Source organism: Protopterus annectens, chromosome 3.part0 (assembly GCF_019279795.1).
Source record: "Protopterus annectens isolate FY-2018-M chromosome 3.part0, PAN1.0, whole genome shotgun sequence".
Lineage (NCBI taxonomy): Eukaryota > Metazoa > Chordata > Ceratodontiformes > Protopteridae > Protopterus > Protopterus annectens.
Window position 1 is genome coordinate 176,570,280 of NC_056731.1, and position 72,089 is coordinate 176,642,368.

Below are 72,089 nucleotides of genomic sequence, written 5' to 3' on the forward strand. Positions count from 1 at the left end.
AGTCCTGGGTCCTCTCCTGTTTGGTATCTACTTCTCTGAAGTACAGGCTAACACAGAAGGTCTTTGGCTAATGAAGTTCGCAGATGACTGCAAACTAGGAGCCATAATCGAAACTCCTAATGATGTGGACATCCTACAAAAGGGCTTCATTGAGACAGATGCCTGGTGTCAAAGCCATGGCCTCAAGCTCAATGCCAAAAATTGCATTGTCATCCCCTTTGGAAAAACCTCTGTACCCATGAACTACAACATAGGTGGTAGTATACTTAACACCAAAAGTGTGATAAGAGACCTTGGGACACAGGTGGACAGTAGTCTCTCCTTTGGTAATCACATCACCACAGTAGTCAGGAAATCCTTCTATGTGGCACACCTCATCACAAAAGATTTCTCATCCAGAAAAAAAGAGGTCATTGTTCCCCTCTACTCATCACTCATTAGACTCATTATAGAGTACAACACCCCTTTTGGTATGTACCTCACAAGACATCTACAACAACTGGAAAGGCCGCAGAAATACCTCACAAAGAGGATTACCGGCCTCAAACAGATGCCCTAAGCAGACCGTCTCAAAAAACTCCAGCTTTACTCCATCGCATATCGCCTACTTAAAGGTGATCTCTGCCTAACATACAAAGCTATGTCAAACCCAGAGCTGTTGGACATGCTCCACTTAAAGAAATCCCAATCCCTCCGAGCTACACACTCTAGGGACCTAAACTTTGTCACCACAATAAACAGAACATGCCGGAGGGATAGATTCCTGTCCCAGAGACTTCCCATACTCTGGAAAAAACTACCTATATATATATATATATATATATATATACATACATATATATATATATATATAGATATATATATATATATACACACACATATATATATATATATATATATATATATATATATATATATATATATATATATGTATATATATATATACATATATATATATATATATATATATATCAAACAAAGCTCCTCATTAGCACTCTTCAAGAAAAATCTTGATGATTGGATGGGAAATAGGAAATTCACCCCGGGGATCACCTCTGTGACTCTGCTCAACAGTGACACATGAAAATAATTTTCTTGGGTGGCAAAAGCCAGGATACCTTTTTGGCTGGACTTGTATAGGCCCCAGGGCCAATAACTTAGTACCTACCTATGTGGAAGTTTAGATGTGTTAGCTGAGTTGTGCACTGCTGGAAATTAGGCTTTTTTTTACGTGCATTCTTAGGAAACAGTCTAAGATACTATGGTGCCAGCACAACAATTTAACCTGTATGGGTATGGCTGTATGCCTCAGACTTTCTTCTATTCACCTAAGTCAACACTGGGTTGTCACTGTGTTGTATCATGGCTACATCTTAGTATATGTGTAGATAGTTCGTGCTTCTGTGAATCCCATACAACAGAAATTTCTGCTGTGATCATTCACTGGCAAATGTAATCCTTTCTTTGGCACTGTAAGATGCACTTAAACATGTCCAGGCTTGGCTTGCATTGCATATAGTTTTGTGAACTGTGTAGGGTTCTGTTTTTTTTTTTTTTTTCAGAGCAAAACCCATGTTATGCAAACCATGTTAATAAACAGTGACCTATGCCTCAAGCAACCTGCTCAACATACAGTCATATATATGGTATCATTTGTTGGGTCGAGATGCAGACGGTCACATCCCTGTTTGTCTGCATTACAATGAAATGTATTACATCAATGATTACAGACTAAGTGACCATCAGTATCCCATTTAATTTTATCAGTGTAAGGGAATCTGTCTGATCCACTTACACTGCTTGCAGTCTGTGGCTTTGTGTGGGTGCTGTGTGAGCTTACCAATAGTAGGGTAAGGATGCTTGCCTTATTCTCCACTGTTGTGTGATCTCATTTTTAGTATATTTTAAATAGTGGGGATTGTGGGAGTACAGCCCCACGTGGGGGATGCTGGAGGTGGCTCCCCCTACAAAAACACATTTCCTTTTTTTCCTGGTTTTGATGTGGTTTCAAGTGTTATTTTCTATTTTTTTTTGTGTTTGCTATATTTAATAGTCCATGGAATGATTCAGTGTAGGCCCTACTTCGTTTGATCGATGTTTCAGATCATCAAACATCATATGATCAAGACAATATGATCGATAGTCTGAAATGAACATGGGCAGTGCAGAAATACTGTTTGTAAGGAGATTGTGGTACAGTGGGGACAGAAGAATGTGTTGTTTTCCTCACTGTAGTCTCAGAATTGCTATATATAATTAGTAGGTGGTATGGAGGTTACGGGGGGGGGGGGGCTTACTCATTGCAAAAAACACAGTGTTTATTGTTTCTTTGTGTTTTCGATGTTTTAGAATGCTGATCATATGGTCTTGATCATATGATGTTCAATGTCCTGAAAAGTCAGTCCTATGAACTACATCTATGTATCTATATCAATGGTGCACAACTTTTTGTGGGGGGGGGCCACTACATGAATTTTTAATGCATCTGCGGGCCACCTCAAAACATAGTAAGTCGTTACGAGTTAACAATAGCTACAGGTGACTGGCATTTTTACTTAAGACAGCATTCATGAAATTGCCTGTTTTCTGCATCAACTTTGCATTTAACTTTATTCTGGCTTGCAGCCATGACTTATTACAAACTCTTGCAGAAAGTTAATACTATTTACAGGCTACAAGTTATAAGCAACAAAGAATAGTTACTTCCTGCAGCTAAAATTAGAGGTGTGTGCAACTGCAGTCAATTAGGTAAGTAAGCACATGCTGGAAAGTTTGCGTGACTGGAGTAAGGCATAGCATTTTTTCACTTTTTAAAAAAAATTTTGGTTACTCTCTGGGGCCAGATGGTATTGTGTCAAGGGCCGGACGTTGTGCACTACTGATCTATATAGATATATATATATATATATATATATATATATATATACATATACACACACACACACACACACACACACACGCACACACATTCTTATGTGTGTTAGTGTAGGCACGTATGTTATATAACTACCTATATAGAACTTGTAATTCTATATAGGTATTTATATATTACTCTGACAGAGCTACCTGTACTCAATGAATGCAGCAACTATCACTTGAATATTTTCTTAATTAATTGATCTATATTTAATTTTTAGGAAGTGTTTTTTTCTGAACTTGCTGAGTTTGTTAACTATCATGCTATTATGTCTTGCATACTGTTTTGTTTTCAGGGCTTCACAAAGCTATGTTATGCAATTATCTTTTTAGTTAAAATATTGATTAAATCTGTAAGTTTTGCATCAGTATCAACTACAACCCCTACATGCAAGTAACAGTATTTCATGCTAACAAAATGACACTGCAGAGATTATCAGCCCAGTTTATGACGTTCCTCAGCCCATTAGTGTGATTAATGAGTTTGTTCAAAGCTGAGCCGATGAAAACTTTGCTTATGTACATTACAAGCTTCCAAATGCCACTTCCATGTAATGCCATTCAGTAAACAGAGCAGAACAAATAGATCAGACAAAGGTTGAGCTAAAGTTATACACACCAATAAAAATCCACAAAGAAATGGTGAAGCAACCAAGGCACAGAATGTCCTAGTTTAAACACAGTCCAAGGATAAATAAAAGGTAGGTAAAATCCAAGCTAAATTTATTCACTCAGGTAAGCGCTTTCATGATACATATATCACTTCTTCAGACCTTCAAACAAACACTTCCTACTCAACTATATTTAAACAGTATTCAAACCAATCAAATCAAACCAATTAATGCTTGAAGTAATTAGCACTTAAAGTAAAACCAGTCATTCTACAATATGTACAAAGTCATACTGGAAAACATTTCAAGTATAGATACGTAATAAATGTTGTAACATAAAATGCATTAGTTAAAAATGAATTAGTTAAAAATGATTAAAATATATATTTAATATGTTTGTCTTTCATTAAAATAATTTAATTTCATTTGAACAACCTCCTATTCTTCAAAACTGGTTTCAAGGGTATTCTATCATTAAGGCCCTTTCCTTTATTAGCTCTTAATCTGATAATCCACCTAGTTTCAGAGGTCTCTGTATGATTCCTTATATCACCACCTCTCTCATTAGGAATAATTCTCTCAATAACTGAGAACATATATGATTTTAGTGTAGCAGCCAACTGTAACACAAACCATGTGGTCTACTTGGCTGTCAGAAATGTTCTGCATTTTATGTGGGAAGACTGACAGACAGCTAAGATTTAGAATCCGGGAACACATTAAATATTAGGAATGGTGTTGCCACTAATGCGTTAGCCAAACATGTGTCCTCTGAAGGCAATGACCATAATTTTATGTTCTCAGTTATTGAGAGAATTATTCCTAATGAGAGAGGTGGTGATATAAGGAACCATACAGAGACCTCTGAAACTAGGTGGATTATCAGATTAAAAGCTAATAAAGGAAACAGCCTTAATGATAGAATACCCTTGAAACCAGTTTTGAAGAATAGGAGGTTGTTCAAATGAAATTAAATTATTTTAATGAAAGACAGATAAACATATTAACTATATATTTTAATCATTTTTAACTAATTCATTTTTAACTAATGCATTTTATGTTACAATATTTATTACGTATCTATACTTGAAATGTTTTCCAATATGACTTTGTACATATTGTACAATGACTGGTTTTATTTTAAGTGCTAATTACTTCAAGCATTAATTGGTTTGATTTGATTGGTTTGAATACTGTTTAAATATAGTTGAGTAGGAAGTGTTTGTTTGAAGGTCTGAAGAAGTGATATATGTATCATGAAAGCGCTTACCTGAGTGAATAAATTTACCTTGGATTTTACCTACCTTTTATTTATCCTTGGACTGTGTTTAAACTAGGACATTCTGTGCCTTGGTTGCTTCACCATTTCTTTGTGGATTTTTATGACTTTATTGTACCTTGGTGGAGTACTTATCCTAGCTGTTTCCTGTCTAGCATTTTCTTGGATTTATACACATCAATGTTTATGCTGAGGCCAAAGCCCTTCACTCCAATTGTGCTGCAACACCACAGTCCCACTAATTAATGTAAGGAGTTCCAAAATACCCACTACTCAGTGAAAAATAAAGCTGTGAGTCACATTTTTTAAATAAAACATCTACTGGCCCAGACATTGACCCAGAGTTCACTAACACGTTTGCTGAAATCATCTTCATACTGAAGGCTTTGGCAGACTATATTCCCTGCCTTTCTATTACTTTTTTTTTGAAAATGATGTATAGAGGTTTACTGCATAGTTCTACAAAATACAGTCTTCAAACTTCAGGAAACCATGTCAAAATTCCAGTACTACAGTAGCGTTGTTCAGGTGCCTAGTCCATCGTCTGCTGTATTAATTGCACAGTTCTTACGGAGAAAGAAAGTGGTCATTCATTTACAGTATTTTTCATTTTCATAATTGATGATGAAGTTGAGGCTGTGGAGCACAGGGGAGTATTGTATTTTGATGACTGTAAAAAATCTTTCTGGAAGTCGTGTGTGTTTTATTATTTGTTAATTTACTATGTGACATAATATTGGCTTTGAGATGATGGTGAAGGAATCGGTTAATAATCAGACCTCTCAACTAATCAGGGACAAATTTCAACAGAATCAGGGACAAGTCAAGAAAAAAATCAGGGACAATCAGGGACACTTTTAAAATATTAGTGTTATTAACTTGAACCATTGACAGAATCAGAGCATATGAATTAATACACATTTTCTGAAGTAAAAGAAGTCTATAACACTTAATTATTGTCATTATTCATTAAGTGTAATTCACCACTTTTCCTCCAAAAGTCACTAATTTTAGGAGGGATTAAGAGGGACAGAGCTAAAATTTGAGTCAAAAATCAGGGACGGCCCTGAAAATCAGGGACAGTTGAGAGGTAGAGTCAGGCTGTTACCTAACTGAAAATAATCCAAGACTTTTAGGTAGATATACATTGAGGGGTGTCTCTGAAGGAAAAAGTAGCAGTGAACCAGAACTGTGTAAGTACTGTTAAGACACAGAAATCAAATTTGTGTAATTTATATCTGTGAGAGCCAGAAGTGTAACATCAATATACGTAAATGTGGCTCCACTTAAATTCAGCAAAGATTAAGCTTTGTTAGGGATTATTTTTAAGAGATACAAGTTAGAAAAGGTTAACATTTTTTTCGGGTATATGGAAGGGAAACTGGCTAGGTTTAAAATGGCTCACAAGGACAGTTAGCCTAGTACTTACCTAGGAAACTATATATGGAGACCATAATGTTTTGATAGATTCATACCCCAATATATCCTCACGTCTGTAACATACTTCCACTACTATCAGGCACAGTAGCATTCTTGCCACCTTCAAGGTAAAAATAGCAAAGCTGGATGGGCAATCCCAAACTCTGTCCAGGTCTGTCTTGTTTTGCCCGACTTCAAGCTAGATGGAAATTTTGAATAGGATTTTTTGGCTAGGCTTGAAATGGCCTGCAGACTGATTGACTAGTACTTACCTATGAAGCTATGAACGCTATGTGGGCACCTACTTGAACGAGTTTTGAGGTACTAGTTGACTTCTGCCCTGTCTGTCTGCTTTTCATATTGGGAGAAAGATTACTACTATTTCCCAAGATGAATTTAGAGACCTTGAATTGACATTCTTTTGCTAACACATGCTAATCCTATAAAATTCCCTTCCCAGAGTTCAACCTGTTATTCTAAGGCTTTCTTTACAAGATTATTGAAGAAAGATCTCTGTTTCATAGCACTTATGATAGTGTTCAGTCCTGGATTTTTTATTTCATCTGTCCCTGAGCTATGTGCTATTGATGTTTCGTATTTGTACAGTGTTTGGAAATTCAAACATTCAATAAAGATAAATAATAGAATAAAATGGTCTATGGAGGGACTAGGAAAGAATATTCTTATATGGGGAGATTGCTTCCATGGGACTAAAGTGGAATAAGCAATAAACAGTATAAGCACATCAACAGCTGTATCTGCTTATGTGTAAAGTCCTTATTATATAAAATATCAGAATATCCCTTTGATGTACCAGGATGAAGTACCATTATATCTCATCAACATGAGATGCAGTTTTATTATCATTATTATGTTTAGTATATTGTAGCACTATAAAATAATAAAGTGCATTAAATGTAAAAATAGAGAAAATATAATTTGGTGCTAAAATCAATGCATTTGTAACTCTGTATACAGTTCCTAATTTCATTAATGCTCTTAGTTGGCACATGCAAGAAATGAATATTATAGTTTGTATTAAACTTGAGGATAATTAATCAGACAAAAACTGAGAAGAACTTGGGAAAAGTGTTAATGATGTTGAAGAACGTATTTGTCAAAAGGTCTTGCAAGCCATAACTTTGTCAGGCATATAGAAAGTCACTTGCCAGAAATATGTAAAGCATATGATCAATATAAAAGCAAAAAACACATACAAACAAAATGCTTGCAAAGAAAGGGTTACATCTAGTGGCCTTGAGCAATCATAAACTCTGCAAATGAAAAACCCATTCCTCAGAAGTATGAGTAAGTTCCCAGCAGGGATAAGTCGTGTGTGGTACAAAAGTGGCAGGCAGTACAAGGTTCAGCTGCACAGACAACCTGAGTTTAAAATTAATCTATCAGTTGTCCAGAGACAGTCTTGCTGGGCAACACCCATTTAAAGGGGAGCTCCAGGAAAAAAAACTCCAGCATACAGAATAAACATGCCTGTAAAGTAGCATGCTTCGCTAAAAACAGTCTGTGTGTTATAATACTGTGTATACCAGATGAAAAAGTGTAATATTCATAATAAAATAGTATACTTGCTAAAATATACAGTACAGAAGATGTAAAACCTAACATGCATGCATGCTAAGATACAAATATAGACTATGTAAAGAGTGAGAATGCATTAGACTACGACATGCATATAATAATATTCAGAAGAGAGCCTGGTATTCACAACATTCATTTGTGCTCTGAGGCCCACTCCTATAAGCCACTATTTTTTCTTCAGCTTTAAGCATCACCAGTCCCTAGTGGGTCATGATCTGTATAACACTTGTCAACAACTTGATCTTTTACCAGGTGAGATGCTTTACCCAGTCAAGTATTAGTAGCAAACAAAAAGAAAGCCACAGCTGTGTACTCAGGTGGGCACTGATTACTTTAAACAACTGTTTACTGCTAGGTCTGTAATTAGTAGCATGTTTGTCTTTCCAGGTGCTTTGTACAGTTTTCTGCAAGCTCTGCTTGTCCTAATTTGAGTGACTGAAACATTGCATGTGAAATTAGCAAGATGTACACATTACAGAATTCTGCACACTGACAATTATTAGGAATATGCAGCTATACTCCTCAGTCCGTTCATGATTAAGGATGTTAAAGACACAGACTTTATTAATCACTGTTATGGACTTACTAAAGTATATTACGTTCTTGGTAACCATTTGCGATTCCTCATTTTCTTGCCATTTTGTGTTTATCGTGTAGCGCTATAAACTCTGAACCTAAAGATGCTAAGGGTCTGTATAGTTCAACCAAGTGATTACAATTATGATAATTAGCAGTGTCAGTGCCACAACAGGTAACACGCTTGGCTTTGGTGCAGAGAGCTGTAGGTTCTTTTCCCATGCAAGGTAGATGGATTATTGATACTGCAATGCAGCATAAGGGGGGAGGGGGGGCTACACTCCTGAGTGTGCTGACCTTCTGATGAGATATTAAACTGAGGCCCCATCTGCCTGAGCTAGTGGTACTGCAAGGGAATGTAAAAGATCCCATGTCAGATATTTAAAAGGAGTAGGGGGAAGTTCCCTGATGCCCTGGCCAAATTTCTCCTAGTAGTATAAATACCACTTTGGGTATCCCCTGAAAAGAGGCGATGAGCCTAATGGGGCTAACTCAGTCAACAAAGGATACATTAAATAAAAAAATGAATGCTTTTAATTTGTCCTTATGACCATTCACTGTACTCTTACAGTTAATCCCTTGCCTCTTTCGCATTTCATGTGCTGTAATACAGAAGTGTGGTATTGCAGTTTGTTAGCTTGGTGTCTAAATCCAAATGATCAGTTTGCATTGGTTCCCATATAGACTGCTATTTTCACTCACCATGCTCCTGAGTATGGGAAGACGGACACTGTTTACTTGTCATGAACCTCTGTCTTTATCGTTTGAGCCCTCTTCAGTAGCTGTCAACACAGTACTGAGAATGTGTTATTCTGAAAAGCTTTCATTATTCCTGCACTGTAGAATATCCATAAAGTTCTTCTCTCAGTGCATTAGTTTATATCTACTAAAAGGGAAACACACAGTGAAAGTTATGCTTCTCTGGTTATGCCGCAAATCCATTCTGGGGCTTCTTAATGAGGTCCTTTCTATCACATTAACTAATTAAATCATTGTGTTTTTAAGCCTATACAGTTGCAGAGACATGTGACTGTAGCATTACTTTATAAAAATGTCTATATAAAATTACGTAGGATTACAGTAAGAGAGTGAAAAAGTGCACTTTCATCAGATTCTTGGATTTTGTCAACATGAACACTCTGTATTAGCTAGTCCAAACACCCACTAGGGGTGCAAACATCCCTGATATTGTCCTCAACAATACGAGCGGATCTTGCACCCCATGTGTAATGTCATCACTGGTCAGTTCAGTCTATAAAACTGTCTCCTTTGAAATAAAAATAAAGCCTGTAACACCAGCTAAACCTGGTACTTTTATAAGTTATTCCAAGACAAACATTGTACTTTTAACTGACACCTTGGCAAAATGTAAAGCCCCCTCCAAATCCAGGAAACTGGAAACAGCACTACTAATGCAGAGTCATTTGCAAAAACTCATTACAATCATGTATACAGCTGCATAGAGACAGTGGTGCCTACCTGAAGTAAGGACAGGACAAGCTCAAAAAAAAAAAAAAAAACAAGCCACTCTGGTGGAATCCCAACCTTATTAGTGCAAGATCCCCTCGTATTGTTGAGGACAATGTCAAGGATGTATACTAATTTTTGTGAATTCATCTTTAACTGTTTATGGACTTGACTGTCTTAATTTTTATATAGACTGCTTTTTTATATTTTTTACTATGTATTACACCTGGAGCTTTTCTCCCCGGGCCTCTACTGAAAATGGACATATATCCAGTTAGACTAGCCCGGTCAATAAATGTAAAATAAAATAAATAAATTATTAGGTTGTACAATGACTGCGTAAAAAATGCAAACAATGTAATGCAACCAAGTGACTGAGTAATAACATATAAATGAAGAGAATTTAAAAAAAATACAGAGATTGGATGGCTTCAGTGCAGCAACATGCTCACTTTGTGATACTTTTCACTGAGAAAAACAGGGACAGCATATGGAAAATGACAGTGCTGAATGCTATAGCCATGAACAGCATTACAACAGTTTGTGCTCAGCAGTGTCTTATTGCCTCAGATGTCACCAATGCTGATTGTACTGCATGTCCTCACAGACTACAGGCGCAGAGGCATTACAGACTATATAGCTGATCATTACAAAGTGGAGCCTGACATCATTAGGGCAGTTGTTGAATTACTTTGCCAACGTGCAGAATCTATGCGAATGCATGGCTTTCCCATCCTCCCAGAAACCAAAGTATACATAGTTAATACTATCCTAGCTACAGGAACCATTCACAACCCAATGAAGACTACTGGGTATTTTGTAGGTATCTGCCTCACGGATATTCAGTAACTTTCTCAACATCATGCTGCTGCATGTAGAATAGCATGTATGGTTCCCCAGGACTGCAGAGGAAAGAGCCAGCACTAAGAATGGCTTCTGTGACATTGCATGCCTTCTTGAGGTACTGGGTGCCATAGACGTCATGGCTGCAGCCATACAGATATGTGAATAAGAAAGTTTATCCCTCCCTAAAACACCAGGTAATCTGCAATACACAAGGAATATTTTTAATGTCTGTATGTGTGTGGAGGGGGCACCCAGTTAGCTCACATGAACTGTGGCATGTCTGACCTATATGTTTGTTTTCAGTGTGTGACTTTTCACAGAGCCATCTATTTGCATAAAGCATGAATGCCCAATCCTCCCCCAAAAATGGTTGTGATTGTTTTTCAGGTGATGTTGGCTACCCCTTGAACTCTGGCTCATGATTCCCATGTGCAGTCCTGAAACCATGGCAGAAATTCAATGCAAGTCTAGCTATGCGCAGGCACATAACATTGAATGTGTCATTGGACTGCTGAAGGCATGATTTAAGTGCCTTGACTGATGCAATGGGTCTCTGCAATATTCCTAGCAATAGCCAGTAGGACACCTGCATTAAGTGCCGTCCTGCATAATATAACTGTAGGAAGGAAAATCATCATTCCGTCTATGTAGCTGCAGTACAGTGGTGACAGATCTCACAGTAACAGCCACAGGAAATTATGATAACAGTTATCAGGAGCCAGTAGATGTACCCACCAGTGAGAACCTCTTCAAGGCAACATTGGGCAAAATGCATGGCCCCTCTGGCAAGGGGACAATGTCTGGTCAGCAACTTTAGGACATGGCATTCATAAGCTGATAATGATATTTATTTCTTTGGTCCTTTGTTTATTTATTTATTTGCTTTTGTTTAGTGGGAAAGTCTGACTGGGCCATGCGAGACCCATTTTCAATAGAGGCCCAGGGAGAAAAACTCCATAATTAAAAGAAATGGGATACAAAACAAACTAAGCATGGTGCAACTGGAATGTGCACAACTTAATGAATATGGACAAGTATGGTAGCAAATAATTTAGGCTATAATTACTAAAAAAGGTTATAGAAAACTAAATTACTTTAATAGCTAAGACATTGTAAAAAATGATAGTGACTAAAAAATAGTGAAAGTAAGGAAAAGCAGGCAGATTCAGGACAGCACTAAGGAAATGGTTAGAAATGATGGGCAAAAGACAAAGACTTGAAGTAAAAGTCGCAAAGATAATCCAACAGAAACAGAGTATGAGCAACTCTATTGGTAAGTTGAAAGATTAGTGATTAGATAGACTCAAAGTAAAAGAGAGATTTTAGTGGCTAGAAAAATAGATATAAAACAGTTTGAAAAGATTGTTCAACGTGGTGGTAACTGAGGGAGTGCACACTCACAAAGACCTCACCAGACTTGTCATTTTGTGATTTCTGCCTTCCATGTCTAAACATTGCTCACAAAGGTACTAGACAGCATCTTTGTGAATGCCACATAACCTACTTGCCAGCTCTATTGTGGATTATAAGGCAGCAACACTCCTAAACATCTGATGATTTATTTCGAATGCTGCACATGTCTGAGCAGTAGTGAGGTGTGATGGCATCAGGTTCAATACATCAAATACAGCTGGTTTAGACTTTCATTTCCATTTTCTAGTAATTACTGTTTTGGCAGCCACCAGAATTAAACTTAGCAAGACATTACTATGTCTAGGCAATTCAGATATTGCATCCCAGCTAAAACAATCATATCCTTAGTTATATCCATTTGCTCACCCAGTATTTTGGACAGAGTACTCTGCAGGGAAATGTTGAAGTCGGCCAACTCATTACACTCCCAAAACATACGTTCCTGTAATCCGCGGTGGTGCAGCGGTAGCGTTGTTGCCTCACAGCAAGAGGTTCTCCCATTCGATTCTCAGCTAGTGTGCAGGGAGTGCCTTCTGTGTGGAGTCTGCATGTCCTCCCCATGGGTCGAGTGGCATTCCGAAAGACATGCATGAATGGGCGTGCCTTCGTTGAAGGTTGGGCGTCGAGCTTGGCAACTCGGCACCGTGAAAATATACTGCCAATCATTAGTGGACCAGAGTTCCGCTGTGGCGACCCCTAACCGGGAAAATCTGAAAGACAACAGCAACAACCCATTACACCTCCAACATTTGCCATCTACCAGAGGAAAAAATTATTTGGAGTGTGCTTGAGGTATAAAAATAACCACGCAAAAACTGTCAAGCAAAAATCCTAAATCTTCTAGACTTTGTTGCATACTTAGGAGCCATGCATATCTCCTCCCATTGCTCCCTTGTAAATTGCTTATCCAATCTTTTCTAACCAACTCTGATTCCTATACCTATGGAATATTTTATATGCCTCATTAATTACCCTTAACAGTAGCTTCTCTTCAAGATTCAAAAAAATATTCTACCAGATTAGGTTTTTCACCTACAATTCCCCTATATATTTCTCTTCACCTTTACTCTGATATCAATCCCTGATAGGAAAGGCAGTCTCTAACCTGCGGTCCAAATGTCTTCTTGGCCTCTTCCCATTTTATTACTTTCCCTCCTAGTTATTTGTTCCCAGTACCGTGGTTCTTTTGCCTCTTTTCTCCAATAAATTCCATTCCTCTCTTGTCCATTATCCGTACCTTTAATTGCAGTCATCCCTATGGGCACCTTTCTTCATTATCATGATTGCTTAGTTGTTAGAATACTTTCTGCTACTTTATGAATATAATATTCTGTATGGCTATTGTAATTCTCCTTAAGGATCTGCATACAAAATCCCACTCACTCCTTATTTCTTGAATTCCCCTGTTTCATCATCGTCCCTTTTGACTTTGAAATATAGCTTTCTGCTTGTGTTTTATATATATATATATATATATATATATATATATATATATATGAGCTTTAACTATGTAGCTGTGAAATGCCCCTTCAAATCAAGTAATACTAAACCACCTTCTTCTGTTGGAAGAATCAACTTCTCCCACTTGCCCCTTGCCTTCTTCCCCTCCCAGATAAATCCCTTCAGTTCTTTATTAATTACTGTCCACAGATTTTCCTCTTGATGATAAAAATATGCCTGACCTATATATACAACTAAAGAGACTAAAAACATTTTCATTGCTTGTATCTTGCTGTCCATATCCATAAGCAAGAACTTCAAGTTTCTCAATTTTTGTATTATTTTTTGTTCATTTTCTTCCCACATATCCTTAGCTCCATAACAAAATCCTTTTTAATCCATACTCTTAATTAAATGCTTCATTTTATCAAGTCTAAATATGGGTATTGCTGGACCAGTTCATATGTAAGTACACAGTTTACAGCTAAAGCCTTTCTTTTATCTTCATTAATTTTACATCCCCAAAAGACCTGAAACTATCTCAAGATATTTCACAACACTGAGATGTCCTTTTTTCATTTTCTCAGGTACAGAATAATATAATCTGCAGATAAAACCATCTTTTCTTGATTGTTATACCCATTATATCCTTGAATTTCTGTGTCCCTTATTTTCTTTGACAGTGGCTCTAAATATAAAGCAAATAACAAAGGATAAAGAGAACACCCTGCCTGGTTCTTCTGCTCAGCACAACTTGTCAGAGTAGAACCTTCCCACTTTAATTTTTGTATCTGATCCCTTGCTTCCTTCTAGCTCATCATTGTTCTATTAAAGTTGTCAAATCTTTGCCTCTCCTCCACAACACCACAGTGATCCTTATCTATTAATTTTGGCAACACCTTTGCCATTCTTTTAGCTATTATAGACATAAACACTTTATAATCATAGTTTAAAATTGAAATGGGCCTATATAAAGCTGGGTCTGATGGCTCTTTGCCGTCTTTAGGTATTACAGCAACCACAGCTTTCTTCTAGGATGTTGGTGCTTCTTGGCCTTAAACAAAATGTTTCAAATCTTTAGCACCTTCTTCCCTCCTAGCCTCCAAACTTCCACCAGAATACCATCTATTCCTGGAGACTTTCCTGCAGATCAGTCATATATCACTGTTTTTATCTCATTTCCTGCTGTCTTAACTGTTAATTGTTGAGCCTCATCTGATTCTAACCTTGGCATACTTAAGCCTTCAATAAGTATTTCCATTTGTGTTCTTTCTTGATTTCCACATTTTACTGCTTTCTACAAATTTTCATAACATTTCTGAAATATCTCCAATACCTGTATAGAATATCTGATTATTTTTCTTGTTTTAGGCTCCCTACGTTTGGCAACAACCCTTTCTATGTTCTGTTGCCTACATTGTTGTACCAAAAGCTTTTGTGCTCTGGAGTTATCAAAACAAAGTTGCTTAACCACAATCTTTCTGAGCGCGTGCATATTATTGAGGTAGTCCCTTATTTTCTCTTTAGTACTCTGCAATTACACCTCTTCCTTTTCTGTGATATTCCCCTTATCAGCCCCTCTAAATAATTCCTGGTACTTCTTAACCGTATCTCTTTTTCTTTCATTTCTACCTTCTTTTTAAGCTCTGCTTTCAATTTATTCCACTCACTAACTATAACGTCTGAAGAAATTTACATCTTCCCTAATAACTCTGCAATAATTTCCCCTACCCATTCCTTAAATGTGTCTATTTTTAACAGGCAAGTGGGGAAGCATTAGTGTCTCTTTTTTACTTCATTACCTTACATTTTATCTTAGTTGTTATGGGTGCATGATCTGAAATAGCTATTGGATGTGTGTCAAAGCTTTCAGTTAAATACCCATGTTCCTATTAAATAATTTCTGTCTAGTCTAGCTCAGTTATTTTATCTTGGGGAATAATATGTACATTCTCTCTAAGTTCCTACTGTGGAATTCACGTGCTCCATACCAAATATTTTCATAAAATTCATAAATATTAACAATATGCAGGCTCAGTAAGGTGTGCTGCAGTACAAATACATCCTGACAAAGGTTAGCCTATAAAATGGTCTGCTGAAATGGCATGGTAAGGCCCCCACCCCAAAGCATATTAAGTGTAGACATAGTCAGTAAAATAACCACGGCAAACACAAGAAAGCATTTTATTAGCAGATATAAATATACCTAAGAAACATACCTACATTTCTACCATGACCCTGATGTCTGAAGCCCGTTGTCAGAATATAAAATATACATCCTACCAATGAAGTCCATATATTTACTGCTAGAAAATGTGTAGTCAAAAATTGCTACATCTTGTGAGCTGAATTGATATAAAATGGTGAAAGCACTTCAAACACTGCAATTTTTATACCATTTCACAGACTATGAAGACACATAATCGGTTGTATCATAAATGCCTCTGAATTACCTAAATATATTTCTGCACATGTGTAGTTGAATGCAGTCTAGGACTCTGAAATGCATGGGAAACCCCATCCTATGCCCCCCCCCCCAAAAAAAGGCTTCTGTACTGTACTCTTAGCAGATTTTTAGTATTTCTTTATGCATAACATTTAATTTTGTATATAACAAAGCCAAGGAAGAGTTTCCACGGGATTATGTTCTTCTGACTCATTCTTTTTACACAGTTGCACTTTTAGCTAGTTGTTTTGAAGAGGCAAAACTGCTGCCAAGTTGCCACATTTCCAGATGCCCAGCATAAGACATTTCCTAATGACATTGTATACTAGCATCCAGTTCAAAAGGCTTCCTTTTATTTATTACCAAAAGTACCCACTGGTGTTTAGCAGCTTAGTTTGGTCTGCTTTTCATATCATTTTAAGGTGTTTTACTTAGTGTCAGTGTTTTCTGCTATATCAAGAGTAGAATTATTGCAACATATGCCATTTATTATGTTTTACTGCAAGATACAGCTGCGCTTATCACCCCTATCCTGTGGAAAAAGGGACAGGTAGTAATGCTGTTTATGTCAAGTACAGGTCTTGGAAAACAAACCTGAAATGTGTTTTGGATGCTGAAAATGTTTTAAAACAAATTATGTGCACATTCTCCTGTTTTTGGCAGTGACAGCAGGTGTTTGTCTTGAATTCTTGGCTCCAATATGTTCACAGGTTTGTAGAAGTGTCTTACCTAAGATAAAGGTTTTGGTTGCCTTGCAAATTATAGATTTCTTTACGTTTCCTACAGAACTAAACCAGCAGACTTTATGGAACCAGTGAATACTGAAATTAAACCCATCAAATGGGTAGCATCATTGCAGCAGTAGCATTGTTGACTCACAGCAAAAGGTTCTCCCATTCGATTCTCCGCTGGAGCGCCTTCTGTGTGGAGTCTGTATGTCCTCCCTGCGGTCAAGTGGCGTTCAGAAAACATGCGTGAATGGGTGTGCTTTCGTTGAAGGTTGGGCGTCGGGCTGGCACCTCGGCACTGTAAAAATCTACTGCCAATCATTAGCGGACTGGAGTTCCATTGTGGCGACCCCTTACTGGGAAAAGAAGAACAACACTAGATCTTTAATAAGTAACTTGTTCTTGAGAACTGTGCTTTGTCAGGTATTGTCAAGGCTAGTGAAACATATAAAGCTGGATGTTGTGCAATAGAGTAGTTAACGAATGTGTGTAAAGGACAGACAAAGCCGTCATTGTTGCTTTTACACACACACACACACACACACACACACACACACACACACACACACACTGTATCCAGCCAACATATTATAGGGTGGGAGTTACAATTAGTTCCACAAGGCTGAAGCAGTATTTTTATACTTTAAGCAGCCATGACTGAGATGGAAGCTGTTTAAGTGATTAGAAACACTACTTACAGGGACTGATGGGCACCTGTTGAACAGTGTCAGTTGTGCCCCCTAACATCATGCCCTTGGGGCAGCTGTCCCTTTTGTCACACCCTAGCTATGGCTTTGTCTCCTCCATGGAGCATGAAACAGAAGATTTTTTTGTCTCCTTAAAAGGGACTTGAGAGAGCATCTCCTGGGTCATCATGAAAGACTGTTCAAAAAGGTGGATATCTGGTATAACTGGAGCCTCATGCTGTCTAGAGCCACAGGCATTATATGGCCTGCAGAACAATACAGACATAAGTGTGATGCAGGAATGGGAAGTAGAGGTCTAAATGCATACCAGCCAATCAGCTAGTTTTAATATGCACAGTTTTATCTTTCAGCCAGTGAAGAGATACAGTTCAACCAGGTGGACTTCTCACAGGAGCCTGGAAGGCTAACAACAAGGCAGGAAGCTATCTGATTTACAACTAACATTTATTTATTTATTTATTTATTTTACATTTGTTGACCGGGCTAGTCTAGCTGGATATATGTCCATTTTCAGTAGAGGAAACATGAATATTGAGACAGTTAACAATACATAAAACCATTACGAATAAATACAGAGGTAGCAATGGTCTAGTGAACAGTTATAATAATACATTTGTGTACTAAACAGTATTAGTGGAAATTAAATAAACAATTCTATAAAAAACTAAACTAAAAACAATTCTACAAATCACACTAGATGGTATGAGCAAGTCATAGTTATAGGAAAGAGAATCTATATGTCATTGTGTAATTAAAGAGGAAGAGTAGTAAGGGATAGGGTTAAGAATAGAAGGGAAGTCAGTCTGGGTTAGTACATGGACAAAGCCAATGAGCTTTCAGATGTTCTTTAAGATGTTTTTAAGTAGAAGCAAGGGTAGATAATTCAACAGGAAGCTGATTCCAGAATTTTCCTGCAGTGTTTAATCCCGCTTTGTTGTTGGCTTTATTTGAGGAAACTAGAAGCTTGTTAGCAGAGTGTAGTGTAGCTAGATTAGTGTATGGTGTAATTAGATGAGTGAGGATAGGGGTGTTGTTAGGGTGGTACAGGGTCTTGTGTGTAATAAGTAATTGTTGAAAGAGTATCTGTTTTTTCAGTTCTAGCCATCCAAGTTGTTTGAGGTTAAGGCAGTGGTGAGTTTTAAAGGGGGAACATGTGATGAATCTAGCTATACTGTTATAACAGGTGGAGAGTTTGGAAAGGTTATTATTGGATAGGTTGGTATATATAACAGAGGCATAGAAGAGGGTAGAAATAAGGTGGGTTTGGGCAATTGCTTTCCTTGCTGGAGGGGTAAGGAAGGGTTTTATTCTATAGAAGGTGCCAAGTTTTCTGTTAACAGACTTTATAGTGGAGTTTATGTGTTCATCATAGTTGAGATGATTATCTTGTAGTCTCTGGGTTGATGTTGGTACCATTGTTAGAGGTTAAAGAGAAGAAAGGAATGGGTGATTTATGAGTAGGAGTAAAAGCAGTAGTTTTGTTTTGGGATTAAGGAAGAGGCAGAAACCAGTTTTCCATGTTCTGAAAAACAGTTTGATATATTCTTGGCTGTGCAGATTAAAGTGGAGTCATCAGCATATTGAATGCAGGTGGCTTGAGGTAAGTTCATGTGTAAATTATTAATAAATAATATTTACTGGAAGTAGTGAAGACAGATTGTTATGCCAAAGTACTGCTTGCTGTCTATTTTCCAGATAAGACCTAAACCATTGTATGGCTTGAGCATCGAGGAGTGAGCCTTTAGTTTGTTTAATAGTAGGTTATGGTTAACCATGTCAAAGGCTTTTGACAGGTCAATGAATAGAGCAGGGGAAAAAGAGTTATTGTTACAATATATAGTGTAGGTTATTTTGTAGTAAGTGGTTAAGCAGTTGTTTGTGAATACATTTTTCCATTATCTTAGCTAATGGGGAGAGTAGAGCAATAGGCTTAAAGTTAGAGAGAGAGTAGATGGTCCTCCTTATGTAGAGGGATGATATGGGATATTTTCCATAAAGCAGGGATTTTGCCCTCAGAGATAGTTCTATTAATAAGGATTGAGATGGGGTAGGTATTCAGATGGGAGATGGTCAGCAGAAGGGGTACAAGGTTTCAATTTTTGAAGAAGCTTACAGATGAGAGAAGTAGATACAGGTTGTATTTGAAAGGTGGGTAAAGAAGTATTGCAGTTATTAGGTTGGAGGTGGTAAAGAATTGGCTAGGGTTTGAATGGCATCTGTGAAATAGTTATTAAAGGCATGTAGTGTGACCTGGCTGAAGAAGTTTGTTTATCCCAGACCAGAATTTTTGTGGAGTTTGTTGATTGGTTTGTTGAAGGTGTAGAAAGAAATCTTTTTTGTCTCTAAGAATATCCTTTTGGTGGTATTTCTTAGTTGTTTAAATTGGAGGTGGGTTGTTGTGTATTTGGTAGATCTCCATTTGGCCCAGATTTTATTTCTAAGGAGTATCTTTTGCCTAGTTTGTTTTGTGAGCCAAGGGGCAGTTTTGGTTTTTATTCTAGTGGGGAGTCTAGGATTTGAAGAAAGTTTGTATTAAAATATATAATATTTATGGCAGCTTTCACATTGTGTTTCTTCTATGCAGGCCAACCTAGTTGGGAAGAAGAGGAGGAAGCCCAAGAAGCATTTACTACTGACTCCTGTTAATGTCTTACATGGTGGGTCAGATGCTGAGGATGTGGTTGCCTCACCAGGGAGGGATGGCTCATGTCCACCCAACTGCATATCAGCCACAGCTGCAGCATCTGGTTGAAGATGTCGTGGAGTATGAGGTCAGCCAACAGCTTGGCCGCATTGACTTCCTCCTGCTGCAAATAGCAGATTCACCTGACTGGAAGGCCTCTCTCAGTGGGTTACCAGATGGTGGACTTGGCACTTCTCACTGGCTACATTAAAAGATCACATGATGACCATTCCACATGAATTGTCCTTTAGCTTAGGTAGGCATCCCTATCTTGTTACCTGCCTGGCCTGACATTCCTTCTTATCATGTACCCTACCTTTTGTGTGACCCAACTCTTCTAATCATCATTTGTTCACCCTCTGTGTATAAGCCCTTCCTTTGTCACCCCATCCTCATGTATGCATAACCACTCCTCTTTGTCTGAATTGCTCATATGCAACTGTTTCCTCCCACAAACTGTTCTACACCCTCTTCGTATACTCAGTTTTCCCCTTGCATACCTTACACTTCATCTCTAATCTTTTTCATATAAAAAGGGGTCTGTATCCCCACAAAAATAAAATATATCTTTCTCTTACACCCCCATCTAATGCTCTCCCACATATTCCCTAGTAAGCTTCCCACTTAATCCCCTATACACTAGACATTTGGGTTTATAAAGTGTTTTATGCACAAACATTAAGTGGGTCTGGTCTTGCTACAGACAATGTAAGAATGACAAAAACGAGACCGAATAAATACAGTAAGACAGAATACAGCACACTCCCAAACTACAGAGGTAAAACAAAACTTGATCATGAAACAGTATTGAGCAAGATAACATTTTAAACTTAAAACAATACTAACTAGATTAACTTTAGAACAATAGACATCAATAAGAAGGTTAATGTTTAATCCTAAAAAGTCACATAAAAAATAACCAAATAATATTAAAGAACATACATGCAGTGAGCATTTGAGAAACAAGCTTTAGAAGAAGTAAATATCAAAATGATCAAAATTAAACAGCTAGAATGCTGAAGACAGCACATGGATGCCCAATAAAATCCTGCTGTACCATCTTATTGAAGGTAAGCAAGAATGAGCAGAGGGCAGCATATATGATGCAATATATACTGACAGTAGATACACATAAATGATATGTGGATATATCACTGATAAAAGACACAGGTAGTATGGCGTCAAGACATATCAATGACAAAAAGTACACTTTACATAATATATGGGCCACTCATCTCCAGTGGTATCATGCAGATAGTTTTTTGCGAGTACAAGCATAAATACTGGGTGGATGTACTACAAATATTTTTTTTTCTGATAATCTGAAACCAAGATATATATTTGGATAATTAGCTCTTTTGAATAAATGTAAAATATAACATTTAAGGGCACTTTTACTTCTTGCACAGCATACATACAGGGTAATATGTTAGTTCTTCAACTACTATAGGTAAGATAAAGGTTATAAGAAAAGAATCAAGGCATGCATGAAGTCACCCTTAAGCAACTGTATGAACTTTCTGAGTTTCAGAAGAAAGGACAGAAATTACACCTAATTCTGCTTGTGTGAACAGAAAACAGAATTACAAAATTCAACAGGAGGTATTCGTAAACAGTGTCACCACTATCTAGACAAAACTGTACAGTCAGAATTAAAATAGGTAGGAGAGGAGCACCGGATATTTTTTCATAAACAACTAAATTACTTAAAAACAGTGTACCCCTATATCGTGTGCAGCTTGACTCTCACTGAAGACTGTTTGACTTGCCCATCTGTACCAAGGAAGCACATCTAATTTCATTAACAGACACACTAGCCAACTGTAGGTTACATTTAGGACAGGATGAATACTACTTGGTATTTTCACTAATAATTGCATATCAGACACTAGTTATGCTGAATGTTCTCACAAACACGTAAAACCCAAAATGTAAGATTTGGTGTAATGGATGTTAAATGGTAGTACATTATCTCAGTTGTGAATCAAGCAAGAAGTAAGGAAGTACGAAAGTGAAGTGTGACTGGTAGAAATAACATCATACAATGCCTCTTATGTGGAACAGAACATGGTTAGTGCATGAGACATGTTATTTATGCCATGTGTACATGAAGATACATATGTGTAGCCGTATTGATGGATATATGTAAATTAAGATATCCCATATCTATCAGTACAGGAGCTAGCAGTGGCAGAATTGTATTAAAGGGGACAAATAAGTAAATGCAAATTAAAGCAAAGAACCTGGAAATGCAAATCTGAGGGGGAAACAATCCTAGGGATTCAAATGAACCCCTGCTCTTGTTATAAATGTTGAGGCACAAAGGCTCTCTTTCTATAATGAGCAGAAAGATCTCATTATCAGCTAATATGCATGACTCTGAATTGCAGATAACTAACGCTAGTGCTACTCAGTGCTTTCCTGCAGTTCGCACAGGCACCTGCCTCACACACACATACACACACACACACACACACACACACACACACACACACACACACACACACACACACACACACACACACACACACACACACACACTCCACATACTCCACATACTCCTTAACTGTCCCTGAGTGGCCAGAACATCCTCAATGTCTCCTTTGGTAGTCCTGCATTTTCTAGCATGCCTCTAACTATGTACACTAGAAATCTCAATGTTAAAAATGGATATGCTTTTGTTTGTTTAATCCATTCGGCTTATTTGTCTGGAATTCCTCATTCACATGTCATTATGGCATCTATGCTATTTAAGCTATTGAGCAGCAACACTGTCTATGCCTTAGAACCACTCACACCCTGCACATGGCTGTTACAGCACTGTCTGTGTCTTAAAACCACTCACACCCTGCATATGGCTGTTACAGCACTGTCTATGCCTTAGAACCACTCACACCCTGCACATGGCTGTTACAGCACTGTCTGTCTAAAAACCACTCACACCCTGCACATGACTGTTACAGCACTGTCTATGCCTTAGAAAGTACAGTTTTGTACCTACCATAAATGTAGATGTTCGAGTGCGCATACAGCTGCAGTCATCACACTTGGGGTTATCCTGCCGTCAGATGGGTCCTCGGTCGGCCGAATTCCAAAGTCTAGGTCCGGCGTCGGTTGCTGTCGCTTCTTCCCTGACGTCAGTGTGGCAGGGGTATAAAAGAGGCAGCTGGCGCCATTTTCTTCAGTTTTTCTTGCCCCAGATGTCAGGTGCCCCCATAAAGGAAGGCAATACATGATGTTATGCAAACATACATAAGTAGATAAATCAAAACAGTAGTTGCAAGCAAATACACCATAAAGGAATACCCCAAATAGGTTGTATGTTAAAGGTGTTTGTCATAAGCCCTGTCCTAAGAGGGGATGGAGGGAGGGTAACCTGGACTGCAGCTGTATGCGCACTCGAACATCTACATTTATGGTAGGTACAAAACTGTACTATGTTCATCGTGCATACAGCTGCAGTCATCACACTTGGGTAGAATCCCAAAGCTAAGTAAGGGTGGCTGGTACTAAGCGGAATTAGGAGGGGCTAGAATGCCCTGCAGGACTGCTGTGGCAAAGCCTGCTCTAGATTTTGAGTATAGTGGAAGGTGGTAGTGCTTGGTGAAAGTGTGCACTGAACTCCAAGTAGCTGCTTCCAAAATGTCCTTGGTAGGGACCCCCCCTGAGGAAAGCTGCTGAGGTAGCTGTAGTCCTGGTGGAGTGGGATCTGATGTATACAGGCACTGATTTTCCATGAAATGAATAACAAAAGCGTATGCAGTGGGCTATCCATTTTGAAATAGTCTGTTTGGAAATAGCCTTTCCTTGAGCACCTGTAGCATAGGACACAAAGAGCTGCTCAGATTTCCTGAATGACTTTGTTCTGTCCAAGTAATAACAAAGTTGCCTGTGAATGTCCAAGGAGTGTAGTAGCCTCTCCCCTTTGTTCTGTGGATTTGGATAAAAGGTAGGTAAATGAATAGTCTGATTCAAAGCCACACTGGATACTACCTTTGGCATGAAGGTAGGGTTGGTTCGTAAGGAAACCCTGTCCTGATGGAAAATGATGAATGGTTGCACAGCCATGAGGGCCTGTAGCTCTGAAACCCTGCATGCTGAGGTAATAGCCAGAAGCAAGGCTGTTTTCCATGACAAGTATTGTAGCTCTGCTGAAGAAACCGGCTCAAAAGGAGGCAGTGTCAGCTTCTCCAATATGAAGTTGAGGTCCCAAGCTGGAGCTGGTGGTTTCCGTGGGGGTTTTATATTTTTTGCCCCTCTGAGGAACTGCCTTAATAGAGGATGTGAGAATAAAGGAGGATCCATATTGTATTGTGCTGAAATGGCTGAAGCGTGGATCTTGATGGAAGAGAAGGAAAGGCCACTGTTTAACATCTCAGCTAGGTACTGTAAAATCTGAGGTATATTTATTACCCAAGGATTCTGGCCCTTTGCTTGATTCCAGGAACAAAATCGTTTCCATTTGGCGGAGTAGGTTTTTCTAGTAGAGGGTCTCCTGGCCTCCAAGATGACATCCTGTACCTCCTTGGAGAGGAGAGTCTGTTGGCAAATTAAGGTATTTTCCATGCAGCTAGATTTAGAGTTCTGAGCTGGCTGTGAAGGGTCTTGTAGTTGTGCTGGGACAACAGAAGAGGAACTTGAGGTAGGATCCATGGTGGTGTGTGTGACAGGCTCTTTAGGAGAGGATACCAGTGCTGTCGTGGCCAGTCTGGAGCAATGAGAATCATTTGTGGCCTCTCTGCTCTGGTTTTTAATAGGACTTTGGTCAGTAGAGGTAGAGGCGGGAAGGCATAGACTGTCAATGCTGTCCAATTGAAAGAGAGTGCATCCACTTTCCAGGCCTGTGGATGATAGGTCCTTGAGCAGAATTTTTCCAACTGGTAATTTCTGTGGGTAGCAAATAGATCTATGTCTGGCTGTCCCCATGCTTGAGTTATCTTTGAGAAGATTTGAGGATGCAACTTCCATTCGTGTGGGTCTGTCATATTTCTGCTTAAGTTGTCTGCCAGTGTGTTTTCCTTCCCTGGCAGGAATTGTGCCTCTAGTTGAACTTGTAATTCCAATGCTGTGTTCCACAGGGTCATAGCTTGTGGTATACAGAAAGGGAGACCCGTGTTTCTTTGGCATGCTTGAGCCCACCACAAAAATTCCTTTTGAAGGCATGGAATGAGTGGTAAAATTGTTTCCAAGCTGTGGCTGTGTTGAGACCATAAGTTTTTTAGGTACCATTGTAGTTTCCTCATATGCAGCTTTGCAAATGGTATTAGTAGGATGCAAGATGCCATGAACCCCACAGCCTGCAGGATTTTCCTTGCAGTTAGCCTGGTTAAAGTTGCCATTTTGTTGAAATATTGAGATAGTTGCCCTTGTTTGTCTGGTGTGAGGTAAGCCATCTGGGCCGTTGTATTTAAGATGGCACCCAGGAAAATTATCTGTTGAGAGGGTATTAGTTTTGATTTCTTTTTGTTCACTGTGTACCCCAGGCAGTTTAACAGTTTTATTACAAACGCCAAATGCTGCAATAGAATGTCCTTGCTGTCTGCTTAGATCAGGCAGACGTCCAGATATGGGTAGATTTGTATTCCTCATTGTCTGCAGAAAGCAATTACTGATGCCAGGCATTTCGTGAACACTCTGGGCGTAGTAGATAAGCCAAAGGGCAATGCAGAGAATTGATAATGGGTTGAACCTGCAAGAAATCTGAGGTATCTTCTGCAATCTTGTCTGATAGGGACATGCAGGTATGCCTCCTTGAGGTCCAACGTTACCAGCCAAGACTCCTTGCCCAGCATGGGAAGAAGCTGCTGTAATGTGAGCATCTTGAATTTTGGTACCTCTAGATATGTGTTTAGAATAGATAGGTCTAAGATGGGTCTCCAATCTTTGTCCTTCCTTGGTACCAGAAATAGTCTTGAATAAAAACCTTGACCTTGTTCTTTTGCAGGTACCTCTTGAATTGCTTTCATATCCATGAGAGTGGAAATTTGTTTTTGTACCTCTGCCCATTGATTTTGTGGCAGGTTTGGCATGCCTCTCATTTTTGGAAGGGTGTGAAAGTGGAACCTGTAGCCTCTGTCTATAATATCCAGAATCCATTTGTCCTTTGTAACATTGTGCCAGTTTTTTGAAAATAAGGCCAGTTTTCCGCCCAAAGGTGCTGCCATTATAGCTTTGTTTGGCAGGCATAGGGGAAAGTCATTGCGTCTGTTTTCTAAATGACTGTGGTCTATCTTCTCCACCTCTTGGGGCTGGTGCTTGCCACTGCCTAGCTCTGTAAGATCCTTGAGGTTGTCCTCTACCCCTTGGGCATCTGTATCTACCCCTTTGGGGTCTGTCCGTGGCTGGAAAGGACCAATTTTTTGAAGGCCAGTTTCTGCTGAAGCATGGAGGCTGCACCTGCAAGAAATCTTTAACTGTTTGCATAGATTTCACTTTTTCCTTCATTTTCTTTAGTACCTCCTCAGCTTTAACACCGAACAATACATCTTTTTGTAGTGGTGCATCTAATAACTTTGCTTTGACATGATCTGGTAAGGTTTGCTCTTTGAGCCAAGCGTGTCTACGTATGACAGACATAATGGCAGCAGCTCTACATGAGGCCTCTAAAGCATCAAAACCACACTGTAAGGTATGTTTCCCCACTTGTTCTGCTCCATGCAACAAATCCTGCAACTCTTTCAAATCTGGTTGTTCTGTTTGTGTCATTTTGCTTTTCAGCTGAGATAGCAAGAACTGCTGGTACTTTAACATATGAAATTGACAGTTTAATGCCCTCATGGTTAAAGTGGCTGATGTATACACCTTTTTCCCCCACCTTTCTAATGCTCTGGAATCTCTCTCTGAAGGTAAAGGGTTTTTAGCAGTAGAGGCCTTAATCCCCTTGGGACCCTGAGAAATAGTTTCTGGGTCAGCAGTAGGGCTTTTATAAAGGAACTGGTGAGAATCAGGAACCCGGTAATATCTGTCTGGTTTAACAGGGGCAGGTGGTAAAGAGTCTGGATTAAGACTGGCTTCTGCGTACACATCATCCAAAATATCTAAGACAGGAGGAATAGCCAGGGGCCTATGCTGGGGAAGCAGCAGAAATTCCCTGAGCCTTTTCTTGGAATCTGAGTAATCTTGGCCTTCCCAGTGGAAGTGCTCTCTCAATGTATGTAGGGTTTCCCCAAAACAGTAGTCCTCAGGGGGGGAGACTGAGGGAATAGACTCCTCAGCATCAGAGTCTTCAAATGGGGAATAGGCGTAATCCTGGTCCTCAGAAAGGTCTGAGGTAATAGAAGCCTGGTCTGAGGAAGGGTAGTCTTCCTCCAACCTGGGTCTTTTGTCTGAGGGGGGTTGAGAACCCCTGATGAGTGTAATCAAATCCTAAGCCATTTTAAGCATCTGTTTTTTTGGCATGGGGCCTTGATAGGTGGTCTGAGGACCCTGTTTTTTAATTTTCATTGGAGCTTTAGATTTAGTGAACGATTTAATAGAGAAGGTGGTAGGCCTGAAAATGCCTTCAGAAATGGCAGGCCTCGCTAAACTTTCCGTTTCTCCGCCAAGAGTGGCGTCGGTATCTGCAGTGGGAATGGAGACCGAGGAACCTGCGACCTCGGGTACTGAAGTCTCCACTAAAATAGTTTCATCGGTAGTCAGGGGCTGCGTAGGTGCCTCGCTGAGAACCGCAGAACCGGTAGTCGGCCTTAGAGTGATCTCAGTACTCGGTGCAGGCCTCGGATGTCTGTCTTTATCCTTGCATTTTTTGCCTAAAACTGGCGTCGGTATATCCGACGACATGATATAATTAAATTTTTTGCCAAAATAATGAAGGGCGAACTCCGCCCGGCACTTAATAGTGTGCTTGTTAAACCTAGCACAAAAACGGCAGGCCGAGACGTCGTGGTCTGGCCCTAAGCAAGGTATACAGTAAGAGTGAAAATCCTTATGCGGTATTTGCTTCCCACAAGAAATGCAATTATTAACTTTGTCTGACATCAATCTGAGGCAAGAAAAGTTTCCCCAACGGGGTACTTAGCTTTAAAGAAGACTTCGGCTGAAATACTTTTCGTAAATCTCAGGAGCTGGCCGACCGGCACTTGCGAACTGCTTCTGCTTCGGCCACCGCGTGGCAAGAAAGACTGGGGAAAATGGTGTCGGCTGCCTCTTTTATACCCCTGCCACACTGACGTCAGGAAAGAAGCGACGACAACCGACGCCGGACCTAGACTTTGGAATTCGGCCGACCGAGGACCCGCCTGATGGCAGGATAACCCCAAGTGTGATGACTGCAGCTGTATGCACGATGAACATCCACTCACACCCTGCACATGGCTGTTACAGCACTGCCTGTGTCTTAGAACCACTCACCCTGCAAATGGCTGTTACAGCACTGACTGTGTCTTAGAAGCACTCACACCCTGCACATGGCTGTTACAGCACTGTGTCTTAGAACCCCTCACACCCTGCATATAGCTGTTACAGCACAGTCTGTGTCTTAGAATCCCTCATACCCTGCACATGGCTGTTACAGCAGTCTGTGTCTTAGAACCATTCACACCCAGCACATGGCTGTTACAGCACTGTCTCTGTCTTAGAACCACTCACACCCTGCACATGGCTGCAACAGCAATGTTTGTGTGTTTTAGAACCACCCATACCATGCATATGGTGCTACTTGTACTGCAGTCTGTGTCTTAGAAACAATCAGACTCTGCACACAGCTTCTAGACCATTGTTTGTGTCTCAGAACCATTCATACCCTGCACATGGCTGCAACAGCACTGTCTGTGTCTTGGCACCACTCACATCCTACACATGGCTGTTACAGCATTGTCTGTGCCTTAGAACCACTCGCACCCTTCCTATAGCTGCTTTAATAATGTCTGTGTAGGAGACACACTCATGACCTGCACATGGCTGCTGCAAGTGCAACTGTTTGTGTCTTAAAAGGACTCTCAGCCTGCACTGTCTGTGTCTTAGAACAAGTAACGTCCTGCACATGGCTAAAAAATGTGTTACTCTCTGTGTCTTAGAACCACTCACACCCTACATATGGCTGCTATGGCACTGTCTGTGTCTTAGAGTCACTCATGTCCAGCACATTGCTGCTACAGCACTATCTGTGTCTTAGTAACACTTCCTGCACAGGGCTGCTACAGCATTGCTTGTGCCCTAGAACCACTCATGCCCTGCACATGGGGGTGGGTGGGTTTGCTATAATGGTTAAAGTCTTCACCTCATAGACACAAGGTACAAGGTTTGATTTTTGACTACAGTTTATTGGCTAGGCTTAAACTGTCCATCAGGGCAGTTAGCTTAGTATTCTCCTGTGGACCTATGAACCTATGACAATGGCTCCTAAAGCATTTTAGCAACTTAGAACCACTCATGCCCTGCACATGGCTCCTACAGTACTATATGTTTCTTAGAACCACTCAGACCCTGCACACAGTTGTTGCAGCACTGTCTGCATCTTAGAACCAGTCATGCCTTTCACATGACAACTACGGCACTATCTGTGTTTTAGAACCACTCAGACCCTGCACACAGCTCTTACAGCACTGTCTGTGTCTTAGAACCAGTCATGCCTTTCACATGACAGCTACAGCACTGTCTCTTAGAACCAGTCATGCCTTTCACATGACAGCTACAGCACTCTCTGTTTCTTAGAACAACTCACACCTTGCACATGGCTGCTATAGCACTGTCTGTGTCTTAGAACCAGTCATGCCTTTCACTTGACAGCTACAGCATTGTCTGTGTCTTAGAACAACTTACACCCTGCACATGGCTGCTACACCACTGCCTGTGTCTTAGAACCACTTGCATCCTGCACTTGACTGCTACAGCACTGGCAGTGTCTTAGAAACACTCACACCTTGCAGATGGCTACTTGAACACTGTTTCTTAGAACCAATCACACTCTGCATATGGCTTCTAAGTCATTGCCTGTGTCTTAGAACCAGTCACACATAGGATCATAGGAGATTGCCAAGCTAACAGCCCTAGAGACTTTTTAAGTCTAGCCATTCATGCTGCAATTTTATCAATTATTAATTCCCATGGATTAGAACGGCTTTTGGTATATGCCTGTGCCTTAGGGCATCTACAAACTGCCCATGTCTATATGGGCCATAGGTGACAAGCCAGGGGTGAATTTGCAATTTCCCATCCATTGGTTCAAACTGCATTTTAATAGGCTTAGAGAAGAGCTCTGTTTCACATGAATGGTGAGTTTGTTTCAAAGAAGCGGTAATTACTGAGACACATACCTGTCCCTCCAATATATTTTGTTTATCTCATAGACAATGTTTAGATCCTTAGATCAGGTATTTCTAGTGCTGCTTCTTTTGTAAATGTGTAGCAGATCCATCAGGGCAGAATAGGAGAATGCCTTGTAGGTTAGACATAGATTGCCTCTCAGTAATTGGTAGGAGACTGAGTACAGTGACAGGGCTTTGAGGCAGTCCACACAGGACATAGATTCATACATTCATAGGAGATTACTAGGCTAACAGCTTAAGAACCCTTACAAGTCTAGCAAATATAACCCATTTGTCCACAATATATGGTCCTTAGGGGCAAGAGGATGGCATGGGTTTGTGCCTATATCTTGAGTATCTTACAGATTGCCCCTGTCCATAAGGGAAATAGGTGCTACCCCAGGTGTGAATTTGTGATTCCCCATCCATTGACCCAAAGCCCATGAATAGGAAGCCTTTTCCAAAGAAGGAGCAATCTCTGAGACACGTATCTGTTTCTTCAGCATATTTTGTTTAAGTCACTAACTAAGTTTAGATCACTAGATTGGGTGAGATTTGTGCTGTTTGACTTGTGGATGTGTAGCAGCTTCATTAGGGCTGGGATTTGTGAGTGCCTTGAAGGTCAGGCATGGATCGCCCCTTAACAGTTGGTAGGAGACAGAGTAAAGGGATAAGACTTTTTGTCTGCCAGCATAGGACATGTTGTTTGCACTCTGTATTTTCTTTGTGAGGAACCTCTGAGGTCACTCCAGCTGCTGTAAATGCCTACATGCCAAATAGCATATTGTACTCTATAACTGGTCTAATAAGGGCTGAGTACAGTGGGACTATATTTCTTGTTTCTGGATGCTATACCTTTACTTATAAGTTGTGCTACATAGAAGGACTTCCTCACCACTATGAACACATGACAGTCAAAGTTTAGGTTACTCTCTATCTGTGCACCTAGATCTCTCACCTCTGAATCTACTGTTAGGGGTGTTCTGTTGATGTTGTAATTTGCAAGGGTATTTGACTTCCCAAAGGGTATGATAATGCATGTTTTTTCACATTTAGTTTTAGGCCATGGTTCTGGCACCAATCATTTGTCTGATCTAGACCGTCTTATTTACACCCTGTGTTCTTTTAGTAAGGAACATCTGAAGCCGCTCCAGCTGTTGGAAATGCCTGGTCAGGTACATGCCAAAAGGTGCATTGTACTAGATTATTGGTCTAATGAGGGCTGAGTATAGTGGAACTATGATCTCCTTAGATCTGGATGCCATGCCCTTACTTATAAATTGCACCATATACCAGGATTTTCTCACAACCAAGGACAAATGGTGATCAAAATTCAGGTTACTATCAACCTGAGTTCCCAAGTCCCTTACCACTGACTCTACTTTTAAGGGAGTATTATCAATGCTGCAATTTGAATGTGGTTATCTTCTCAAAGGGTATAATTATGCTTTTTTTTTTTTGCATTGAGGTTTAGGCCATGGTTCTGGAAACAGTTATTTGTCTGTGTCAGACCCTCATGGAGTATGTCTACATCTTTGGGGGATTCAGTGACGGCACTCAGCTTGCGCCATAAACAAGGTTGGTCAGCCAAAGGTCCTTTAAATTTACCTTGACATCAGAGAAGTATATTATAAACAGGAGAGGTACCAGTACTAAGCCCTGTAGGACATCACTAGTAACAGGTCTCTTGGTGGTGGTGGATAACCCCACCTTAACTCCATGTGTCATATCAATGAGCCATTTGGATATCCATCAGGAGGCATAGGGATTTACACCTGAATTTGTGAGTTTGTCCATAATACACAGGTGAAGTATTGTGTCAAATTCTTTTGCCAGGTCAAGGTAGACAGTATGTACTATTTTGCCCTCATCTATGGCTCTAGTGATCTTCTCGAAGAAGTCCACCAAGTTTAGTAGGCATAACCTGCCCTTGACAAAACCAAACTGAGATGGGTCCAGTGTTTGAAGATTTCCTATGTCTTTGTTTATCAGGTTCATGATAATTATTTCCATGGTCTTGCATATAAGACTAGTCAAATTTATGGGTCTATAGTTCCCTGGATCTACTGATGGCCAACCTTTGTGTAGAGGGATGACTGCTGCAGTCCTCTGTTTCCTAGGCATGAAGCCTGTCAGGAGGTTGTAGTTGAATAAAGATTCTAGTGGATTTGACAGGTCATGTTTCAAGTTATTTATGCGGCATCCTGGGATATTATCAGGACCCAATGAAGCAGTGTTTTTAGCTCTGGAGAGTACAGTCAGAACCTGCTCTTTAGTGATAGTTGGGGGAGAAAGAGCCTTTAAAGCATGACTTTACCCAAGATTTTACTAATGTCTAGAAAAAATAATGAACTCCAAAGATGATAGATTACAATAGGTGTGATATACTTAGATTTCATGAAGGATTTTGATTATGTTCCTCATAATGACGTTGCATCAATATTGAATGACTTGAAGGTGAATACTTCCATCATAAGGTGGATATCATGTTGGTTAAGTTACAGGACGACTATGGTTAGAATAAGGAATCGAGTTTCTCTTCCCAAGAAGCATATAAAGGTGTAAATACTTCAGGGCTCCATGCTGGTTCCTGTTGTATTTTATGCTTTCATGATTATATTCCCAAATATTGACAACTTCTGGTGTTGTAAGGTTGCTTATGACTCTCACATTGGAGCAGTTGCAACTAGCTTGAAAGAAGCAAAAGAATTCAGAAAGAGTTAATTTCCAGATGGACTTCATTGGTCAGAAAATTGTTATTTAAAATGCTCAGTTATGAATTGGGGTGTAATAATAGGAGTTATTCCTGTGCCAACAAATATTAGATACTTGAAGTCTTTGATCAGTAAGTAGCATGACCTAGGAAAATATACTGACAATAAATGAAGCTTCTAAGATAGTGTCAACAAAATGACCAATAAATGTTTTTGGGCTATGAAAACTATTTTAAGAAAGGTCTCCTCTACGAAAGTTGATGTTTAGATTTTTCTTTATAAGTCATTAGCCAGAGTTTTTTGCATTTGTTTACCTTTGGAGATACAGTGACTAGAATGCCTACAGTTTTTTTTACCAAAAATATTGTGTCTGTTAAGCATTTATGTTACATGAACCATGTGCAACAGCTTGCTTAGTATATTATGGGATGTCCAGTGGAGATCTGATTTCATTTTACACAAGCATTTATTTATATTTATTTATTTATTTGCATTTGTTAACCGGGTTGGTCCAGCTGGGTAAGAATTACCCTTTTTCAGTGGAGACTCGAGGGGAAAAGCCCCAAACAGACATACAAATACATACAAATAGAGACAAATTAACAATATTACAGAGGAAAACAATATTATGGGTACAATGGATAAGAAAAACAAACAATGAAAGTTTGAGAATATGAGTAAGGTAGGCCAGAGGCATGCATGCAAAAGATTTATGAAAAGGTGTTCTGAACAAGATCTCTGAATTAAGTTAAAGTAGGCAAAGAAATGATGATTTAGGTGTGGAGTTAGTAGTGTGGGAGTTTTAGGTGGGAGCATGTGAAGGGCATGAAAGATGATACCTTAATAGTCACCATATTTTCACTTATGTGCAGCATTGGACAAATGGTAGAGCCCACCACAATGTTGTGATGTCATGTGATTATACATATAGGATCATAGGAAGTTACTAGGCTATTGGCCCTGAGGCCCTTACAAGCCTAGCCAAAAATTTAGCCCATGTTTCAACAAGTCAGCACCTGATGCCACTGTCCAGCAGGGACACAGGTGGAATCCCAGGGGTGTATTTTCTGTTCCCCATCCAGTTATCCAGGTTGTGCTTAAAAAGGGTTAATGAGGTACTCTGCTTGATGTGGAGAGGGAGTCTATTCCACAAAAGAGGGAGTCTCTGGGACACAAATCTGTCCCACCAAGTCCTGTTGATGTCACAGGCCAGGTTGAGGTCACTCATGTGGGTAATTCTAATGGAGATTGACTTGCGAATATGCAGCAGTCCCATCAAGGGGGGGGGGTCTGAGATTGCTTTGTATACTAGACAGAGGTCATCTCTGAGGAGTTTGTATGAGACTGAGTAAAGGGACAGCGCCTTTAGCCTATCTGTGTAGGGTAGACATTTGAGGCCCAGGATTTGCCTGGTGTGGAACCTCTGTGGTCTTTCCAGCTGCACCTTGTCCCTGGATGAGATACCCTTACTAATGATGTGGGCCATGTAGAAAGCTTTCTGTACAATGGAGGCAATATGGTGGTCAAACATCAGTTTGCTATCAACCTGGGTGCCCAAGTCCTTCACAACTGATTGCGTGCTTTGGACCTTATTATAAATGTGATAATTTGTGGGGACATCACTCTCCCCAAAGGGGATGATGATGCATGTTTTGGCATTCAGTTTGAGGCCATGTTTCTGGCACCAGTCATTTGTTTGGGTGAGACCATCTTGGAGGATATCCACATCACTAGGGTAATGGATGACAGCACCCAGCTTGCAGTCATCTGCAAACTTGGTAAGCCATAGCGCACTGGTTTTGGCCTGCACCTCAGCAAATTATATCCCAAACAACAGAGGCCCCAAGACCGATCACTGGGGTACACTGCTCATTATGGGTCTACTGCTTGAGGTGGCTTCCCCTATTTTGACTAGGTGGGTTCTATCAGTGAACCAGTTTGCTACCCATCTGGTAACATTTGGATTGATGCCTAGTTCTGAGAGTTTATCTATTAGTGGGGAATAATATCAAAGGCTTTGGCCAGGTCAAGGTAGGCAGTATACACTGTTGTCTTCCCCTTGTCTATGGCTTTGGTGACAGTCTTAAAGATGTCTACCAAATTTAACAGGCATGACCTCCCCTTGATGAAACCAAACTGTGTGGGATTGAGTGTTTGTAGGTTGCCAATGTCCTTGTTAATGAGGTTCATGATAATCCACTCCATGGCCTTTCAGATCAGGCTAGTTAGGCTAATAGCTCCCTAATTTCCTAGATCAATGGACACTCCACCTTTGTGTAAAGGGATGATCATGGCTGTCCTGCACTCTGCTGGGATGAAGCCAGTACACAGGCTTTGTTTGAGTAGGGTGCCTAATGGTGCTGCAAGTTCCAGCCTGAGTTCATGTAGGATGCAGCCTGGGATGTTATTGGGTTCCATGGAGGATGTATTTTTGATCTTTGAGAGGGTAGTGATGACTTGCTCCCTAGAGATAAGCGGAGGGAGGCAGGTGCTGGGGATGCCCTGATTTATTGATGGGGAGGACAGAGGGGTGAAGTTTTCACTGAACCTGTCTGCCAGCAGGTTGGCTATATCTACAGCATTTGTATATGTGGTGTTCTTGACCACCAATTCTGAGCAGATCTGGGTGCTTCCTTTCAGATTGCGGACATATGTGAAGAAGGCCTTATAGATATATAACCATGCTATATGATACACTGGTAATAATTAGCAATGCCATTTGTAGTTATATATAGTCACACTATCTAAAAGGTTTCTTGATCAGTCTTCCAAATTGACAGTGCTATATACAGACTATAGACTGGATGGAACAATTACTGATCTTGTCACGTTTCAGACTATTAACAACCTGAGATCAGGCATTTTGCTGAATCTTTTCCTGGACAACATCAAACACATTAGGCAGCATTGGCTGAGCTTCTGAACATGCAGAATGCACTGAACCTCAAATAATTCTTAAGAGAAACAGAGTGATCATTCATTTACAGTGATTGGCATTTTTTATCCCACTATCAATTGCACAGGGTTCAGTGCCTGTTACGTACATCTTACCCCTGTATAACAAAACAGATAAGGAAGAGCTCTCCTTTTCTAATCACAATGGGGTTCCATGACTCTGCTTTCTTGTACCTATAGCATTTTGGAATAACAAAACTAACATTCTAGTATAATTCAGAAAAGGAGCAAAAAGATGGAACAAAGTTATAGGCAGGCTAGCTTTCAGTTTGTTTACATCAAACATCAGACTTACCAATGACTGTCTGTTAAAAGAAGAAAGATGTATCTAGCTAGTTGTCTACAAAGCTGCTTTGATTTGACTTCTGTCTGTATGATCATCCAGAAGCCATATACATGCTGCTCAAAACCACAACACCCGGCATGTCTCCATACGCTGTAAACTGCATCCATATGTAAAAAGGCAGAACCTTTTAAACTGATTAACAATTACGATTATACTATGTGTATATAAAAGATATATTAGAATAGCTCTGAAAATATATGTGTGCACAGCAAGGCAGTGACAGATTAATATTTTATGCATTTTTTTTAAATTTGAATGCAAAAATGACTGTGCATATTAACACATAAAAACCAATGTCCTTTTACAAGGAGCTGTTAGGAGTCACATCTGCTGTCGCTGGGGTCACCAGCTTAAAAGTAGTAGTGTCTGACTTCACCACTGTGACATACATTAGTATAACTAAATAGATGGCTGTTCTCACTAATTAATTAGCTATCATGTAGCCACATGTTTTCATGCTGCTACTGATTGTCACTCACATAATATATTATGAACAACCTACCTACAACACAAAGTGATAGTTTTGGAGAACACTAGCAGGTGTGCCCGCAGGCATGCACACACGCGTGCACACACACACACACACACACACACACACACACACACACACACACACACACACACACACGCACACACACACACACACACACACACACACACGCACACACACACACACACACACACACACACACACACACACGCACACACACACACGGATATATGAATACATATATTTGATGTAGATTGATATATAGAAATGTAGATATAGATACAGATATGGGAATCACCCTGAATGCTTAGATAGATAGATAGATAGATAGATAGATAGATACACAGATAAAAAGAAAGAAAACTAGGGATCTACTTGAATGCTTTCAAACAGCTTCCTATTTAATTTGGTATCTCACAGGTGAGTTACAGGGAAGTTGAATAGATGCCCCCAGATTCCTAAAGTAGTCTAGTACTTGCTGCTGCCATGCAGGAATTTTCTAGGAATTAGGATAATAATACATATACTATTTCCTGATTCCCAAAGAGCAGTCAGACTTCTCTATTCTACCCTGGTGCAGTAATACTTTTGCAAGAATTAAGTAAACTACCTTGGTAGTTAATGTCTGTTATACTGAAGAGGGGTGCCACAAAAGTGTACAAAAAGGTATGCCAGATAATATGGACTCTGAGAACTAACAGAATGAATTTTATTAATGGCTTCAAAGATCAGAATATGCAAATAACCTATACTATAAACAGAGAGGACATACTTTGATAAATCAGATTATCTCATGTGATAAAGTTATGGACTGATATCCCAGTAAGATCTGGTAAAAAAGGGGATATCAGTAGTTGTAGATTTTGTGAGCAGTATACGGATAAAAATGAGTATTTTAAGGGCTGGGATTATTATTTTATTTAGATTAGAGGCTGAAATGAAATCAGTGTGAGTGGGGTGATGAGTATGTTGGTAATGTGACAAGTGTGGGGTTTAAAACTATAGTTGGAAGGAGGGGTAACAGAATAGGCAGATGAAGGATGGGTTAAGTAATTAGCAGGTGGAGTTAGGAGAAATCAATGTCGAAGAAGGAGGTAAAGGATGTAATAGAATTTTATTTAGTGGGGTTGTGAATGGTTGGTGGGTAAAAGGGGGTAGTGACTGTTTAAGTATAAATGCAGTGTAAGTAGATGGGTGGAATTTGGGTGGTAGAGTAGTGGAGAGGCTCAAAGTCAAGCAAGCAGAGCAAGTCGCACCAGAAGAGGATTGATGGCTTCCCACCAAAATAAACTATCTGCTTGTACCTAATTTTGAAGTAAATATGTTTATAGGGCAATATCACGGGATAGGGTGAAACAGAATGTAATAATAAACATGTTCTGTTAAGAAATTGTACAAAAGTATACAAAAATGCAGTTTATCTTACTGTACAGAGAGGCAGGGTGTTGGATTTACTTGTGTCAGGAGGTGCAAAAGTGATATTGTAGCCACAACAGCTATACTAGCTAGAGATCAACAGAGCAAAGGGAAGGGTAATCAGATAATTTAATGTAATGTATTTGGACACCCCTCAGATTGTTTTCCCCAAAAACAATCTATAAGGTAGAATGGGTAGGGATAGAAAGAAACGTTCATGTTACTCAGACTGCTTGAGGTGAGTCACAGCATTTAATTTTATTTTATGGAAGCAGCATTTACCTGAGGTTAACTAAGTCTACTTAGAAGGTTGTTGCTCTAACAATATGTTCCCTAAGCTAAAGGCCAGTTACCGCTTCAGTATTTTTTTTTTCAGATTGGAAAAGTTTGAGCAAACATTTGTGGCTCTGGAGAATTGCTTTCACCAGGGAAGTTTTCTGCTGTTAAGGTAGAATGTATTAAAAGTATTAAATTATGTACAACTAAAACAGTATAAAGGTCTGTGGGGTGTTGGTGGGGAGGCCCTCCAGAAGTTTCAGCAGTACAGTACAGTACAGACTACTCTAATGTAAAAGTGATGGAAAATGTGCCTACAGCTCTAATCAGCAGTTTCATTTGTTTCTTGTGTAATGCCTTACACTGGTTTTAACTGAAGGTGTCTTACTTTTGTGGCTTTAGAAACTTTAGTGAAATTCAGCTGTGGAAGTTTGTTTAGCAGTAAGATTTTCCTAACACTTTTGCATAAGAATCTGCAGGGCAACTATGTGTTCAATACATTGGAAGAGATAGAGACTAATTAGAATAAATTAAGAGAGTTTGGTGGTTGAAGTGGGTAGATAAGGTACTGTTCCTTTATGGTCTGCTGCTCAGCTACATTAAGTAGTGTTTGCCAGTATAAGAACTGTGCTATATTTCACTGTTGAGTATTTGTACTTTACAGCCTTTAAACTAGGAAAAAAGCTTCTAATAATTTATTTGTCTTGGCATGTAAGTTTGGGATTACTGAAATGGATTTTAGAAGGACAGCATTTTTTTGCATTGTTTGTAATGCACTTAATGTTGCTTAGCTGTTGTTGAGTCTTTCGGCTTTTCCCAGTTAGGGGTCGCCACAGCGGAACTCCGGTCCGCTAATGATTGGTAGTTTATTTTTATGTGCCGAGTTACCAGCCCTGACGCACAACCTTCAACGAAGGTACACCCATTCACACATGTCTCCACGCAGAAGATGCTTTAGCTGAGAATCGAACCGGACAGCGTCTTACTGTGAGACAATAACGCTACCGCAGCACCACCACCGCGGGTTAATGTTGCTTAACTAATCCTGTCAAATTTCTGCTGTTCAGACTTTTTAATTATGTTATATGTATTGTTTTCATCCATCTTGCTTTGGGCCTGGTGTGACAGTCATCTTGATACAGTGGTGGTTGTGTATTGAGGGTATATTGATTGTTGCTTTTTATGGGTAGTCTATCATTGAGGGGGTGCTTTTTCATTGGTCTTTACATTTTACTGTCTGCTATATATTGAGATCAGCTCAGCAGTCCTGCTGTCTTTTAACTAAAGCTTCAGGAAGTTGCACTGGTTCCTCCTGGTATAAACATTGGAAAAGCTGCTTTGAGCATTTGATAGTCCATAATTCACCCAAGGAAGTTATTTTTTACATTTTTCTGCATTATTTGTACTATACTTAAATTTGTTTAGTTAATCCTGCTGAACTTCTGCTCTTTTTGACTGCTTCTTTTCTGATTAATTTCATTGTTTGCACCTAGCTTGCTATGGACCTGGTGTTAGCACCATCATGAAACAGTGGTGGTTGTGTAGTGAGGGTACACTGATTGCTTCTTTTTCCTGGACAGTCTAGCACAAAGTGGTCTAATTACAGATGTTTTTATTGCTCTTTACTTTTCACTGCCTGCTTTATACTGAGATCAGCTATAATAAGTGCATGTTTGCCTTACTTGTAGCTGAATAGTGTAGGTCTGCATATTGCTATCCTCTATGGGCTCAGTTTGAATGTGTAAACTCCCTCCCTCCCTCCTTCTTCCTCCAAATCCTATAAATAATAGCACTGTCCAGCATGGTGAAACAGCAGTTTACCTTCCCTTCCATTGCCAACCTTCTAAAATTTGGCATCTTAAGCCAGTGTAATAACTCCCACATGTTCACTGAAAATGAATTCTTGCTCAACCAAACTGATTCCATTTGTGAGCAGTGTAAACAAATAGCTGAACTGAAGGAGGCCCTCTTGAAATCTCATGCAGAGACTGAGCATCTACTTTTTAAACCCACTTATAAAAATGCTACATACTCTACTACTAGTTCAAAACAGACATACCCCGAGGCTGTTAAGAAATCACTACCTAAGTCTCTGAGTAGGCATCAATGACACCTGTACTACATCTGCTATATGTACCCCTTCATCAACAAGTCACAAAACATCCCTGAGCCTAACAAGAATACATTTTCTGGAAACATCCTAGTGATTGGTGACACCATTGTTAGGAACACTGATCCCATACACACCAGCCTGAATAAGGACAGGGTTACAGTTAGCTGTATCTCGGGAGCCAGGATTGCTAATATTTCAAGTGCTGTTAAAACCTTCTACTGTAGTTAAGTATAACTATGATATGATAATAGTACATACTGGAGTTTGGCATGAAAACCTATGTAAAACAAGCAGAAGACTTGCTGAAACATGCTACACATACTTCTATCAAGGAGAAGACTCTGGTCTTGAGTAGTATTTTCCCCTCACCTAAATGGATGCCTAGATTCAAGTAAAGGATAATTGGTTTCAGCAATTAGCCAAATAGCTGGTGATATTCTTGGGGGGGGGTCTACTATGTGCCTCCCTGGGACAAGCCTACTTGCTTCCTCAAGAATGGTCTACACCTCTCATTCAAGGGTTTACATACTGGCCAAAGCCTTTGGTACCCCCACTGTGCCTTTTGTTGGCAGAGTTCATCTAATGTACATTCCATCCTAGCCAACAAATTAGATTATAAATTAAATAACGTCAGGGATGCCCTTCTCAATGCTAGGAGACTTCAAATCATATGATCTGGAGGCACGTCTGCATCTTGAATAAGTCCATGTTTGTATAGTAACTGAAACACCATTCAAATGCAATGACACCTTTCCCCTTTGTGCCAGTTTTGTGCATCTATCATGCCATCAAGCCCACTGGAAGTGATGGAGGAGTCTCTTTTTTCATCAGGGATATGATCTCTCCAAGTGACCTCATAGAACGTGTAGAATAGTGTGTGTGTGTTGTACCTTTAAGAAGTACTTCAAGGTCGGCACATTCATATAAATAGCAAACACGTGCTAGCTTCAGTGCCACTTTGAGAGTGACCCAGAGAGTGAGCATGTATGAGTGTAATAGCTAGTTTGTTTATAAGTTTATCTAAGTTAAAGTTATTTAGCCTCAATCCTGATGTGTTTGTACATAATATGGCTACTTAAACAGAACTCACAAAGACTCGTCTATTTTATCCTGACTGGATATGTGACAGAACTCCAGCTTACTCTAGCTAAAATGGACCTTCAACTTATAGCTTATTACAAGTCCCCTTCCATGACCCCACATGGCCATGATAAATTCCTAGTAATCCTAACAAGCATCTCTGTTAGAAAAGTATCTGTAATCCTTGGTGACTTCAACTAGCCCTTCATAGACTGAAGGACTTACATTTCTAATGTTGGGTATGTACAGTGTTTCTTAGACTGAGTGCTAGAGAATTCCTTAGATCAAATTGTCTGCAACCCACCAATGAGAGAAGCAACCAGGACCTAGTTCACATGAACTCAGCTCCAACCTGCTTCTTTCCTATGGTTGGTCCTTCATTTGTTAGGTCTAGTCAGCAACTGGTTACCTTTATTCTCAGGACATCCTCTCTCATGGTTATCAGCATCACCCTCTTTACAGACTTCAACAAGCTAACCTTTTGCAACTGTACAATAAAACCATAAAAGTTTCCCATGTTAACACCAGAATGAAACTGAGTTATGCAGACACCTATGCAAATATCTTTATGCTTATTTAGATAATACAGTGGAAAATGTCATAACAACCCCTCTGATAGTCAATAAATATAAATAAACTTTATAACAGAAGAAAGAAACTGCTTAGATTACCTTGTGAGGTCAAAACCTCTCATCACAACGTGCATATAAAATATCTCACCAAGAAACTAAAGGCAGCTATTAAAAATAGTTAAGCCTCTCATGAATATAAGCCTGCTTCTGAGGCTAAGGATAACAAAAAGTCCTTTTTTAACTATGTTAGAAAACAAAGGAATAATTCACATCACTGCTCAGAACTTGCCAATAATGGCACCTTCTATTCAAAATCAAATGACATTACCAACATATTGGCTACCAGGTTTGCTGAAATTGTCTCTTCTGAAACTGTTTTCACCTTTTATACATACTAGAATCACTTCCCACTCAGTGTCCTCCAAGACCAAAAAAATACTTCTTCAGTGGATAGGGTGTCCTGAAAATGTATTTAGTTACTTGTTTGAGGGTTTTCATTAAAGCAAAAAGTCTTCAAAAGTATGATATAGGTTCCAACGGAGATGAGAAGAAACAACTGTATAAAAGATCAGCCTGCCAAATATTAGTGGGTAGATGTAAGACAAAAGTTGGAAGTACACATTAAAAACTGTCATGTATAATAGGTGAGATCAAAACCTTTTTATCATATTGCCTACTTTATCCATCTTATCTTGGAATATAAATGGCCTTACAAGTATAGAGAAAAATGAAAGAGTATTGAATTATCTTAAGAAATGCAGAATATAAATTCAAGTGCTGCAGGAGACACATTTGGAAAGAAGTGAGCATATGAATAAGAAAGGATTTCAGAAAGGCTATTTAACAGAATATCTGGAACAAAGGTAAAATGGAGTAATAATACTGACTGCTGGAGGGACTCCAGTAGTTATAGACGAGAGAAAAAGGACAATAATTGTATACTTGTGGAAGTAAGGGGCTACTGGCAATGGAAAAGGATTGTGCTGGCATGTATTTGTATTCCACCAAAAATTATTATGCAGCTTACGAAAATTTTAGGAGAAATAATCGGATTTCAGCAGGGAATATTGCTTATAGGTGGGGGCTAGAGTTTGATTTTTGTAATACTGAGGATGTTCAGGGGGGGGGCTACAAGAGAAAGTATAACAAAAGATGATAGATTTCTGAAGATATTTATGAAAATATATGATATGGAAGATGTGAATTCGGAACTCTGATATAATTTACATATTATTCTTCAAGATACAACAGCTGGGCTAGACTGAGTAGAAATTATATGCACAGAAACATGTGTATTTAATTGAAAGGATTAACACACATAAAATAACTATTCCAGATCATGTACCAATAGCAACTAAGATAAAAATTCAGGGTAATGAACTAAAATGAGGCACTGGCACTTCCCCACCTGCCTGTTAAAGACAGAGGAATTTACATAGTAGAATGTATTGCTGAATATCCCCTCAGTTTTGTCTCCTCTTACACTTAGTCACTATCTTCCATTATAGAGCAGAGCCTGTGGTCACAATATCTGACCTTGATACTGCAGGAGCTCTGCCACAAGGCCCTGCTCCTACAAGTTTATTGAGAATTTTGTCATTGTATAATAGCCTGCAATTACTACATCTGACCTTGATAGCTCTGCCCCAAGGCCCTACTCCTACAAGTTTACTGAGAATTTTGTCATTGTATAATAGCCTGCAGCCACTACATCTGACCTCGATACTGCAGGAGCTCTGCTACAAGACTCTATTCCTACAAGTTTACTGAGAATTTTGTCATTGTATAATAGCCTGCGGTCACTACATCTGACCTCGATACTCCAGAAGCTCTGCTACAAGGGCCTATTCCTACAAGTTTATTGAGAATTTTGTATAATGTAAGCACATTTATCATGAAGAACCTTGCTGTCTGTTAACTTTAATCAGTTGAAATACATGCCTGTTCTATGACTGAAAGTCTCTGTAAAATAATATATGCACTCTAAGGACCTCTTACTAAGTTGGCCACTGTCCCATTTTATTGACTAGTACACTATATTGCACATGCCAGTATTTTAGCTTCAGGAAATGATAGAAAAACTGTTTTATTTTGTATCTCTTTGTTAACTATTTTGTACTGCTATAAACTGTTGATCTTAGTTATAATTTTAAGCTTTAACAGCCACTGAAAACTGGCTTCGTAACTCATAACTTATGCTCAACCCAAAAAAGAACAAACTTCTACTCCCCCCCCCAAATCTCTGTCTCATAAAAAAAAATAAATAAATAAAGTGCTCTCTGTTGATAGCACATCCACTGAAGTTACTTCTCATAGCAAATTATTAAGGGTGATAGTGGATGATAAGCTTAAATTCAACTTGCATATATAAAACTGTATAAGAAAAAATCATCAAAAATAGGGTTGCTTTACAGATCCAAAAACCTTCTCACTGATGCAACTAAAACTACACTTACCACTATTTATCTCCTCCCCACACTTCTTTACGGTGCCCCATCCTTACCAACCTCCAGGCTTCACAAAAATTTAAACTTGAACAATTCTATAACAAAGTTGCTAAATTTGCAGCAAATACCTCTTTCAGAACCCACCAGTGTATAGCACTAAAAAGCCTAAATTGGTTAGAAGTGCCTCATCAACTAATATACACAGCTTCTTAAGATCTATAAAATTATCCAGCACTAAAAAACATTTTACACAACTATGTTCCCAGTCGGTCATTGTGATCCAGTAATCTGCTGGGCCTTATCTTTTCTCCTACAAGGTTGCTAAGACCTGAAACTCCTTAACTGTACCGATCAGATCAAGACCCTTCCTTCAAAACCAAAATCTTTCAAAACCACTCTGGAAGACTTCCTTGCTAAAATCTGTCTCTTTTCTTGCTCAAAACCAGGATAAACGACATCCTTAAATGTGAACAAGTACCTTTTCATTCCTTATACCTCTTTACTCTCCCCTCTTTACTTACTTCCTTGCTTCTATCAAATTTTCTTCCCTGACTTTTTCTCTAAATATACCATAAGCCTGTTTTACCCTCACTTCATATTGCAATTCCTGTTTGTATTAGACTAACTATGTTTAATTTCTCTACAAACTGTCTAAAATATCTATAAATATTAAATGATTGTCATATAATTTTTTATTGATTTTTAATGTTTTTATATCATCACTAATTTGTTATAATTATTTAAACTGCAGATGTTTTTGCTTTATTTTTGAAGATTGTAAAATTACTGTTATTAAAATGTTTTGTAATAATTTGCAGCTCTTCTCCCTGGGCTCTATTGAAAATGGGCTTTTACCCAGTTGGACTTTCCCTGTAATCAAATGTCAATAAATAAATTTAAGGAATGGGTAGTGGAAATTATTTGAGAGTTATTAATGAAAACAGAAATGTATTCCGAAGGCATAGCTAGTGAGTGGGATAACATGAAAATGGAGTTTAAAAATAGGGTAGAAATAAATGAGAAAGAGATATACCCAGGGATTCGATAAACTCTGTGTAGGTTCTGTGCGAGGCCAACATGTAATTTATCTGTGTGAGGTGACCAGCAGCACCCACCACTGCGCAATCCATATTCATGCCACGTGCCACATTTAAGTGAGGTTTTGCAGCTGGCTGTGTAATCAAATGTGGATAGCAATTCTGTTTAAAAAAGAGCACCTATGGTACGCGGTTTTGTTGGGAATGCCACAATGATCACCAGGGCTTCACAGATAGCTCTCTTTTAGTTCGACACATCTGCACAAAGGCCAATATAATGCAGGGACAATTAACAAGAAATAGGGATATACTTGATATAGATGTTGCATGTAAATGTGGTAGAATGAAACTGAAACATACCTCTCAGGGTACGCGGTTTTGTTGGGAATGCCACAATGATCACCAGGGCTTCACAGATAGCTCTCCGTTAGTTCGACACATCTGCACAAAGGCCAATATAATGGGGGGACAATTAACAAGAAATAGGGATATACTTGATATAGATGTTGCATGTAAATGTGGTAGAATGAAACTGAAACATACCTCTCAGCTTCTTAGATCAAGAAATCTGGACAAAGCCACAAATAATGGGGGACAAAGGGCCAAAATTAGGAACAGATTCTAACATTGCTCTTACAAAAGTAGAAAGTTGATAGAATAATGGGTTTTACAATAGCATGACTTTTCTGAAGAGCATGAAGTTTGAACTCAAATGTCTGATATTATTTTTTTACTTCAGTTGGTAATGACATGCCAATGATTTGCAAGAAAACCAAAATGTTATGGGGAAAAGATCAAAAATATGAGACAAAAACTGTACATTCTGCAGAAATCAGGACAGTTGTGAGTTATGAATTGAAATGTATGTCAGTCCTGTGATCATCCCAGTGATATGTCAGAAAGCCATAAATTTCATAAGGAACACATCTGAACATCCTGGGAATATCTGGACAGTGAAGAGGTATGACTGTGAATTGCATCATCCAAACACAGTACAGGACAGTGTATACAGTGCAGAGTATTGTGGTATCCCATTCCTAGCATTCTGCACTGAAGCTGTGTGAATGATCTGTTACAGAACATGGACTGCCATATAAAATAAACACTCAGGGGAAGAGTGTGTGTGTTGAATAGAAACACACAGATGAATTGTAGGAATGGACACAGGGAAAGAAGACAGGTGAAACAACCTACTGTACAGCAGAGGAGGGCATGTCAATGGAAGATTGTTGTGGCAGCAACACCAATCACATATCTATATGGTATGTAGGGAATGTACAGTGAAAATGTGTTTTATGTGACATTCACATAAGGTGACATAACAATGGGGAGGATGTCTGTGTAAGATAAGCATCCTTAAATGAATAATGGAGAGGATATCTATCAGGGATCTGACATACAATTGGGGTAGGGTGCATATTGTGAAGCTGTGCAAACTGATATGTCAGAATATGAGTGTACTCTCAGCAGAGGTCTCCTGCAAGGTGGGCACAGGTAAAAGGTCATGGAAAACGTTAAAAGAACCAACCACAATCATGGTCAATGTCAGAATAATACCACCAGTAATCCCATGCCTCTGATATAAAATATGTGATTTACAGATTTACAGTGATAGATGAGTCTGCACACACACACACACACACACACACACACACACACACACACACACACACACAAATTTGAACAACTGTTATCATACATCCGCAATCTATGAGGGTAACCACACACACTGTCCTGGCCCTGTAACATCTGCTGGAGGTGTTAGGAGGGACACTACAATACATGTATGTGACAGTATGAGCAATACAGGCTAGATGACTGGTGTGCATGGCATATATATATGTAGGGCACAATCCACACTGTTGTGAATGATATATATGCCATTAATGTTGTCAAACACCTGTCTGTAGTGTGTGCATCAGCAAAACAGGTAGCCTAAATGCATCTGGTGTAACAACTTGATTGGTGTTCTGCACCATCAGACAGTCATGTATATTCCACAAAAATAATACCAAGGTATGGTCAATAAGCTGGGACAGCTCACTGTAACAAAGGCGGTACACTTCAGTTACACATCAGTGGAAGATGTGTAGGGAGGTAAATGAAGAAGTGTGCATTGTACTCAGTTATTGGTGCGATGAAGTCAGGAAACTATTTAGGTATTATGCCATCTGATGTAGCTGTCCCCCCCATGTTTTCTTGCCATTAAAGGTGTTGTCATGGCTGTGGCAGGAATATTTGGTATGTGTTAATACTGTCTGTATTATACTAATATCACAGTTACAATGATTGCCCACAATATGTATGCCTTCAGGCAGCTGTTTGGACCCAGGATGTGTATGTCATCTGTGATATCCATCTCTTAAATAATGGATAAGAAAGAGCCTAACAAACTGCCTTGATGTAAGGACCTGATCACTTGACCTGAGACATAGGTCACTTCATACATTTCAACATAGTAATTCCACGTATGTGATACAATGGTCTACCCATTTAATGATTCTAACTGTTTGTGGCCACATTTGACAGTGTTGATTGAATACCTCAGTGTGGATTTATGTCAAACGCCTTGACCAGGTCATGTTCCACAGGAAGATACTGTTGTCATTATTCAAGCCCTCAATGACCTTTTTGAGGAGATCTATCAGATGTAACAGACATGATTTAGCATTAACAACTCACACAGGTCTGTTGCACACAACTGTAATGTTACTAGTGTCCATTTAGAGGAAGTCCATGATGACATGTTGGTCTACCTCACAGTTGAAGAGAGTCAGGATGTCTTTATACATGCATGCATCAGGTGCATGTTGATGTACACCCTTCTACGGGAACATAGCTCATGTGGAGGGTGTGTTGAAGTGTGGATTAAACTGTATCAGGAAGGTGTACGTCCTAAGTCGTGCCATAGATAATGCTGTCACAGCCCAGTGATTCCATGTGATAGGCCTGGATGAAAGCAAGACAGTGCATGCTGTCTATCATGATCTGGCCTAGGGTTTTGATACAATCCCCCATGCAGGTATAATTGAGAAACCTTCACTAGATGGGTAACCAACTGGCTCATCAACAGAATGCACTGTGAAAGTTGGTAAATCAAACTGTACCAGTAGGCTGTCACTATTGGCAAGACCCAGGTATCTGAACTTGGCCCTTCACTGTTTGGACTCTATTTCTCAACAGTTCAGGCTAGAGTATATGGCCTTTGGCTTACCAAGTTTACTGATTCTTGCATATTGGGTGCAATCATTGAGTCCACCAATTATTATAATATAGTACAGGAGGAGCTAACACAGAAAAAATATTGGTGACAAAGGCACACGATCTATAAGTAAATGCAGAAATGTGCCTTTTTACAACAGTCTTGCTGTGCTGAGACCCAGTGATCCAAGCATTAGGAACACATGTAGATAACAATCTGAACTTCAACCACCAAGTGTCCACACTGATATTGAAAGCCTCTGTTGTGCACATCATAAGTCATGTCACCAAATTCAGATCTTAGGATTGTATGACAAACACCGTACTCAAGTCTCATCAGAACACTAATATAGTATAATGCCCTATTTTGCATGTACCTCACCAGATACATGCAGCAGATGGAGATACCACAGGACTTACTCATCAAGAAAACACAGGGCCTACAAGCCATGCCATGATGTATGTGGATAGATTAAAGGCCATGTCACTGTAATCTATCTCATATATGATGAGGTGACTCCTGCCTGGCCTACAGGCCAGTCTCTGACCCTGCCCTGGTGGGAGTACTGCATATCCAAAAATCTGATATAGCTGATGACGCCAGCAATGTCTGATGAGGAGAATATGGTAATAACAGTGTCCCACATGCTGGTGTAAAAGACACTCTGTAATGTCAAGCAAGAGCGCGCGCACACACACACACACACACACACACACACACACACACACACACACACACACACACACACACACACACACACACACACAGTTGACTGCAGTGAGAATAGAACCCCTACCTATCTAAGTACACAGACTACAGAACACAGTACTTTATGCAATAGTAGATGACATCAGCAGCCCATGTGGGAGAGAAGATGTTGGGAGGCCTTCATGAAATGGATGTGTTTGCATGTACAAGTACCAAAATACTATCAATCCATGGCAATGGAGCAGTAACTGTAGGATACATACTTCTGCTCTTTTGTCTAAACACATACACACACACACACACACACACACGCGCGCGCACACACACATATGTGTGCGCACACACGCATACACACGCGCGCGCACACACACACACGCACACACACACGCACACACGCACACACACACGCGCACACACATGCGTGCACACACACACGTGCGCACAGACACACACACACACACACACACACACACACACACACACACACACAAGCTAACTGCAGTGAGAATAGAACCCCTACCTATCTAAGTACACAAACTACAGAACACAGTACTTTACATAAGTGCCACGGCAGAAGCTTGACTATTACAAGAGTGCAAGTCAGCTTATAGTAGATGACATCAGCAGGCCATGTGGGAGACAGGATGTTGGGAGGCCTGCATAGGTTTATAATTTCATAGTTTCATAGGAGGCTACTAGTCTAATGACCCTAGGGTGTTTACAGGTCTAGCTGTGTAAAAACAAAGGTATCCTTATTGAGCATAATTAAATAGTCATTGCTAGCAGAGTGACTTTGTGAGCAGCACCAACTGGCCCAATTCATGAGGGACATAGATGCCACCCCAGATGTGACTTTACAATCACACCACCAGTTGTCAAGGTTGCACCTGAACAGGGTCATTGCAGAGCACTGCTACACATGCATTGGGAGCCTATTACAGAGGAGTGTCAATTGCTGGGGATATATCTGTCACCCCAGGATGTTCTGTTTATGTCACAGACTAGGTTGAGATCCCTGGAGCAAGTTATTCTTGTCTCATTTGATTTGCAGATGTCCAGCATTTCCAGTAGGCTGGGTCTGAGGCTCCTCTATAGGCCAGGCATAGGTCACCTCTTAGCAGCCTGCACAATGTTGCATACAGTGACAGGTCTATCAGTTTTTCCATGTATGTCATGTGTGAAGGCCCTGGATACTCCCAGTCGCAAACCTCTGTTTTCTCCAGTTGCTGCAGGTGTCTGGTGTGGTACAGACAAAAGGAAGCATTGTACTCAATTAGTGGTCTGATAAGGGTAGAGTACAGCAGAGCTATAACCTTCCTGGTCTTGGATGTGATGTCCATATGTATGACTTGAACAACGCAGAATGTGTGTCTTACCACTATGGACACATAATGATGAAAATATAGATTGCTGTCAACATGTGTTCCCAAATGTCACAACACTGTGTTTGAGTTTACAGGGGGCTATGTATATCATAATTAGCAGGGGACTTCATTGCCAAGGGGGACAATGAGGCATTTTTTTCTTTATTGTTCAGTCTGTGTGCTTGCCACCAATCATTTGTCTATGCCATCCCCTTCTGTAATATTTTACTATTGTTTGGGGACTCTATATAAGTGTGTCCAGTTAACAGCCATCTGCAAACTTGGTAAACCACAGGCTAACTACCATAGGCTGGGCTTCAGAGAAGTAGTTTACAAGCAGTTGAGGGCCCAGCACAGATCCTTGTGGTATTCCACTGGTAAGTGGGCTAGTGGTGGTGGTGCAGTTCCCAACTTTGAGAGTGTGTGTTTTTTCGGTGAGCCAGTTGGCTAACCATCTAGTAATGTATGGGTTAATTCCCAGATAGGAGATTTTCACTATGAGACATGAGTGGGGGATTGTGTCAAAGGCCTTGAATAACTCAGCATAGGCAGTATGTCCTGTTATCCCTCATCCAGATCTTTGGGGTCAGATTCAAAGAAGTCCATGAGGTTTAATTAGCAAGCTCTACTATTGACAAAAACAAAATTGGTCATGTCATGTGTGCTGAAGGTCACCTATGTCCCTGTGGAAAAGGTCCATGCCAATTCTTCCCTAGTCTTGCAAATAAAGCTTTTTAGGCTTACGGGTCTCTAGCTGTAGTTTGCATGTTACCACATTGATGTGCATTGCATATTACACAACATTTGATATTACTTTCTGTAGTGTAGGTGATATGTATGTGGAAAAAGTACTGAGACACCAGGGTTGCAGTGATTTGGGGGTGGGGGTGGCAACACATAGCTGTATTGTAAATATGTGACATATTGTTAGACAGTCCCTTCAATTTGTTTTGTTTCCGCAAGTAATTTCATGTCATAGATGCAAACACTGCCCACCCAAAAATACAAAACTTAAAGCCAAAAAAAATAAAAACAAGGGGAAGGTGGCTGACATGAGGAAAAGAAATGTATGACATACACAGTACAACATGTAAGTACATGTGAGGTATTTCTACAGATGTCTGGATTTGATTTTTCACTCCACTGAACCTTCAGAACACAGTAATTGTGCCTTATCCCTCTTTGCCACACAAACAACTTTGCAACAAGGAACTGAAATCATTCTGCATACAACCAACTGCAACATCATCTACAGTAATATGACACTATGCAACTGTTATTTGCACATTTATTATTTTTGGATGTAGTGCACTGAGTGATCACATAACCAGTTATGATTATTACTGGCAAATATACAGCTCTGTGCTACCTCTCTGTCTTTGTTGGTCAGTCTTCTCTTATCTGACCAGTAATCTGAGACATGCAGTCTGTAAGCCATTCTATATCACTGGCCTTAACATGTGGAAGGATACAAAATGATAGTAAAAAATCACATTCAGTTGCCAAAAAATGAAGAGGGATGGATGTTAATGAACAGAACCTGTGAACTGTGTCCTGCTTACTTATAGTTCCAACCTTGACAAAAATATATCTAACACTTTGTAAGCCTAACCTGATATACCCACTGGCTGTAGGGCAGTCAGCATTGCTGTTGTGTTTACCTTCTCCCAACCAGTAATCATTCACAATTGCAATCCATTAAACACTACCACTTAAGGGAGTCCCTGTACTATGTTTACATCTACTACAAGGAGCCAAGGATTTGGGATTCAGCAATTCTAATGAGTTCACACCTCATTTGCATCTTCATCATGCAGACAGCCCTGAATCTACACCAGACAAGGCAACTGTGTAGCTAAGGAAACAGAAGGTGAGCAGACTTCTTTTTGTGGTGAACACAGAAGAGAGGATATTACTTTGGAATATATCTGCACAGAGGATTACTGATTTTGAGAAGGTATGCCTGTACTTTACAGCCACATACTGCATATGCTGACATGTAATTATGAATAATCTGTTTAATAGTTTTATATATTTTTGATTAGCAAAGGCTTTTACACTTTTATTTGTATGCATTAGTTAGATGTGTACTGATGGCATGGGCAAGTCTGTCATGGCATTTCACAGGTATACATGATTGGCCATACTGTCACATGAAATATTCTATATTAAATCTGTACACGTTTCAGGGACAGGTCATTTGATAGCACTTTTAGGATTTCAATGATGCTTTGTTATCAAAATGTGTCATCTGCCTGTTCTTTTGGGTGTGGGAGAGAGAGCAAAGCTGCATTTTTAACAGCAAAACACAGCACTGCAGGAACCAAAGACCATTCTGTAGAAAATGTAGAAATATCCAAACAAACAGCAGCAGGGTTACCATGACAAAAAGCATAAAATAATTTATTAGCAACAGGATAAGCACTTTCAGAAACAAATTTCCTTCATCAGATACTACCATTAACTGACATGCATATAACTATATATACTACTTTTAAAATGTCATAAGCCAATCAGCAGAATCAAAATGGCCCATGCAATTTCCTGGTGAATCGCACAACAGCAGATGTCATTTGCTGATACAGCATAACACATTTTCAATACAAATAAAAATATGCATATGTGAAAACACATACTAAAATATATATAAAATATGAAAGCATATAAAGGACATAACCATAATACATAAAAATAGTGTAAAACTTCATAAATGTGTTTAACATAACCAGATCACAGTCTCTAAGCTTTCAGCACAGGTTTTAAAGGAATAAAAGCATGTAAACCTGGCAGAGCATTTGCACATAGTTCTGCTATCCAATATGTTTCCCTTACCTTAGTAGCATTTTGCAAATCTCCACCCCTGATGTTACTGTTGATGGTATCTATAACCATAAAGGAAAAGCTATGATCAGAATAAAGTGCTACATGTTGAAACAAAGCATTGTGTTCTAAACTATTATGTATAACATATTGATGTTGTAAAATTCATTATTTAAAAATCTGGTTTATTTTCCCTCCATATAAACTAGTGCAATGGTTGCACTTAGCAAAATATATCACATTTCTAGCACTGCATGTAGCATATCCTTTATAAAAATAATCATTTGTACTTGGATGTGGAAATTTATTTAATATCCTTTATAAAAATAATCCTTATGTGTACTTGTATGTGGAAATGTATTTAAAGTATTTATAAAAGGACATGCTTTGCATCTTTTACAAGGGTATGTACCTTTCTTTTCTGATGGAACTCTAAAACTACGTGTCTTAGTTGGTCTGTAACATAAAAGATCATTCAAGTTACTGTTCCTCTTATAACTAAAGCAAGGTACAAAGCCAATTATATTGCCTATCTGTTCCTCCACTAAAAGCATTTTCCAATTGTTATGTATAATGTTACAAAAATATCTACTGCCACTATTAAATCTGTGTGGAACCCTGACAACTGACTACTGCATAATCTAGAAGTTCTTAGAATTTGGTTCTTGACCATGTTTTGAAAAACATGTGCAGGGTTCATGCTGTCTCTAACAAGCAAGGTATTCCTCCAGTTAGATGTGCGAAATAATGACGTGGTCAGCCTGCCTTCAGCATCTAATTCTAACTTCACATCTAAAAATTCAATACATTTCATGTCTACATGTGAGGCAAATCTCAAAAAACCTGTGGTAGACTCCAAATATGTTATAAAATCATGCAACTGTTGTTCACTACCTCCCCACAAAAGGACTACGTCATTAACAAATCTGCAGTAAAATAACTGCTCACACCATGGATTATTAGCATTTATAACAAATTCATGCTCCCATTCTGCCAAGACCAGATTCACATAACTGTTGGCGCTGGGTGTTCCCATGGCAACACCCCTTCACTGATGGTATATAACATCATTAAAACAAAAAACATTGTTATGCAGAATAATTGTCAGCAAGTGACTAATACATGTCATAACATCCTTCTCTAGAAAAGAGCATCTCTCATTATAACGACAAAGTCCAAACAAATGTCATTGGGAATAATGATAAATAATCTCACAATGTCCAATGTTACCAAAATGTAGGCAGTATCAACAGTCAAGGTGTTCTCATATGCATACAGTTGTTCAAGAAAATGTGCTGTGCCTTTGAGTACAGTAGAAAGAGAATCACCTAGAGGTCTCAGTTGTCATTTGACCCAAATAGACAAGTGTTCAGTAACCCAACCATCACCAACTACTATGGCTCTTGGGGGGGGGGGTGTTGGTGGGATTTTGGTGCATCTTAGGTAGACCTGTGATACAAGGTAGCTTTGGATGTATCACACAAAAGTATTCATAAAACTCAGCAGAAATAATGTTAGACATAAAAAGATAATGCAAGTCTTTGTTCACATCACTTAGGAACTTATTTAGCTCAGATATGTTCAAGGTGGTATATGCTGCATCTGCATGTAACATTAAGAGCATATCAGAAATATATTTCTGAATATCAAAAACCAACATACCCCCTCTTTTGTCTGCTGGTCTCACAATAATATCCTTGTCATGTATTAAATCATTTAAGGCTTCTTGCTCATGTAAAGACAAATTAAAATGTCAGCTCTGCGTGAATTAGTAAGTACTTCTTCAATCTCTCTCTCTCTCACATACAGCCAAAAATGTTTCTAAAACAGGATGGCTGCTGAGCATGTAAGTATTAGGTTTCTTGGGCATAAACAAACAATTATTAGCTGCAGTATTGCTAAATTGAATGTGTAGGGCAACAGTTCTTGCAAATAGCCTTAAATTAATTACTTAATCTCTCAGTCTAGCCGATTTGGTAGGAACAAACGATAAACCTTTATTTAAGACTCATAACTGTAACTGAGTCAATGTGTTATTAGATAAATTAACAACTAAATCAGTACCTCTTAATGCAGGCTGTCCATTGACAGCTTCCTTCTTTCTCTCCCATAATACATGGGCCTTTCCCTCATATTCCATGGAGTTGTCATCTTTACCTGCACAGGTATCTGGGGAACTATTGGAAAAAACGTAGTGCCTGTTTTGAGCCTAGCGCCCATCGGAGATATATCAGCAGCTGAAATATTAGAATTAACCACGATGTCACAAGAAGCTCCACTACCTGAATGTGTAGAAACTTCTGCTTCCACAGCACCTGCTCCATTGGTAACAATCAAATTGGATGTAGTCTGGCCCATGACCGGGCCTGATGCTGGATGCTGAAAAGAGGCTGCTTCTGTAATGCATGTACCTCGTGACAAGACTGTATGCTCATTAACTGATTCAGTTCTACGTGGTTCACATTTGGGCCAAACAAAAATATTACCTGATCAGAGTAATCACATTCCAGCTTCCTAGATTTCTGTTGTTGAAGCTGCATTTCATAAAGCGCTATTTTTTGAAAAAGCGTTTTGAGCTTAAAGACTCTTCATTGGAATAATCATTTAGCAGATAAGATTGTAGTGACTCAATCTTAGTAATAAGTTCCTTTTCATGTGGCAGAAAGAACTCAATTAAGAGTTCCACATACTTATAACTGCAGTCTAAGTTAATCTTTTGCCATTTAACCAATAAATCTGGGTGTTTGTCTCCATAGCAGGGGCAGCTCATGCTATTGGATTGCAGCACCCAGCTGTAAAATAAAAGAAAAAAAAAATGAAATAATTAGCTGCTAGTCCCAGAACTCTGGGCATGCATGTGGGAATCCGGACTGCTGTTTAACCAGTCCAGATTATGAAGAGAAGGCATCAGAGTACAGACGCCCAGAAGTCTATGCAGTTACAACCGCATAGACTGGAAGGGGATTGGAAGAAGGGACTTTATATTATTTTGAACGAAGCCGCTGCAGGAAGATGGGACTTTGTAGAATAAAGCTGCTGCAAGCAGGCTGCAATTCCAAACTCAGGTACTGGTGTGTGTGTGTGTGTGTGTGTGTGTGTGTGTGTGTGTGTGTGTGTGTGTGTGTGTGTGTGTGTGTGTGTGTGTGTGTGTGTGTAATGCCCCAGTTAAATATACCTGGTGGCTAGCTAGAGAGTAACTCAGACTCAAACCCTGTACCTTGGGTGCAGGTAGCAAGAGCCTAAATTCCCTACCCACCACTACTTGTGAAAACTATTCAGATTTTTGCCTCATATTTTTGTTCTGGTCCTCATAACATTTGTGGTTTTCTGGATTTTGAATTCACTAAATAATGACAGGCATTTGAATTTCAGACTTCATAGTCTTCAGAAAGTACACAGTAACACAAAATGTTTTATTCTAGCAATTTTCTGAGTTTATAAGATCAGTATTTGAAATTTGTCCCTATTTTTGGGGCTGTATTCCCCCATTATTGGCTTTGTCCAGGTGTTTTGTGCTAAGAGGATGAGAGCTATGGTGAGAACTGAATTCACTGAATATGTTTGGGGGCTATATTCCCCCATTATTGGCTTTGTCCAGGTATTTTGTGCTGCAACATTGAGAGATACAGTTGAGTGTCAAGTGGATTTTACAAGGAGCTGAGAGCATCAGGGGAAGAGAAGTTCCATGCTGTTTAGGCTGAGTCTGCTTGCACTGTTAATAGCATAACAGGTTGAATACTTGCTTTTGATGTAGAAGGCTGTGGGTTCTACTCCCATGGTATGTAGATGCATTGCTGATACTGTACCATGTTGTACTTTTAAAGGAGGTGGATGCTGCAGTCCTGAGAATGTCCTCTTTGGGAGAGATACCTAGTAACTATGAACCTGTTATCAGTTTGCCATCCATTTCCTATTGCAATATTACTAGCTTATCATCTTTTTAATGTAACATAGGCAATTGTTTTCCTCAAGGGCAACAAGCACATTATTTATAGATGAAACAATGAAATATAAAGTTGTTTGCTAGCAGCAACCTCTTCATTAGTTACATATATCTTTAATGTGGAATTATTTAGATTACTTTTACTTCTGCAGAGATTGTGCATATTTACTGATACTGGTGGATTGTAGAAGTTTGAGTAGACTTTTATGATGGAAATGTTCTGAATGGGGCATTTTTGTCATTATTGGTGCATGCATTTTGTCTCACTGTTTACTGGAAAAAAATGTTCAAAACAATAAATTTAAAATGCCTTCTAACAACTGTACTCTATTATACAAGGAATATAATTTAATACAATCAGGAAGGTGTATCAAAGAACACATTTATGTTTTGTGTGCAATGGGCCTATGATTTGAAAACAGCCCAAAGTTAATCTTTATCTGCCACTGGCCAGATGTATTTTATTAGAATGTGGGTTTCAATGCTGTTTCAATGAATGTGAATTTCAAGGGCAGAGAAGTTTTAATGCTAAGTCTATTTTCATTGTGAGACTGCATTGGTTTGTTTAGCAGATGTCTATTAGTGTTTGTGCTGTAAAATGTAAAATAAAACTTTTAAATGAAATCCAAATCATCGTAGAAGTAAAGCAGTATGCACATTACAGTCTGTATGGTAAATGGGGCAAAATAGCCAAGTAATGGGACATTAGAATGGCTGCAAGGGGGAGGCCCCATTCGACCCTGATTTTGTGAGGGAGGAAGGGTGGCAAACTCAAACACAGCCCTGGCTAAACTATACCTCTCAACTGTCCAGATTTTCACAGAATTAATAGATTTTTACTTCTTATTTTTGGTTTGTTCCTCATAAAATTTGTGGTTTTCTGGCAAATCATTTAGGAATGAAGTCACTAAATAATGACATACATTGAGTTTCAGACTTCATGCCCTTCAGAAAAATGCATGCTAAAGCAAGACCTGCTATTCTATCAACTAAGTTTATACAAGAGCAATTTTTAGTACTGTTTGTATGTTCCCCCAATATATTTGGCCTTGTCCAGATTTCCTGCATTAAGAGGTTGAGAGGTATGCGCAAATAAATCACTTTATAAAATTAGGAATATCCAAACCTCTCAATTGTTCCCAATTTTGGCTCAAAATGTTGCTCTCCCCCTAATAATCCCTCTGCAAAATGGGAATTTTGGAAGAAAATGTGGAGGGTTTACAATTAATAAATAATTGTAACGATCAGAGCTACAGATTACTTTTATTTCTGAAATGCATGTAGATTCTCTTATTTGATCTGCTGCTCAACTTAACAGTACTAATATTAACAATTATCCCTTCTTTGGCAGGTTCCCAGCTATATTGTGTGGCTATTTTATATTTTTGCATCACATTTTTGGTCCATGTTTCATAAGATTGTGGTTTTCTGGCAAATTCGTGGCAAATCATTAAAGACTAAAGTTAGAAAATAATGGCAGACATTTGAATTGCAGATTTCATACCCTTCAGAAAATTCATACTAATGGAAGACCTACTGTTCTATTATCTTTCTAGGTTTATAACAGCAATATTTAAAAATTGTCCTTATTTTTGGGCCTTTTTCCCACTTTATTTATGGCTTTGTCCAGATTTCTTGCTCTGAGGTTGAGAGGTATGACAAATGTGTCAGGGCCATCACCATTAGCCAGCGACATTTCACATTGTGACATACGTGTACCCCACTCCTCCATGTAGTGATTCTGGATGTGTCCAAGCAAGGCAAGGAGCAGTTATGCAGTGTAAGTGTGCAGAGTATCCCCCCATCCAAGGTAGACACAAGTACTACAGTGGCGTTTCATCTGTCTTTGATTTTGCAGAATGTTCTGGTTTTCTATCATATTTTTATACTGTTGATTTATGCTTCTTATTATTCAGAAAATGCATTTTGTTGCAGTGCCTGTTGCTCTGTGTTTAAGTAACAGTGCTTTAATGGTCATCAGGTAAGCTTGTCTGAGATTGTAAGAAGTAAGTAATCTTTAACAAGCATACTGTTAAAGAATTACCAACATTGAAAGCCTTTTTGTTGTTGCCATGCAGAGAATATTTACATAACTAGATAACATATAAGCCTTAGGTATGGAAATGCATATGACAGTATTTGTAATAAAGGACAGGATTACAGTATTTTCAGAAGCTCATTACATTTGTTGGAGACTTGCAGTCATCTTTACAGGCTTTATCCGTAAACTAAACAGAATGCCAATCTATCATGTGTGGTCTATAACCTGTGCAGTAATCCTTTAAGCAATTTATCTTGAGCTTGTTTCTTGTTTGCTGTTCATCTTTTACTTTGATCATGTTTCACCATGAAACAAGTAGATTGTTGTCAGGCAGCAGGTCTTTTTTGGATAAGAAATATTTTTACAAGTGGGAGTATCACAGAGATTGCTACTTTTAGCACATCACTTAGTACTTTTATAAAGCTGAATATAAATTAGAATTAGAATTGCAGTGTAAGGAGAAGTGGTTTGAGTTGAATGCTGCTTGTTTTTTTAAACTTGATTTTGACTGGCATTCCAGTAATGTATTTAAAAAGTAATTTATTTTTTTCATGCCTCACAACCTTTTTGTTTCCATCTAGATATTAAGTAAGCTGTCATGTAGCCAATGCACTGAAATATTTGTTTTCTTCTCCACTTCATTTTGTTTTGATTGGACTCTCATAATAATGGTTTAGCACCCAGGGCAGCATATTTAAAGTCCCACTTTTTGTGGTTTTGAGCATAGCTCCACCCCTTTCTAATTGGCCACACACCTTCCCATTTGCACCGCCCATTCAGCTGTCTCCTGCAGCCTGCCCTTTGATATGAAGTCAACAGCTGCTACTGTTCCGTAGGTGGACATACGGAGAACACATAGCCCTCTAGATATAATTCTAAAGTGCAGGCATGCTTCAAAATGCATGCATTGCCACTGTAAATGCTTCATATTATATAAGTTCTTCTCAAGCTCATGCAATCCATTATAAAATGACTCTGTTAAAGGTACATTAACAGTGTTACCTACATGAGCAGAATTCAAATGCAGAGAAAGCAGTGGATTAGCAGCAAACTTGGTAAGTCCTTTACATCTTTTAGACATAAACTTAAGATTAGGTCGATAATCCAGCTCTACTTCTGTTTCTTTATGAAGTAGCTCTGCCATGTGTTCTTCAGTGTGAAGAAGAAAACACAGTATAACAGCAAAACACAGCACTGCAGGAACAAAAGACCCTTCAGTAGAAAATGTAAAAAATATCCAAACAAACAGCAGCACGATCACCATGACAAAAAGCATAAAATAATTTATTAGTAACAGGATAAGCGCTTTCAGAAAACAATTTCCTTCATCAGATCCTACCATTAACTGACATGCATATAACTATATATACGACTTTTAAAATGTCATAAGGCAATCAGCAGAATCCAAATGGCCCATGCAATTTCCTGGTAAATCACAGAACAACAGATGTCATTTCCTGATACATCATAACACATCTTCAATACAAATAAAAATATGGATATGAGAAAGCACATACTACAATATATATAAAATATGAAAGCATATAAAGGACATAACCATAACACATAAAATTGTTTAAAACTTCATAAATGTGTTTAACATAACCAGATCACAGTCTTTGGGCTTTCAGCACAGGTTTTAAAGGAATAAAAGCATTTAAACCTGGCAGAACATGTGCACATAATTCTGCTATCCAATATGTTTCCCTTACCTCAGTGGCATTTTGCAAATCTCCACCCGTAATGTTACTGTTGATGGTATCTATAGCCATAAAGAAAAAGCTATGATCAGTATAAAGTGCTACATGTTGAAACAAAGCATTGTGTTCTAATCTATTATGTACGGCATATTGGTGTTGTAAAATTAATTGTTTAAACATGTAGTTCGTTTTACCTACATAAAAACTAGTGCAATGGCTGCACTTAGCAATATATATCACATTTCTAGTAGTGCACGTAGCATATCCTTTATAAAAATAATCCTTGTGCACTTGGATGTGAAAATTTGTTTAAAGTATTTATAAAAGGACATGCTTTGCATCTTTTACAAGAGTATGTACCTTTCTTTTCTGATGGAAATCTAAAACTACGTGTATTAGCTGGTATGTAACATAACAGATCTTTCAAGTTACTGTTCCTCTTATAACTAAAGCAAGGTACAGAGCCAACTATATTCCCTATCTGTTCATCCACTAAAACCATTTTCCAATTGTTATGTATAATGTTACAAATATATCTACTGTCACTATTAAATCTGTGTGGAACCCTGACATAAGAGGGACTGATAGCCCCCCCCTTTGATTGTTGGCATGCCCAACATTGAACCATGGTTTCTCCTTATTCCTGCGTAAAATATCTAGATCTCCAGTGCTTGCATATATCTCCTTTTCCTTATAACCACGCTCTATCAAATTCTGGACAGTTTTGTCTTTCTGTGACAGAAAATTTTCTTCACTACTGCATAATCTAGAAGTTCTTAGAATTTGGTTCTTGACCATATGCACGTGTTCTGCCAGGTTTAAATGCTTTTATTCCTTTAAAACCTGTGCTGAAAGCATGAAGACTGTGATCTGGTTATGTTAAGCACATTTATGAAGTTTTACACAATTTTATGTGTTATGGTTATGTCCTTTATATGCTTTCATATTTTATATATATTGTAGTATGTGCTTTCTCATATGCATATTTTTATTTGTATTGAGAATGTGTTATGATGTATCAGGAAATGACATCTGTTGTTCTGTGATTTACCAGGAAATTGCATGGGCCATTTGGATTCTGCTGATTGCCTTATGACATTTTAAAAGTCGTATATATAGTTATATGCATGTCAGTTAATGGTAGGATCTGATGAAGGAAATTGTTTTCTGAAAGCGCTTATCCTGTTACTAATAAATTATTTTATGCTTTTTGTCGTGGTGATCTTGCTGCTGTTTGTTTGGATATTTTTTACATTTTCTACTGAAGGGTCTTTTGTTCCTGCAGTGCTGTGTTTTGCTGTTATACTGTGTTTTCTTCTTCACACTGAGGAACACATGGCAGAGCTACTTCATAAAGAAACAGAAGTAGAGCTGGATTATCGACCTAATCTTAAGTTTATGTCTAAAAGATGTAAAGGACTTACCAAGTTTACTGCTAATCCACTGGTTTCTCTGCATTTGAATTCTACTCATGCAGGTAACACTGTTAATGTACCTTTAACAGAATCATTTTATAATGGATTGCCTGAGCTTGAGAAGAACTTATACAATTTGAAGCATTTACAGTCAGAACACATGCATTTTGAAGCATGCCTGAAATTTAGAATTATACCTAGAGTGCTACGTGTTCTCCGCATGCCCACTTATGGAGACAAACACCCAGATTTATTGGCTAAATGGCAAAAGATTAACTTGGACTGCAGTTATAAGTATATGGAACTCTTAATTGAGTTCTTTCTGCCAAATGAAAAAGAACTTATTACTAAGATTGAGTCACTACAATCTCATCTGCTAAATGATTATTCCAATGAAGAGTCTTTATCTAAGCTCGAAGAGCTTTTTCAAAAAATAGCGCTTTATGACATGCAGCTTCAACAACAGAAATCTAGGAAGCTGGAGCGTGATTATTCTGATTTTACATCAGGGAATATTTTTGTTTGGCCCAAATGTAAACCACATAGGACTGGATCAGTGAATGAACATACAGCCTTGTCATGAGGTACACGCATTACAGAAGCAGCATCTTTTCAGCATCCAGCATCAGGCATGGTCGTGGGCCAAACTACATCCAATTTGTTTGTTACCAGTGGAGCAGGTGCTGAGGAAGCAGAAGTTTCTGCACAGTCAACTAGTGGAGCTTCTTGTGACATCGTGATTAATTCCAATATTTCAGCTGCTGATATATCTGCAATGGGAGCTAGGCCCAAAACAGGCACTATGCTTTTTTCAGTAGTTCCCCAGCTACCTGTGCAGGTAAAGATGACAACTCAATGGAATATGAGGGAGAAGCCCGCGTATTACAGGAGGAAGAGAAGGATGCTGTCGACGGACAGCATGCATTAAGAGGTACTGATTTAGTTGTTAATTTATCTAATAAGACATTGACTCAGTTACAGTTACGAGTCTTAAATAAAGGTTTATCGTTTGTTCCTGCCAAATCAGCTAGATTGAGAGATGAAGTGATTCATTTAAGGCTATTTGTAAGAAACGTTGCCTTACGCATTCAATTTGGCAATACTGCAGCTAATAATTCTTTGTTTATGCCCAAGAAACCTAGTACTTACATGCCCAGCAACCATCCTGTTTTAGGGGGTCTATATTACATTATCAAAGTTTCAAAACTTCGAATCTGATATGGTCGACACCATATAATCGAAGTCATGAAACATCAAAAATGTAATAAAATACAACAACCTACAAAAAAAACATTTAAACACTCTAAGCAGGGGGGCAAGCCCCCTTGCACCCCCTCCGCCCGCTACTTAAATATACAAACTCCGAGATCGCACTGCAGTGCAGAAAAGGGAAATCTTCCCTTTCCATGCTGTACGGAGATCTCTGTTAAAAGATTTGAAGTTTCAAGACTTCAATCAAATGGTGCCGACCATATCAAATTCGAAGTTTTGAAACTTCGATCTTCTGATATAGACCCGTTTTAGAGACTTTTTTGGCTATATGTGAGAGAGAGATTGAGGAAGTAATAAACACAATAAGAAGGAAAAGTGCTTGGAAACAGTACCAAAATCACCATAAACCAAAGCACTTGCAGAATCAGCAAACAAAATGCCTCTTCAGGTCGGTGAACCAAAACATTTTATTTAACGCCACAAAACAATAACTTGCATTTTCATCCTTAGACTTCATCAGAATGAAGAAAAAGTACTTATAATCCACCACTCCACCCCAGTTAAAAAACGTTGAAATTCAGGTAGAAAGGGAGCTTCGACAGGGTCTGAATAAGAAAAGAAGACAATACAATTTGAATAAGGAAGAACACACCGTCCTGGATTCTTTAAGGAACAACCATCAAGTCAGGGTTATGAAACCCGACAAGGGGGGATTGTCCTTATGGACAGTATTATCTATTCAGGCAAAATGTTAGATATGTTAAACAATACGGACAGATATTCTAGAGTCTCGGGTAGCAAGATTAATATAGCCCATAGGAAGATTGATTTTATCCTTAAAGAATTGGTTGACAAAGATATGATTAGTCAAGATACATATCACTATTTAATTATGGACAAACCAATAGTGCCATCTATTTTTGGTATACCCAAGGTCCATAAGGATGTGGACAACCAGCCACTCAGACCAACTGTGGCAGCCACTGGGTCTAAAACATATCCCTGGGCCAAATATTTGGACTTAAGGTTAAAAAGGGTTTGATCTGAGCAGGTGGGCATTCTGGAGGACTCTTGGGATTTTTTGAGAAGTATTAACAATGATCTATATAGTGACAAACTCATCTTTGTTACTTTAGACATCCAGGATTTATTCAACGTCATTCCTCACAAGCTAGGGTTAGAATGGTTCGAAGAAGCTCTTAGAACCAAAGGAAGTTTTGACGAAAACAGTATCTTGGTGTTTCTGGATTTAATGGATATGGCACTAAGACACAATTTTTTGTACTTTGAGGGTGAGTTTTTTAGGCAGTCAAGTGGAGTAGCCATGGGGACCAGTTGTGCCCCCATGTATGCAAACTTGGTATTGTCTATTTGGGAAGAGCAGTTTATTTTCCATTCTCTATATTCCCAATATTGGAAATACTATCAACATTACTTGGATGATATTTGTATGTTTTGGATTGGACCTAAGGAGAAACTAATAGAATTTATTGAGTACGTCAACAGTACTACTGACTTCCTTAAATTTACCCACAGTTTTTCTATGGAACACTTACAATACTTGGATGTGATGATTGAAAAGATACATGAAGTTAGAAAATTTAAGACCAATGTTTACAGAAAAGTGACTTTTTCAGATTCCTACCTGTTTTACACTAGTGCCCACCCCTTCAAACAAAAGAAAGGAATTTTGAAAGGGCAGTTCATTAGGAGTAGTAGGATGATGTCCCTGGATAGTGACTTCAATATAGAAAGTAAGAAACTGAAAAATATGTTCGTGGAAAGAAATTACCCCCTTGTTTTAATAAAAGAAGTAATGAATGAAATAAAAAATGGGGGGGGGGATTTAGTCCCATTTTAGGGGCATTGGAATACACTGGAATTAACATAGAGAATACCCCAATCTCAGACACAAATTGGAGTAGTAATTTCATTTTGAATTTCAGTAGAGACACTTATTTGGTTAAAGACATTATTTCTAGAAATTCGGGGAAGTTTGGGGACTATTCTGACTTGGATCTGTTATTCAAAGACCCCCTGAAATTCACTTATAGGAAGGGGAAAAATATTAAGGAAATGCTGGAATATAGAAAACCGAAGCAGGGTAGGCAGAAGAAAGGCACTTTTAAGTGTGGGGCTTGCTCCCAATGCTCACATCTTATACAGGAGGTGAGTGTGTACTTAATGGACAGGAACATAAAGTTAGAAACCAACACATTCTCCAACTGTGACACCATGGGGGTCATATATATCGCCATTTGTAAACTCAGTAGAGCCTTCTACATAGGGAAGACTACCAGGAAGTTTAAGAGGCGAATATATGAACATCTCTATGATATTAGTAAGCAAGACACTAATAATGCACTATTCAGACACACCATACTTTATAAAGAAGTATTTTTTTTTTTGTCATAGAAAAAATAGAACAGGACCCTCGAGGTGGTCCCTGGGAGACAACTATAGAGTACAGGGAACTATTTTGGCAGTTGAGTTTGGAGGCCAACAGTGAACCAGGCTTGAATGATTATATTTCTTTAGCCCCTGTCCTCAAACTTAGATCTGCTAAATTATAATGTTTTTTTATGTAACATTATTTCTTGACCAGTAAATAGCAGTGTTCTACTAGTTCATTACAGTGGTATTGGTTTAACACAACTTAAAATTTTGGTGCAATACATTTAATTTATTTATTTCTATATCATCATATTTGATGGCCTGCATCTTATGTATTTACACATAAACTATGTAACTTATTGTTTTTAAAATTTGTTTTTATAACTTGTTATTGTAATAAGTGATTATTTGTTTTAGGAATTTTTATAGCTGCATTTTGAATGCACTATATTCTATTATATTAAATGTTTTATTTGGTTAATTGTTTTGCTAATGGGGAAGGCAGGGTTATTTAAGGAGATTACTAGCTTGTATAACTATTCATTCTGATAAAGTCTAAGGACGAAAACACAAGTTATTGTTTTGTGGCATTAAATAAAACGTTTTGGTTCACCAACCTGAAGAGGCATTTTGTTTGCTGATTCTGCAAGTGCTTTGGTTTGTGGTGAGATTGAGGAAGTACTTACTTATTCACACAGAGCTGGACATTGTAATTTGTCTTTACATGAGTGAAAAGCCTTAAATGATTTAATAAATGACAAGGATATTACTGTGAGACCAGCAGACAAAAATGGGGTATAGTGGTTTTTGATATTCAGAAATATATTTCTGATATGCTCTTGATGTTACATGCAGATGCAGCATATACTACCTTGAACAGATCTAAGCTAAATACGCTCCTAAGCTCACTTGCATGATCTTTTTATGTCTGACATTATTTCTGCTGAGCTTTATGAATACTTTCATGTGATACATCCAAAGCTACCTAGTATCACAGGTCTACCCAAGATTCACAAACATTCCACCAGCTCCCCCCAAGACCCATAGTAGCTGGTGATGGTTGGGTCACTGAACCCTTGTCTGTTTGGGTTGAATGGCAACTGAGACCTCTGGTCGATTCTAATTATACTTTACTCAAAAACACAGCACATTTTCAACAAATGTATGTGTCTGAGAACACCTTGACTGCTGATACCTCCTACATTTTGGTAACATTGGACATTGTGAGATTATTTACCATTATTCCCAATGACATTGGTTGGACTTTGATTGTCGTTATAATGAGAAGTTCTCTTTTTTTAGAGAAGGATGTTCTGGCATGTATTAGTCGTTTGCTGACGATTATTCTGCATAACAATGTTTTTTTTTTTGTTTTTTTTTCCAAATATTTTATTGATTTTCAAAAAGACAAAACATAATTTCTACTAGAATACAAATGAAACAAAGACAAACTATATACAATATGTACATATGGCCTATATGGAAAAAAAATGAGAATAACTTAGAGTTAGAGAGAGGTAGTTACACACATAAAAAAAAAAATCAGTGTAATTTCTCCAAGTACTAAGAAGATGTGGAGATGTTTAAAGTCTCAATGAGAGAAAAAACTTTCTTCCAAGGATTGTTGCTCCATTTATTAGGGAAGATTCTTGTTTCTTTTACCTCTGTTTCCAAATGTATTGTTTCTTCCAGTAGAGTCATAAATTCTTGAAAGTTGGGTTCAGATGAAGTTTTCCACTTTCTTGTAATACATTTTCTAGCAATTGCTAGTATAGTCAATAGTAGATACAAATTCTTTTTGCTCATAACATTTGTTTTAATTACATTCAGAAAAATCATGGATTTAGTTAGTATGAAGGAATCTGAAAAAATAGCTTGAAGGAAATTTCCAATCTCCTCCCAGATTTTTTTAATTTTGATACACTCAAAAAATGTATGAATCCAATCAGCATTACAATTCTGAGAACATCTCTAACAAAACAGTTGTTTAGAAGAGTCCATTTTAGCTATCCTGTTGGGGGTGTAAAACGCCCTGTGTAAGAATTTCCATGAAAAAATCTTCCAAGCTTGTAGATTGGAAGTTAATTTAATAGAATACAATAAATTAATTTTGTTTTCAGAGGAGAGGTTAATCTGATGACCTTTAGTAATAAAGTTCCAGAAGTTTTGTTTTGGATTAATTTTGTAAATTATTAAGTTTTTATAGAGCAATGAGGTTAAATTAGACCAATTATGATTATTATAAACCATTTCTTGGATAATGGAAATTAATTTTGGTTCAGAACTAAAGGAGGAATTATTGATTATTCTGTATAACTCTTGAGCATGAAATAAAATTCTTTGAAGTATAAGCCAATCTGTTTTGTGTTTTAATGATGTGATATACCATCAAAGCAGGGGTGGTGCCATGGGAACACCCTGTACCAACAGTTATGTGAATTTGGTCTTGGTAGAGTGGGAGCATGAATTTGTTATAAATGCTAATAATTCATGGTATGAGCAGGTATTATTTTACCGCAGATTTGTTGATGATGTGGTCCTTTTGTGGGGAGGTAGTGAACAACAGTTGCATGATTTTATAACATATCTGGAGTCTACCACAGTTTTTTTTGAGATTTGCCTCACATGTAGACATGAAATTTATTGAATTTTTAAATGTGAAGTTAGAATTAGATGCTGAAGGCAGGCTGACCACGTCATTATTTCGCAAATCTAGCTGGAGAAATACCTTGCTTGTTAGAGACGTCATGCACCCTGCACATGTTTTTCAAAATGTGGTCATGAACCAAATTCTAAGAACTTCTAAATTATGCAGTGGTGAATACATTTTCTGTCACAGAAAGACAAAAATGTCCAGAATTTGACAGAGCGTGGTTATAAGGAAAAGAAAATATATACAAGAACTGGCGATCTAGAAGTTTTACACAGGAATAAGGGGAAACCATGGTTCACTGTTGGGCATGCAAACAATCAAAAAGGGGGGGGAGCTATCAGCCCCTCTTATGTCAGGGTTCCCACATGATTTAATACTGGCAGTAGATATACTTGTAACATTATACATAACAATTGGAAAATGCTTTTAGTGGATGAAGAGATAGGGAATATAGTTGGCTCTGTACCTCACTTTAGTTATAAGAGGAACAGTAACTTGAAAGATCTGTTATGTTACAGACCAACTAATACAAGTAGTTTTAGATTTCCATCAGAAAAGAAAGGTAAATACCCTTGTAAAAGCTGAAAAGCATGTCCTTTTATAAATACTTTAAATACATTTTCACATCCAAGTACACATAAGGATTATTTTTGTAAAGGATATGCTACATGCACTGCTAGAAATCTGATATATATTGCTAAGTGCAACCATTGCACTAGTTTTTATGTAGGCAAAATGAACCAGATGTTTAAATAACAAATTTTACAACATCAGTATGCCATACATAATAGTTTAGAACACAATGTTTTGTTTCAACATGTAGCACTTTATTCTGATCATAGCTTTTCCTTTATGGCCATAGATACCATCAACAGTAACATTACGGGTGGAGATTTGCAAAATGCCATTGAGGTAAGGGAAACATATTGGATATCAGAATTATCTGCACATGTTCTGCCAGGTTTAAATGCTTTTATTCCTTTAAAACCAGTGCTGAAAGCCCAAAGACTGTGATTTGGTTATGTTATACACATTTATGAAGTTTTACACAATTTTTATGTGTTATGGTGGTGCTGTGGTAGCGTTGTCGCCTCACAGCAAGACGTTGTCCCGTTCGATTCTCAGCTAGAGCGTCTTGTGTGTGGAGGCATGCGTGAATGGGCATGCCTTCATTGAAGGTTGTGCGTCAGGGCTGGTAACTCGGCACGTAAAAATCCACTACCAAACATTAGCGGACCGGAGTTCTGCTGTGGCGACCCCTAACTGGGATAAGCCAAAAGATACAACAACATGGTTATGTCCTTTATATGCTTTCATATTTTATATATATTTTAGTATGTGCTTTCACATATGCATATTTTTATTTGTATTGAGAATGTGTTATGATGTATCAGGAAATGACATCTACTGTTCTCTGATTCACCAGGAAATTGCATGGGCCATTTGGAGTCTGCTGATTGGCTTATGATATTTTAAAAGTTGTATATATAGTTATATGCATGTCAGTTAATGGTAGGATCTGATGAAGGAAATTGTTTTCTGAAAGCGCTTAGCATGTTACCAATAAATTATTTTATGCTTTTTGTCATGGTGACCCTGCTGCTATTTGTTTGGTTAAAGCTGCATTTCTGTTAAAGCACAAACAAGGATATGTAGTTTTTGTTAGTGTCCGTTTTTTGCATCCAGCCTGCACATATAAGTCAAATATATCTCTGCTGTCACATGTTAAGTTTCTATACAAATATCCCACCTTTTACTTGCTTACACTACCAAGTAAGAACATGCAAGGATATGCCACTCATTTCATATTATTACACAATACACTCCAGGTTCAAGACTTACCTTACAAATGTAGCAGTTGCAACAGTTTTAGTTCAGGGCTGACTCTGTCTGATGCAAGCAGTACACAGCCAATACATAGGAGGTAAAGGTTGTGCGAGTTGCTTGGCATCAGTGTTACTATATGCATGTGCATAGGAGGAAAGTTTTATGCTCTTAGGTGGTGAGTGAGTGTGCTATGAGTTGTTAGCCAATGCAAGGGCTCATTGAGCATGCCTATGCCTGCCTACACCCACAGCAGCTGGCTGTTCCTTCTCTGACTCCTAATCCGCCTGTGGCAGTGGTGACCTTGGCATTGGTGGTGGGATGTGTGCACCTTCCCCTTGCTGATCCTCCTGAAGCTGTTTTCTCAGGATGATGTTGTGTAGCATGAAACATACTTTGAATATTTCAGTACATGTCCATGGATTGTACTGCAGGGCTCCCCCAGATGTATATAGGTACTGGAACCATGACTTCAGCAGCCCAAACATACACTCTATGATATTTCTAATTTGAGCGTATACCTCATTATGGCGTTCTTCAGTGTGTGTGTGTGTGTGTGTGTGTGTGTGTGTGTGTGTGTGTGTGTGTGTGTGTGTGTGTGTGTGTGTGTGTGCATTTCTGATGGGTGTCATCAGCCATGGTTCCAGTGCACAACCTGCATCCCCCACTAAATGACCCTGTGGGATATCTCCCCTAGCAAACCTCTGATACAGTTGGGAGATGTGCCAGATATGGAAGTCATGGTAACTGCTGCAAGGGATGCCAGCTTACATGTTCAGTAACCACAAACACAATAATCAAGAAAATCAGGAATTGAGAGATGGAAGTCCCAGGCACCACAGTAGTCAAATAAAATCTTTTATGGAGTGCTTTCGTCTCGGTATAACAATGAACCACACGTGTAAATTTAAATACATACTCCTGCCACATGATAAGTTAACCAATTCCTTAACCACACCCTCCTATTGTAATAAAAATATTTAAAACATAACA